At 42.5% G+C, this 69,902-nt stretch overlaps 9 protein-coding genes, 1 long non-coding RNA gene and 1 other non-coding gene across 12 annotated transcripts in view; 7 read left to right on the top strand and 4 right to left on the bottom strand.

Moving 5' to 3' along the window:
* Positions 2,359 to 6,668, top strand: LOC8084316 (shaggy-related protein kinase GSK1). The gene is made up of 12 exons (XM_002454928.2): positions 2,359 to 2,645; positions 2,778 to 2,861; positions 3,438 to 3,497; positions 3,587 to 3,859; positions 3,950 to 4,024; positions 4,109 to 4,165; positions 4,711 to 4,851; positions 4,955 to 5,005; positions 5,083 to 5,178; positions 5,381 to 5,464; positions 5,951 to 6,052; positions 6,192 to 6,668. Exons 1-12 carry the CDS (start codon positions 2,547 to 2,549, stop codon positions 6,282 to 6,284), a joined length of 1,215 nt encoding a protein of 404 aa, XP_002454973.1. The 5' UTR covers positions 2,359 to 2,546; the 3' UTR covers positions 6,285 to 6,668.
* Positions 6,929 to 8,019, bottom strand: LOC8080498 (enoyl-CoA delta isomerase 2, peroxisomal). The gene has a single exon (XM_002457114.2). The coding sequence runs from the start codon at positions 7,759 to 7,761 to the stop codon at positions 7,000 to 7,002; it is 762 nt and encodes a 253-aa protein (XP_002457159.2). The 5' UTR covers positions 7,762 to 8,019; the 3' UTR covers positions 6,929 to 6,999.
* Positions 8,826 to 9,869, bottom strand: LOC8084317 (enoyl-CoA delta isomerase 2, peroxisomal). Its single transcript, XM_002457115.2, has one exon. The coding sequence runs from the start codon at positions 9,815 to 9,817 to the stop codon at positions 9,092 to 9,094; it is 726 nt and encodes a 241-aa protein (XP_002457160.1). The 5' UTR covers positions 9,818 to 9,869; the 3' UTR covers positions 8,826 to 9,091.
* Positions 12,279 to 14,322, bottom strand: LOC8084318 (DNA replication complex GINS protein PSF2). Its single transcript, XM_002457116.2, has 8 exons — positions 14,163 to 14,322; positions 13,988 to 14,062; positions 13,779 to 13,893; positions 13,586 to 13,685; positions 13,465 to 13,495; positions 13,265 to 13,357; positions 12,928 to 13,080; positions 12,279 to 12,580 (listed from the first exon to the last, which is right to left on the bottom strand). Exons 1-8 carry the CDS (start codon positions 14,208 to 14,210, stop codon positions 12,560 to 12,562), a joined length of 636 nt encoding a protein of 211 aa, XP_002457161.1. The 5' UTR covers positions 14,211 to 14,322; the 3' UTR covers positions 12,279 to 12,559.
* Positions 15,753 to 15,825, top strand: TRNAE-CUC. The gene has a single exon. It is a non-coding gene; the product is annotated as a tRNA-Glu (tRNA).
* Positions 15,761 to 18,413, top strand: LOC8084319 (60S ribosomal protein L11). The gene is made up of 5 exons (XM_002454929.2): positions 15,761 to 16,043; positions 16,183 to 16,290; positions 16,727 to 16,769; positions 16,855 to 17,050; positions 17,975 to 18,413. Exons 1-5 carry the CDS (start codon positions 15,930 to 15,932, stop codon positions 18,171 to 18,173), a joined length of 660 nt encoding a protein of 219 aa, XP_002454974.2. The 5' UTR covers positions 15,761 to 15,929; the 3' UTR covers positions 18,174 to 18,413.
* On the top strand, positions 24,000 to 24,944 carry LOC8080499 (G-type lectin S-receptor-like serine/threonine-protein kinase SD2-5). Its single transcript, XM_002454930.2, has one exon. The coding sequence runs from the start codon at positions 24,045 to 24,047 to the stop codon at positions 24,942 to 24,944; it is 900 nt and encodes a 299-aa protein (XP_002454975.2). The 5' UTR covers positions 24,000 to 24,044.
* On the top strand, positions 29,309 to 32,771 carry LOC8080500 (G-type lectin S-receptor-like serine/threonine-protein kinase SD2-5). Its single transcript, XM_002454931.2, has one exon. The coding sequence runs from the start codon at positions 29,976 to 29,978 to the stop codon at positions 32,577 to 32,579; it is 2,604 nt and encodes an 867-aa protein (XP_002454976.1). The 5' UTR covers positions 29,309 to 29,975; the 3' UTR covers positions 32,580 to 32,771.
* Positions 35,520 to 37,471, bottom strand: LOC110434063. 2 transcript variants are annotated; one of them, XR_002451523.1, is made up of 3 exons: positions 36,220 to 37,471; positions 35,957 to 36,093; positions 35,520 to 35,873 (listed from the first exon to the last, which is right to left on the bottom strand). It is a non-coding gene; the product is annotated as an uncharacterized LOC110434063 (long non-coding RNA). The 2 variants fall into 2 exon arrangements; XR_002451522.1 differs by having other exon boundaries at positions 35,957 to 37,471.
* On the top strand, positions 45,307 to 52,408 carry LOC8080502. Its single transcript, XM_002454933.2, has 8 exons — positions 45,307 to 45,500; positions 48,227 to 48,282; positions 48,367 to 48,491; positions 48,672 to 48,831; positions 49,084 to 49,490; positions 49,626 to 50,120; positions 50,515 to 50,599; positions 51,823 to 52,408. Exons 1-8 carry the CDS (start codon positions 45,420 to 45,422, stop codon positions 51,962 to 51,964), a joined length of 1,551 nt encoding a protein of 516 aa, XP_002454978.1. The 5' UTR covers positions 45,307 to 45,419; the 3' UTR covers positions 51,965 to 52,408.
* LOC8080503 overlaps positions 69,503 to 69,902 on the top strand; it is a 9,861-nt gene continuing 9,461 nt past the window's right edge. The window contains exon 1 of the mRNA XM_002454934.2: positions 69,503 to 69,899. The gene's annotated coding sequence lies outside the window, so the exon portion shown is untranslated. The remainder of the gene's footprint in view (positions 69,900 to 69,902) is intronic.

Below are 69,902 nucleotides of genomic sequence, written 5' to 3' on the forward strand. Positions count from 1 at the left end.
AGCCGGCCAAGGCGTTACTTTCTCGTCAACGAATATCAGGCCTCGTTTAGTCTCTAAAAAATTTTGCTAATGTTTACAGATTTTTCTTCACATCAAATCTTACGGTACATACATTGAGCATTAAATATAGATAAAAGAAACAACTTTTTTTAACGAAAGATAAAAGAAGCAATTAATTGCATAGCTTACATGTAATTTGCGAGACGAATCTTTTGAGCCTAGTTACTACATGATTGGATAATATTTGTCAAATACAAATAAAAATGTTATATTGTTCATTTTACAAATTTTTTTGGAACTAAACAACGCCTTAAAAGCACTCAAAGGCCAAGGGTCGATTGCATGTACTATGCCTTGTTTAGTTCTTCACAAACTGTCCAAAAATTTCTGAGATTCCTCGTCACATCAAATCTTACGGCATATGCATAGAACATTAAAACAAAAACTAGTTTGACTGTAAATCACGAGATGAATCTTTTGAACTTAGTTAGTCCATGATTGGACAATGTTTGTCAAATAAAAACGAAAGTGCTACAGTACCTGAAAACAAAAAATTTTAGAAACCGAACAAGGCATATGTATGGATTTCCCTTTGGACATAAGGCTCAAACTAGCGCGATTGTTCGCTTCGTTTGAGCTTATCAGCCGAATCTGCCAGCCATTTAGCAGTGTTTTTTTTTCTCATAACAAATCAACCAATGGTACTTTGTGTCATGACTTATCAGCCAAACGAACAAGGTGGTAGTACAGGAAGGATATAATTAAAACAAAGTGGAATACAATGGCTTTTGTAGAAGCCACCGCATAAAAATGGTGTCAACTCCCCCCCCCCCCCCAACCCCCAAACACTTTTTTGGCCACAACGATAAGGTGCTCTGAAACCATACTCTCACCGAAAAATTCTGCTACCATCTCTAATGTTAAAATGGCCAATGAGGTGGTACCAAGACTACAAGAGTATATAAAACAAAAGGACAGATAATTAACTTTTCTTATTCCACTAACCCACTTATTTTTGTCAGCAATGGTTCAAGATACATATGTTGGACCCAATATAAAAGTGATGTGACATGCAGAAAAAAAAGAGGGATTACAAAATATGCCATGCATAGGCATTAAGATGCTACAAGGACCAAAGAGTTTGTAAAAGGGGATGAAATTTAAAAGATACTAAAAATTTGTTGTTGCTCCTAGATCACAATTACCACCATTCCTGTCTTCGGTTTTAGCAACAAAACAATGCACTTCTAAACAAAGCAATTGGTAGTTCCAGCCTATTAGTACTACACTCATTTTTTTTGGAGCAAATGAATTTTTGATATTGTCCAAGGAATGAATAATATAGTATTGCAACATTTGAACAGATCTTTTGACCAGTCAAATACCACTAAAACTAAATGGATGTCCAAGAAGGAGAGAATTAAAAGCTTGCCAATTTTTATATGCCAGTTTAGCAATAAAATATGTCACAATTAATAAATACTATTATCCATACCCTTGATCTTGGTAGGAATGTTTTTTTTTGCTAAACATCATTAGCGTTTGAACAGACTTATTTTAAGCAAAATGCTACTTCTTCCGTATCAAATTATATGAACATTTCTTTTACTATGTATCTAGACATAATGTCTATCTAAGTGCATAGCAAAAGCTATGTATCTAGAAAAACCAATAGTATGTGTTATAATAAGACTAGAAGAGTGTGAAAAAAAAACAGAATTAAAAGCTTGCCAAATTTCCATGGTGCTGCTAGAGCAGCCAATAATCAAGTAATTAATTACTACCGCGGCTCTGTCCTCAGTTTTAGTAACAAATCATTCACTCCTAGTAGTAGTAATAATAATATTCCTAAATAAACCGGAAACGGCTCACTGCCTCACTGTCGCTGCCAAAGAAAACAACCTCCCTCCCCCGCTAATAAGGGCCTGTTTAGTTCCCCACCAAAATTTTTTTCATCCATCCCATCGAATCTTTAAACACATGCATGACACATTAAATGTAGACAAAAAATTAAGCTAATTACACAGTTTGGTTGAAAATCGCGAGACGAATCTTTTAAGCCTAGTTAGTCTATGATTAGCCTTAAGTGCTACAGTAACCTACATGTGCTAATGACAGATTAATTATGCTTAATAGATTTGTCTTGCAGTTTCCTGACGAGCTATGTAATTTGTTTTTTTATTAGTTTCCAAAAACCCCTCCCGACATCCTTCCGACATATTCGATGTGACACCTAAAAATTTTTCATCTCCAATCTAAACAGGCCCTAAAACCAGTCAGCGGCACACTTATCGCCAAGCGAGGCAGCGGCGGCTGTCCCAAGCTGTCGAAAGCGAAGCGCGGCGGCAGTCCTCGCAGGCAGGGGCCGACCGGTCAAAAGCACTGCTGCTCCACACCACCCCACCATCCCCATTCCCCAACCCCCAAAGCCGAGCCAGCGAGCGAACCACCCCGCCCGCAGCCGCAAGCAAGCAGGCAGGAGCCGCCGCCTCCTCGGCCTCTCGGCGGCGTGTGACCGGCTGACCGACCGTTCCGTCCAGCCCACCATGGAGGCGCCGCCGGGACCGGAGCCCATGGAGCTCGACGCGCCCCCTCCCGCCGCCGCCGAGGCCGCGGCGGCGGTTCCCCCCGCCGGGAGCGACAAGGTGAGCTGGTTGTGCCCAGATCTGGTGCTGGGCTCGGATCTCGCGCCCGGGCGCCGCCCGATCTGCTGTCTCTGTGGGCGCTGTTGCTAATGGTGCTCTGTTTTTTTTTTCCTCTTTCCGTGTTTGTTGCAGAAGAAGGAAGGGGAAGGGGGAGACGCTGTTACGGGTCATATCATCTCCACCACCATCGGTGGGAAGAACGGCGAACCGAAGCGGGTAAGCCACGCTTCTCTCGCTGTCTGTCTGCCTGTCTGCCGCGCGGATGTGTGCGTGAATGCTGCTGCGGTTAGCGGTTGGAGTGGCTCCGCTTGTTTCGTAGCGGCTTTTGCGGTCGGAATCCGTCTTGATCTGATGGTTTGCGCATGGGTTCGTGTTCTGTGTCTCTTGTTTAGCTGCTAGACAGCTAGAGCTAGCATGCTGGTGAAATTTGGTGGATTAGTTCTGATTTTGGTGATGAAATATGCTGTTCCCGCTACTTTGGGGATTCTAGCTGGGCAGATAAAATTGCGCTTCCTTGCTTTAGTGCTTGCAGCTTAATTATGTGGCTGATTGCTTCATTTTGGGTTCTTGTACTGGAGTTTTGAAGGCTACCACACATTTACGAAGCATGGTCTACCAGTTTTGTGCTTAGTTTTGTTGTGAGCAGAATAGAAATGCTCTACCAATTAGTTTAGTTACATGTGTGAGGATCTGAATTCCTGCCTGTTCAGTTACTCTGATGCTTGCCTACTTTTGCTAGCTTCATATATTGTCCTCAGTTACTCATGTGTTCTTGTTCCGCCTTAATTGCAGACCATCAGTTACATGGCAGAGCGTGTCGTGGGTACAGGCTCATTTGGGATCGTCTTCCAGGTATGGTGCTTGGTCATGGGGGGCTCTTCTTTGTGGCTGCGCCTAACATCGGTGGATGCAACATGTGCTGAATTGATTTTGACATGTAGGCTAAGTGTTTGGAGACCGGAGAGACCTTCGCCATCAAGAAGGTGCTGCAAGATCGGCGATACAAGAACCGGGAGCTGCAACTTATGCGTGCCATGGAGCACCCCAACGTCATCTGCCTGAAGCACTGCTTCTTCTCGACAACAAGCAGGGATGAACTGTTTTTAAACCTGGTCATGGAATTTGTCCCAGAGACCCTATACCGAGTCCTGAAGCACTACAGCAACGCGAACCAGAGGATGCCTCTTATCTATGTTAAGCTGTACATGTATCAGGTTTGTGAACCGGCATCTTAACACTTGTGAGGCTGCCAATGCGTGCTTTCATTCCTTTGCTAATAGTCTTCTTTTTTGTGATGTTTGCAGCTTTTTAGAGGCCTAGCTTATATTCATAATGTACCAGGTGTCTGCCATAGGGATGTAAAGCCCCAAAATGTTTTGGTACGTGTCATGTGAACAAGGTTATGCTCTTTCTTTGATTTGGTAACTAATTCTGAACTGGTCTCATCTCTCTTTGATATACAGGTTGATCCTCTCACTCACCAGGTCAAGCTCTGTGACTTTGGTAGCGCAAAAGTCCTGGTATGTTGATTTTCCTTCCATGAGGATCTGTAGTCACATCCAGCTGTTGCATGCTTTCTTTTTTGAAATATTCTTATCAAAGGCTAGGCATACTGTTGGCAATTTGGCATGCCATTAGTGGTTTGTGTCACTACATAACATGTATCGTCAATGTGCTGCTTTTGCCTGTTATGATTGTAGTTGGTTGGTCCTCTGGAATAAAACATATCTTGAAGTTAGCTTAAATATAGATGTGTGCCTTGTGGATATATTTCTCGGTGAACTGTTGATATAAAAACTGTCGACTTACATAGTGTTGGTCTAGATATCTTATGTATCAATGTTGGCTACATTACCTTTATCCTATTTGAGATATGAATTAATATTCAATTGTTTGTGGAGTTGTGTTAATCTATAATAGCATTGGTTCTTTTACTTCTGTGCAAAGTTCCAATCCTGAACAGTTGAACTTGACTGTGATTCATATGTTATGATAGTTGGATTCATTACTTGTATACTATAATTTTTATCCACATATTAATCAGTTGCTTATGTTAATTTTTCAGGTTCCTGGTGAACCGAACATATCTTATATATGTTCTCGTTATTATCGTGCCCCGGAGCTCATATTTGGCGCAACGGAGTATACTACTTCAATAGACATATGGTCAGCTGGTTGTGTTCTAGCTGAGTTGCTTCTTGGTCAGGTTGGTTGCCTTCATATAATGATTAACCTAATACTTTTGTACCTCAATTCAATCAAACATTTATGTTGTGATGCTAACCTCTTGGATCTCGTGTATGTATCAGCCACTGTTTCCGGGAGAGAGCGCAGTTGATCAGCTGGTAGAGATTATCAAGGTACTGCAAAATTTTCTAAAGTAGACATTCTGTTCTTCTGCCATGGTGTTTCTTATTGTCATGTGATATGTCTGTAGGTTCTTGGTACTCCAACCCGGGAGGAGATAAGATGCATGAATCCCAACTATACTGAGTTCAGGTTTCCTCAGATAAAGGCTCATCCGTGGCACAAGGTATTCATATGTTAAATCATGTTTCTGTTCACATCTATGATTCCATTTTACCTTTAGGTACTGTAGTTGGTATACATGTAGTCCACAGTCCAACATGTTTTTGAAGGGCGCTTAAGAACTTGTTTGTAGATCATATCGAAAATTTGAGTTTAGAATGCATAAGGTACTAACTGATCCCTCTACTTCCTGTTTTATCTGCCAGATTTTCCACAAGAGAATGCCTCCTGAAGCTATAGACCTTGCTTCCCGTCTCCTTCAGTATTCACCAAGTCTTCGCTGCTCTGCTGTGAGTATTTCTTTTACTCTGTTTATTTAGAGTTGGCTTTGATGCTAATATTTTGAGGGTAATAGACATTGGAATGAGACATTGGACTAAGGTGGTTGTGTTGCATATGCTCAATTTTACTTGGCTGTGCTTATTCGAAAGGTTCCATTGTTGTCAATTATTCGTAGTCTTGTAGACCATGACCAATTAAAAGTGGTTAAGTCCATGTGGAAGTATGTCCTCTCAAACCTTAGCTTATGGTCCTGCATGGATATGATAATTATGTTGCCCAGTGGTCCAGAAGGCTAGAACCAAGAGTTTTGATGGATGTTAGCTGATGAAGAGTGGGTGCAACTTTATAGTCACATGTGCTTGTTAAGTGTACTAGCTAGTGGCCCACCTAAAAAGAGTAGTGATAGTCCTCATGCTGTAGGTGGTGCACATAATCTTTAATGTATCAGTTTGTTGGTTAGAAATGTTCTTATGTGTTTCATGTATTCTATGCAGCTTGATGCATGTGCTCATCCCTTCTTTGATGAGCTGCGGGCGCCGAATGCGCGCCTACCAAATGGCCGTCCATTCCCTCTGCTCTTTAACTTCAAACATGAAGTAAGTAAATTAAACACAGTGCAAAGTTCAAATAGTTAGTTTAGCCACATGCTTCAGTTCAATCATTGAATTCTGAAAGCATCCACTTCGCTCTTGCTCTACTGATTTGCTCATCAGTTTCCCCTTTTCTGCTCTGCAGCTAGCAAATGCATCTCCGGACCTCATCAACAGGCTTGTACCGGAGCACATTAGACGGCAGAACGGTGTCAACTTCGGGCATGTTGGGAGCTAGGAGGGCAGGCGTTGCGATGGTCGAGTTTTTGGTCTTGGTTCCCCATGTGCAGGGCCGATGCAAGCGAAGGTGATATTGCACCATCTGGAGAGGAGAGAGGGGCTCAGCAGTACCAGAGAGAAGTGAGTATGTAAATTATCTGACCGTTAAGGAGTACCGCCAGTGTTAAGCCAGTAACTGGCACATGTTGGTCCAGTAGTTAAGGGTAAGAATGTAGGTGGAGACTGGTTAATGCTTAGGGTTGTTTTTGGTTATTACCATTTTGTAATGTTCGTTGGTACTTCCCCAGCAGTAGTGTAGCTGCTCCTGTTTTGTTCGTCCGCCATGATGTAAATGATCATCACCCAACTGCAATGTCTGTTCTCTCTGATCGTTTCTTAGTCCTGATGCTGTTGTGATGGAGCTCTGACTCGGAGGCAGGAAAGTGTGAAGTACTTCACGCTCTCGAAATGGAGTTGCTGCTGGTGAAACTATAGCGAGGTTGTATTGAAATTTTGCGTTCCAACATACAGCCAAGTACAAATGCATCTTGCCTATTCTATTGGTTGGAACTTGGAAGTAGTCTGATCAGTAGTTCAATCGCAAATGTTCATTCCCAGCTCCCAAGGCCACAAATACTTTCGGATTGTAGTGTACATGAACAATTCCTTCAAATCGTAGTTTGATTTTGTTTTTACACAGAGATGATCGAAATTTACAAGCAGACAGCTGCAGTTTATAGACGCGGCCGCGCCGGCGCCGGCGCCTCGCCGCCGTAGTCCTTGACCTTGCTCCACAGCACGGGCCAAGTGGCCTTCCGGATGTCGGCCAGGTTCACCCCATCCCAGCCTCTGCCCGCGAGCTCCACAGCCATGGCGACCGCCGCGGCCACGACGTCCTCCACGCCGCCGTCCACGGCCGCATCCACGATGCCTCGGCGCACGACCTCCGCGGCCGTGATCTTCTCCCCCTTCATGACCAGGTCCCTCCTGGCGACGGCGTCGGGGACCTTGTGCCGGACCAGCTCGCCGACGAAGTCAACGATCTTGATCCCCGCGTCGACCTCGCTCATGTAGAGGAACCCGCGGGAGGCGCGCATGACGACGGCGTCGTGCGCCAGCGCGAGCTCGCAGCCGGCGCCCGCGGCGTGGCCCGTGACGGCCGCGACGGTGGGCACGGGGAGCGCGAGGAGGTCGGCGACCAGGCCCCGGAGCGCCATGCGCATCGCCGAGACGCGGTGCCCCGGCGCCGGGGCCGGCCCGGCGCGCGCCCAGACCAGGTCGTAGCCGTTGCTGAAGAACTTGCCCTCGGCGGCCAGGACGAGCGCGCCGACGCCGCTGGGGGAGGCGCGGCGGGTGGTGGCCACCGCGGAGCGGATCGCGGAGAGCAGGGCTGGGCTGAGACGGTGCTCCCCCGCGCCGGTGAGGGTGATGACGTGCACTCGGCCGCGCTTCTCCACGGCGCACAGGTTTCCCCCGGTGGCCATGCCTTTCATCATTAGTAAAACTGACACGGAGTTTGGGGTTCCTCAGTGTTTCTAATCAGTTTTGATTATTTTCCCCTCTTGTCATTTTTTTTATTAAAACTGGAGGGGTGTGCACGCCTACAGTGTTCCCCTCTTGTCGTTGAAACTTGAGAAGGACCAAAATGTCCCTGACTATACCGACCTCCTCAATTCTCTTTTTTCTTTCTGTACTAATTTACTACGACTTTTCAGCGAATAAATAGTATTTTTTTCTTACACTAAATCAAAATAAGCTAAATTTAAGCAAAACTGACACTGTTTTTTCTTTTTTTTTTCATTCGCAAATGTGTTTATAGCACATGGAGAAAGTGGGAGCCCTCTGTTATGTCACCAATATCGTTTTTTCTCTTCACAAACATGCCTAAGATACACGGAGGAAGATCTGTTCGCTTAAGTTTATCTGGTCGAATCTACCAACCATTCAAGAGTGTTTTTCTCTCGTAACAAATCAATAAAAAATACTTTCAGCTATAACTTTTTATACAAGTCAACAGGCTAGAAGAGGAAGACCGAAACAATTTCACAGCTCAATTGAGTTGTAGTTGGTGACGCTGATCCATCCTCTTGGGCTAAAGCTCGCTTTGCCGCACCAAGCCACCAACCCGAGCAGCCGACTGCACTCCCAAGAGGTCGCTGGTGCTGTGCAGGTGCTCCATCACGTCGTCGAAGTCGATGACAAGGCGCAACGACGGTGGCTAAGGCCCCGTTTAGATTGGAGATGAAAATTTTTTGGGTGTCACATCGAGTGTGTCGGAAGAATATCGGGAGGGGTTTCTAGAAACTAATAAAAAAACAAATTACATAGCTCGTTAGAAAACTGCAAGACAAATCTATTAAGCATAATTAATCTATCATTAGCACATGTGAGTTACTGTAGTACTTAAGGCTAATCATGGAGTAACTAGGTTTAATAATGTTTTATACATATGGGATGAGTGAAAAAATTTTGGGTGGGAAAGGCCTAATGGGAGGATGCCGAGTTGCCGACGGCGGCTTCAACTTTGGCACGAACACAAAACAAAAAGCTCTTGGCTTGGTGGGACGAACACACACAACAGAGTGAGACTATTCTTGAGCAGTTCAGTGTAACCATTTCCTCGTAGTACTAATTAAAGTACTGGCAGCAAGTACTAATACTAGATAAGATACGACACAATCATACAATACAAGTATACAACCATCCGAGAGTCTGACCAAGTACAACAAGTGCGTCGCTACATGTTCTTGATGTGACTCGCGCGTCGCTGTAGATGGGAGCAATCCGGTCGTACCGGGCAACCAGCGCACCACGCGGCGCGTGCGCCTAGAGCCGCGGCCGCACACCCGCCGGCGCCGGGCCGGCGCCGTGGTCCTTGACCTGGCCCCACAGCTGGGGCCACGCGGCCTTCCTGATCTCGGCGACGGCCTCCCCGTCCCAGCCCCTAGCGGCCAGCCTCTCGGCCTCGGCGACGGCGGCGGCCACCACGTCCTCGGGGCCGCCGTCGACGGCGGCGTCCACGAGGCCCCGGCGCACGGCCTCGGCCGCGGCCACCCTGTCCCCGCGCATCACCAGGTCGCGCCTGGCCGCGGCGTCGGGGACCTTGTCCCGCAACACGGCGGCGACGAAGTCCACGAACTTGATGCCGACGTCGACCTCGCTCATGTACAGGAACCCGCGGGTGCGGCGCATGAGCACGGCGTCGTGCGCCAAAGCCAGCGCGCACCCGGCCGCCGCCGCGTGCCCCGTCACCGCCGCCACCGTGGGCATGCGCAGCGCCAGGAGGTCGGCCACCAGCGCGAGGAGCCCGCCGTCCATGGTGCTGTGGAGGTGGGGCGGCGCCGTGCGCGCCCACGCCTGGTCGAACCCGTTGGAGAAGAACTTCCCCTCCGCGGCGAGCACCAGCGCGCCCGCGCCCGCGGAGGCGGCCACGGCGGAGCGGAGGGCCGCGAGGAGGTCCGGGTTGAGGCGGTGCTCGCCGGCGCCGGTGATGGTGATGAGGTGCACGCGGCCTCGCCTCTCGACGGTGCACAGGTCCTTGTTGGTCGCCATTGGTGGGTGATTTGGGGATGCAGCAGCCGTGACACTGTGTTCCGACAAGTCTACTCCGTATGCTGTTTGCTTTTTATCTTTGGGTTCAATTCTTTTTTAACTCGTTTTTTTTTAATTTTTTATGATCGATCAGAGTTTGAGACAAGCGTCCTATGTGATGCATACTATATGGGCTATGGCGGCTAACTTTCCACGTGAGACGCGCTCAAGAAAAAAACTTTCCACGTGAGACGAGGCGATGGACGATAAAACTGAAGAAAGATGTTCTTCAATCTTTGAGCCATAAAGAATACACACAGTGTGACTTTTAAACCGATGTTGAAACGTTCTCTCGTAGCACAGATGATTCTACTCTATTTGCTTTGATGCCTTTGAGATCAATTCTTTTTTAATAACTATAATTAAAGATCAGTTTTTAAATAGAGTTTGAGACGAGCGTCCTATGCGATGCACATGACGAATAACTTCCTTTCCAAGACGAGGAGATTTTTTTCCCCAAACCGGATGTATCCTCTTTTTTCTCTAGAGCACTCAGAGTCCAAAATAATAATTACGTATTATTTATGGTATTACAGAAAAACACAAGGAACGCTAGAAAGACCATCATCCTTTTCCTCTTCATTCCTGCGCATTGTCATCAGGCTCGGCCTCCAGGAGCATCCTGAAGCCGCCTGTTTAGACCTTCTTACCAAGCAGCTTTTTTTTTTCAGGACCGTGCAAAGCACGCAGAAGAGCATTAACAGACACAACACAATGGGTGTTAATTGGTCAGCCTAAGCTAACCACTCCCCACATCCACAGTTTACAAAACGCACGCGAGAAACCCAAACAAACTTTGGGTTTACCAAATGAGCGCTTCCTTGTCCATCTCCAAAAATAATCTTGCCTAGTAACCCATGAGCGCACATGCATAGCATATAATTGAAGCAGGGTTCTTGAGCAATTTTCCATCAAAACAAGCTTTATTTCGAGTTTCCGAAATAGCCTAGCAAACTGCTGCAATACCAACAGTATGAAACTGTTTACCAAATGGGAGCCACTTCTCACACAGACCTGGGAACATTGTTTGCCCCAATGCATTTGGCAACTATCGCCCAAACAGCCTTGGCTGTGCTGCACTGAAAGGAAAGATGAGAAACATTTTCTTCTTGATTACAGAAGTAACATGTAGGGCTACCAACCCATTTCCTTTTCAACAAATTATCTTTAGTAAGGATTGCATTATTCATCAATAACCAGAGAAAAAAAAATAAATTTGTCAGGAACTTTTCCTTTCCAGACTTTCCTATGATAGGGACCAGAATAATTTGCAGTCATAGCATTGTATACAGATTTCACACTAAATCGACCAAGAGTCCCAGATTTCCAGGAAACCAAATCCTCCTCAGAAGTGAAATTCAGTTTTCTCATATCATCAAGAACCGTTTGCCAATCTGTGAGCAAAGCATCCATTAACCATCTAGTAAATGAAATACTCTGTAAGTCATCTCTAACTTGATTCACCAGAATATTTTGTTGTTCACAGAATTTGAAGAGATCAGGCAATAAAACACAAGGAGGTTTCTCATACAGCCAAACATCCTTCCAGGAGAGTGTGTTCTTCCCATTTCTTACCAATATTTTCCTCCCTTGTAAATAGATGTCACATCACAAATTGAGCTATTTTTAATGTATTTAAATTTGACAATTCTTTGCCACAGCCCATCTTCCTTATCATGTTTCCACCACCATTTGCATAGGAGGCTAACATTCATTTTTCTAATATCTTTAATATCAAGGCCTCCTTTTTTCTTGCTCTTACAAATTTTTGTCCACTTTATAAGATGATATTTCTCTTTGGTCCCACCTCCTTGCCAGAAGAAAGTCCTTGCAATTTTGTCTAATCTGTTTAGAATTGTCTTTGATATATTGGTGTATTTTTCAGGCTTCAGCTAATAAGGGTGGACCTGCCAGCAATAGACATAGTTCCCCCCCTTCCAAATATCAGCCATAAGATGCATGCAGACACATATAAATTACCGACTGTTGTCCACAGCTGCAGCTTTCAGTTAATTAATTGTGCTATACTATTGAGCTAGGAATGGACCTATCTTTAGGGTGGCCTGATGACGCTCGACCAGGACTATGGATGGATCAACAACATCCACCATGACATCGGGACTCATGTCATCCACCATCTCTTCCTGCAGATCCCACATTACCATCTCATAGTCACTGAATGATGATGGCTGTGCATGCAGATAGAGGCAGCTAAGCCGGTGCTGGGAAAGTACTACAGAGAGCCGCAAAAGTCTGGCCCTCTCCCCTTTCATCTACTTGGTGATCTGGTTCGGAGTTTGAGACGTGACCACTGTGTCAACGACACAGGGGATGTCCTACTACCAAACTGACCCAAAACTCTATTAGCTGCTCCATTCAACCGAGGGAGGCTGCGAGTTATGCGGGCTGCTGGAGAGATCACTGAGGCAACACACTTGCATTTAATATAATAAGAATAAGTCAAGTCATTCTTTGGGCAAAACAAAGCTACAGTACAATTTCCAAATGGAGAAGAGCAGTGCCAGTTCCCTCTAAAGAGTAGACAAACTATGATGCACCATTGCTTTACTATCTGATAGATCTCAGGGCTCGTTAGGACATTAGCACACACTTAGCTGGTACTATTGCAAGAAAGCAATGCCAGTACCTTCACTTACTGCTGTCCTCAGAATTATTTGACAATACAAGTGGCAGTCATGCTCACTACCTGCGCCTTAGATCTCTCTGCAAAAGGAAAACAAAAGAGAAAACTCTTTAAGTTGGAGTCATGGAGCTGCTTGAATATGATGATGTGTTTATTTTAAAGGGGACATTCTGACAAAATAAATAAATGCATGGAAATAGAAAATGAAGTATCAAGTCTTCTTTCTGGTTCATATACTGCGATGTATTAAGCTATTATGAATTGTATAGTTCACCAACCAAACAGAATAGAATTATATATGTACCAACTTTCTGATATGCAACTATTTTGCACGCAATATCTTAGATTCTTAGGGCACATTTTGATGGGCACAACAACCTCCTAGAAGCCACAAGCAAGTTGAAATCATCTAGAAGGGAAGGCTTACTCTTGGAGCACGGTCTGTAACTGGTGTTGCTCTGCTCCCTATATTATCTGCTTGCTGAATCATCTGTGGACAATCGTGCTTATAGAATGCCTGCAAAGTTCTCACCATGAAAGGACGGACAATGTTCACTTCCATTGCAGAGAGATTTTTGAGCTGCAAGAATGCAGATAAGATGAATAAGGTATTGTTGTTGTCTGATCAACGAAGCAACACGTTAAGCTAGTATAGGAAACACAGATAAATACAGGGGAAGTGGTATGGTAGTTACATCCAATTCAATAATAGCTGATAGAACGACAGTTATCTTAGCATCCAGTTCTTAAGGGGGAAGCGTTACCTTTACAGCATGGGTGCGTCCAGATATCGTCTCTAATCCAGTCTCAACCTTGTGGAATCTGACATCTCTGATGTCCTCAATTAGAGATCTCACCTGTATCACAATCAAAACTAGGAGTAAGCACATATTGTTTTTCCAATACAATTAGGACTTACTAGACGCAACTAACAAATCTGCACCGAGATTGATTAAACACTCACCAGGTATGCATCTGAGATGTCATCACGAGCACTGCAGGAATCAAACAAGAGCGGATCAGGTTTAGGTGAAAAATGTGCTGAAATCGAAGAAACAGGTGATGCAGTAGATATGGGTGCTCACTGATCAAATAGCAGCTTAGAAATTTCAATATAGTGGAATGGTAATGGCTGGAATTCTCGAGGCGACTCTCTTTCAGCTTCCAATACCTGTGTCAAGCGGTCTAGTAGGAACAAAAGCAAGCAATAGATGCTTATGGCTGTGTATGCTTGAGCAGGAATAAAAGCAAACAACAAGGAAGCACGCAAGCACTGACCAACAGTCATCCAGTCTGGGGTGCGAATGGTGCACTTGCTACGCTTCTTGAGCGCGACGGCGAGCCAGAGCGGCACCTTGGTGGGGATCTGTGGGAAGAAGGGCCCGAAATCCCCCTGCACGGCATCGGCAGTAGCAGCGTGAGATGTAAGAATAGGTGGGGGATGGGGAGTTGAAGGAGATGGAAATGGGTGGTGACGGCAGACGCACGCAGATCATGTTGACGGCGTCCATGCGGATGTTGGGGACAATTTGGACGATCTCATCCTCCGCCACGAACTCCACCTGCAGCACGGACAGGACAGGTCCAAAAAATTGGGTTGCATCCCACTTCACTTCCCATAGTCCCCTGCCTGTGGAGTGTGGAAGGGAAGGAGTTGGTTACCTCGGAGGGCGAGAAGATGGAGAGGTGCGGGTCGGACTGCCCCGCCATGAATGCCCGCCGCCGAACACACGAACCTGGCTGGCGTCGGGAATTGGGAGCGAGAGAGAAATGGAGGCGCTGCGGGTCGGAGGCGGCAAGGCGAGAGCGAGCAGAGATCGACGAATATTGCGGCCTGTTTAGTTGAACTCGAAATCCAAAAAGTTTTTAAAATTTTCCGTCACATCGAATCTTGCGGCACATGCATAAAACATTAAATATAGACAAAAATAAAAACTAATTACATAGTTTGTCTGTAAATCGCGAGACGAATCTTTTGAACCTACTTAGTTCATAATTGGACAATATTTATTAAATAAAAATAAAAATGTTACAATAGCGAAATACAAAATTTTTTCGGAACTAAACAAGGCCGAAGACGAACGTCTGAGAGGAGGCTACAGGTGTACAGGACGCTGGGCCTCTGTAAACTATAGCCCAATCATTTTTTTTTAAAAAAAAATCAAGTTACCTCTTTCAATTATGACGAAAATCTTTTTTTTCTTACTAAACTCTAAAAATCAGATAAAATATCTCTCTCAACTTTTAAAACCGCACCGTAGCCCAGTTATAAGCGGTTTTGAAAATGATTTTGTCTTTTTCTTTTTTATTTATTTTAGCCAAATCTTTTAAAAAATTATAGCATAGAAAAATTATAAAATAGAAAATCTAATTTTGTTAGACTGCACATGAGTATATCTATATCGTGAATATATAATATGATATACTTTAGAACAAAGTTTTTATTATATATTTAGATCTATGCTTTTCTGTAATTAAATAAAATAATTCATAACTGCAGTTTCTATGGTTCAATTGTGGTGAAATTTTTATGATGAAATTGTATTTCCCTAAGCTAAATTTGCAGCTTCAAGAGAAAGCTCAACCTGGAAAAGAAAATGAAAATGGTTGGATCAAGCTTAAGCTCACTATTAACTGATCATATGCTATAATCGAAATCGTAAACAATGAGATCAACCCGTGCATAACTGTCTCAAGTACAAGGTAAGATACAAACACAGGTTAAGCTCGCTATTAACTGATCATATGCTATAAACAAAATCGCAATAGAAATACTTTGTAGCTGTGTGGTGAAGACTAAGAGCAGTTTCGCAGTTGCCATGTTCTTGTTGCCAACTTTTCGAACGTATGATGAGACCACCAACAGAAGATGTATAATATGGGTATGTCCTTCGTGCCAAGTGTACTGTACTACTGTTTCTATAGAAACAAAAGAAGCCTGACTTATAAAAAAAATTAAAATTGCCTGTATTTTTTGGAATGGAGGAGTTGGAAACAAAGAAATCAATAGAGGAAAAGGAGATGCTTTTTTTCACTGTTTTGTAACCAAAACCTTGACCGTTTTGACGTACATGACCATTTTTCAGTGTGAATTAGTCATTAGAAGCTACGATAACATGAGAAACAAACTAAAACCTCCAGATTAAATACTTTCTTTATCACTAAACTTCAACATGGTTAGCTGATGGGCGGAATGAATTGAATACACATTTTAAACTATACAAACATCTACATGTTTCTGTGTCTCACAAATCCGTTGTAGTCTAGCTGGTTAGGATACTCGGCTCTCACCCGAGAGACCCGGGTTCGAGTCGCGGCAACGGAATCTTTTTTTTGTCATTTGCTCACACGAAATTACTAAAACACCCCCTAGTAGAGGCCCCGAGACTCGCTGCATCCTTGGGGTTACGTACGTAATTGTACACGGGCATGGTAGGATTTAGGGTTTCGTTACAAAGCTGCTGCTCCTTCCACCGCCGCCGCACGCCCCGCGCTGCTGGACCCTCTCACCTCCTTCGCCGTCGTCTAACAGATCTTCCCATGGTGAGCTCGCCGCCCGGAGATGCTTTGCACTTAGCGCCATCTAGTTCTGTTTTTCTTTGCCCACCGAATCGTTCGTTCCTCGCGCGTGCGCGGTTCTGACGATGTGTGCTGGTTTCTTTTTGGGTGCCTGCGATCTCAGGCGTCGGAGAAGAAGCAGTCGAACCCGATGCGGGAGATCAAGGTCCAGAAGCTCGTGCTCAACATCTCCGTCGGCGAGAGCGGTGATCGCCTCACCCGTGCCGCCAAGGTGTATATGCGGAATATGCCCATTCCCCAGATTAGTTCCGTTTCTTCTGTTCGTTCTGTGCTTGTGTGACCTAGAGCAAGTGTGTTTGCATCGCATCTAGTTGTGCTCCACTAGTCCACTTTTTGTTTTTTTGGGTGAGAATCAGTTCTGGACTGTAGCTTAATCTCACCTCCTTAAGCTGTCCAATCTCTTATTGTTGTTGGCACCACTTATAAATTGTGTCATCCGAATGTTAATTAGTACGAGTAGTATGATTGCTTTCGACATCAGCTGTGGTTAGTTATTGTTCCCATAATTTCAGTTAGAGACTGATGAATCGCGCCAATTTTGCTTTTATTTATTAGTGCTAAAATGAGGCTTTAGTTCTTTGTCGCCTGTTTATAGTATTAGTGTTCACACTGAACAGTTGCTCTAACCTCCGCTGGTTGTTTATTAGGTGCTGGAGCAGCTGAGTGGCCAGTCACCGGTGTTCTCCAAGGGTAATTTTCTTAAACCTGACAATATCAGTGTGGTGTGTGGTCCTGGATTTATGATGGTCATAGCAACTATGATGTGACATTGCAGCAAGGTACACTGTGAGGTCGTTTGGGATCCGGCGTAATGAGAAGATCGCGTGCTATGTGACGGTGCGGGGTGAGAAGGCAATGCAGCTGCTGGAGAGTGGCCTGAAGGTGAAGGAGTACGAGCTGCTGAGGAGGAACTTCAGTGAGACTGGCTGCTTTGGATTTGGTATCCAAGAGCACATTGATCTTGGCATCAAGTAAGATGATCTCATCTCTTATACTAAATAATTTGAATGTGGTATGTTTGTTTCTGTGAATGGATGCTTTTATGATGGGCACTGTTGCTTGCTGTTGTTTGCCTGCAAGCTGGGGAAAAGATATGTAACTCTGTATTCATATACACTATGGCTCACTACGTACTAGGATAGCTTAAGGCTAAGTGCTTAACACAGTTTTAGGAATTGAGACTGCGGATTGGCTGTAAGATAGCTTTTGGGCAGCCTTTTCCATTTGCTGATATACTAATATGTCTGAGTCATAAGAATTCATGTTTGTTGTTCATTGCAGTAATAATTTTCTGTCAAGAAAATTCAGATCAAATGGAGCTTCTAATTGATTATCTTTTTGGTCTTTATGATAGCCTTGCAATTTGTTTCTGTATCAAATATCCAAGTCACTTTTAGTCTTTTAGTTGTGACATCCAAAATTCTTCCATGTAGCTGCAGCAATTAAAACAAGACATTTAGTTCCTATGTGGGTTTGTCTCAGTCAAGTTTTTATTTCTCAAAAAACTGCTTACTGTTGAATTTAGTCTAGTGTGGGTTTGTAAAAGAGTTGCCGTGTTATGCTTGAGCCTCCTTTGCACTCGATTCTGTAACTGGTTTATTTGCACGGTCAGAACCAAACATATTTTATTGTGTTGTCCATTATTTAAGAAGCTATTTTATTTTGTTTGTTTGAGAATATTGTACTGATGTTTTCTGTAGTGTATACATATGCGGGCATTGTGTTTTTGGCTATTTCCTTCCTCATTTAAGGATTTTGGGATTTTGGAATACATCATTAATACCCTGCCACAGTATATATTCCTCTTTTTTCGAGTCCTTGTTATAGCTTATGCTGAGTGATGTGCTGCATTTTGTTAATGATCGGTAACCTTCCTCTTTGCTGCATTTTGTAAGGTATGACCCATCTACTGGTATCTACGGCATGGACTTCTACGTCGTCCTTGAGCGTGCCGGGTACCGTGTCGCACGTCGCCGCAGGTGCAAGTCCCGTGTTGGGATCCAGCACAGGGTCACCAAGGAGGATGCCATGAAGTGGTTCCAGGTCAAGTACGAGGGTGTGATCCTCAACAAGGCCCAAGCCAACACCTCCTAAGCATCACCATAAGATATTAGACCCTCTTTTTAGTGCTTCGTGTTAATGAAGTGTTTGTGGCAGTGGGATTTGTATTAGAAGAAAAATCGGATGCATTATCAGTTTTGCCCTGTACTGGTCCTACTGGAGTTGGATCCATGTTTTTGTGTGCGCCCTATCTTAAAAACTTTTATTGAACAGTTTGGCAAATGGGCTTTGCATTTTGGTTGACTTGGCAAATTATTGGCCAGGTTTGGCATATACGCCAACCGTGTATTGCACTTGACATCGTGTAGTCCCGCGCGTTTTTCTTCCCCGTGCGTGGTTCTCCTGACGCTGCTGTTTTGGGTTTTGCCAACTCAATTTTTAGATAGCGCGCGAAGAAAGATGCGCGACCAAGTTGACGATGCGAAGAGAATTTTTGCTTGAAAAAATAACTGCTAGGTACATGCTTTGGGTTTTGTCAACTCAATTTTATCAAACCATTAGAGGTAATTTTTTTTCTTCTCCCCATATTGATTTGAGACTTGGTAAATTTCATGTTTTGCCAAATATAAAATGTAAAAGGTTGAAGATGCTCTTAGATGGTGGTTTGAATGGGAGTTCTAGTATAATAATAGAATGAATTTTCAGAGTAGGCAACGTTTGGATGGTTTGGTAGCTCGCTCCTATGCAAGCAGCTCCAAGATAACAAGGCTGAGTATCCTACGAGTTCAAATGCAAAAACTCATATTAAAGCAAAGGCCACTGTCTCTCGTAGTTTTGTATCTAAGGGAGATTCGACCATTGCTAGGAAATATTTAGATGCACACATTATTAGGCCTTGGTGTTGGCTTAGGCCTTGTTTAGTTTGCCACCCAAAAAATTTTCATGCATTCCATCAAATCTTTGGACACATGCATGTAACATTTAATGTAGATAAAAAAATAAACTAATTACACAGTTTGGTTGAAAATCATGAGACAAATCTTTTAAGCCTAGTTAATCTATGATTAGCCATAAGTGCTACATTAACCCACATGTGCTAATGACAGATTATTTATGCTTAATAGATTTGTCTTGCAGTTTCCAGACGAGCTATGTAATTTGTTTTTTATTAATTTCTAAAAACTCCTCCCGATATCCTTCCGACACATCCGATGTGACACCCAAAAATTTTTCATCTCCAATCTAAACAGGGCCTAAGTCAGGTAAAGTCATAAAAGGTAAATGAATCCCTGGTACCACAAATGGACAAGTGCTACCAACTAATGTTTTAAATAGCGGGCTATAGAAAATAGCGTCTTCCTATCCCAAATGATATTTGCACTATAGCGGTTGCTGTACACAGCAGCGTGCTGTAGCTATCCACGCTATAGCGCGCTATTTATTTGGAAACAGATAAAATATATAATAGACAGTAACAAGTTCAAACAGCCATCATATTTCACAATCACAAATCACAAATCATAGGTGTTTCACAGTTTAAATGTTTAATACATAACTAACTCATAAGCATAATGTATGACTGTATAGTGCATAACCACAAGTGCATAAGCACAACACAACAAATAAGTGCATGACAACATGATCACAGATAAACAGCAATAGCGCGCAAATAGCGATGCTACGGCGCTATTTCAGTTTAGTGGCGCTAGCTATAGCGCGCTATAGCGCCAATAGTGCTGATAGCGTAAAAATGAGGTATAGCTTCGCGTCGATTTATTCTGGCCGCTATAGCGGCGCTATAGCGCGAAAATAGCGCGCCATTTAAAACATTGATATAACTAAGATGTTTGAAAGTCATCTAACATGCGTACTGGGATGAAAAGGACCGACTTTTCCGACCACAAAGGTTGCAATCCAGCACAGCTGCTTGACCATGTCTTCACCTTACTTTGTAAGGGTCTGTTTAGATTGGAGATGAAAATTTTTTGGGTGTCACATCGGATGTGTCGGAAGATGTCGGGAGGGGTTTTTAGATACTAATAAAAAAACAAATTACATAGCTCGTTAGGAAACTGAAAGACAAATCTACTAAGTATAATTAATCTGTCATTAGCACATATGAGTTACTGTAGCACTTAAGGCTAATAATGGAGTAACTAGGCTTAAAAGATTCGTCTCGCGATTTTCAACCAAACTGTGTAATTAGTTTATTTTTTATGTACATTTAATGTTTCATGCATGTGTCTAAAGATTCGATGGAATGGATGAAAAAATTTTAGGTAGGGAACTAAACAGGGCCTAAGATAAATCACTTAACATCTTAAACCAGATGACAGCTGGTGTACCCACACCGAATATTAAAAACACAAACCGAGCCATGGTCCTCTCTTGCATATCAGCAGTTTCCATACGGTGCCTGACCATGTGAATAGGGTATGTGGCCCTGTTGAAATTAAGGAGGGAACATTGCACTTGTTCAAATTATAGTAAGCAAAAATGTACATATACAAGCAACAAAAACTTGATATGATAAAAACAAGTTAGGCATAATGATGATGAATCATGATTGTTTTCACATAGACCTAACAGGGATTACTACTCCGCGGTGATTCTCCTTCAATATTGATAGTCTCACCTAGTTTAAAACTCTTTCAATAACAGATGAGTGCTAGTGCACAGTATGTATACTGCCCTTGAAATAAGCACTATATGTATCAAAGTTGTAGCATATTCAAGGATGCCATAAGTATGAGTGACAACCTATCTTTTTAGATAACGGAATGGTCCCAGCCTCTACATCGTTTGACGACATACACAGCTGACGAGTGATAATGTACGTACCAAATCATCAAAAACAAAAACAAAAACAAAACAAAAAACAAAAGGTATGGATATGCAAAGAAACTCAAGCCTGAAATTTCAATTGTGCGTAAACAACCAACAATGCTATATATCATATTCTTGTGAGCTCACCTCTGCCACCACATGCGCATACCACTCACAGCTTTGCCTGTTGTCTCCCTAACATCAGTCGAGAAATGCCGACAGTCCTGCAACAAGGCAATCTAAGTTCAAAAGACTTCTCCACGAATATAACAATCATGTCTACCATAAACCATCATACTTGCATCTATTCCTCAAGCTTTATTTTGCTGCTTAACTTAGAATGCAAAATACAACAGAAGTTGTATTTAATACAAATCAAACTCATTTCTGTGTCACATTATTGCTGAGTAAAACTTTTTACAAAACGAAGACAAACAAACAAGGGAGATGGGAGAAGGACGGTTTGTTGTACCCTGTTTCATGGGGTGGTTAATGATGTGAGGTTGATAAGATAGTAACTTGAAACAACAGCATTAGGCAGTCACCGAGTTACTGAGTTACGGTTCCTAAGTGGCAAACACAACTCAACTTCCCATGCCAACCAAAGTGTGTCCATTGCTAAAAGTGTCAACTACAATGGACGTGGAAGTAATGAAGGACTACAAAATTAAGGATGCACCGACAACATTCAACTAGATATTATAGTAGGCCAACTTCACCACATCTATGTGATTTGTAAGAAAATGACCACACTGCGGGAGAGAACTCCCTCACGGTCTCAAATAAATAAATAAATAAATAAATAAATAAAGAGTAAATTGGACGGCCGGTCCGTATTACGTGGTTTTAATCTAGGTCTCCAAACTATGAAATCGTTCGTCTGACTCCTTAATGTATTTAGGTGATCTCATCTAGGTCCCTAAACTACGAAATCGTACGTCTGACTCCTTAATGTATTTAAGTGATCTCATGTAGGTCCAAAATACATATAAGGAGGGTTAGGAGCTGACATGATCATCCACATGGATATGACTTAAGCACATGATCTCTGATTTAAGTCCACGCGTGCAGCCGCTGGCTCGTCCCTACTCACCATCACAGCGCCCACGGCATACGATCTGGTCATGTAGACGGCAATGACTTAAATACATATATTATGTTTTTAAAACGTTGTTGAGTATTTACTAAATTTTTTAACCAAAAAACAAAATTGCTTTCAAAACCACCTCAAACTAGGCCTAGGAGGAAATTTGAATGGTTTTGAGAGCTCATGAGGTAATCTGGTTCTAGAGTTTAGGGAGAAAAATCATACTACATCGATAGTTTAGGGAAGTAAAATGATCTTTTTCCCATGGAAAAAAGATCAACACAAAATAGATTAGGATTCCATGGCCAAAGAGAATTGTTGGATGTCATCGTTTATGGTTGTCCAAGATAAGGCCTTTCTCCTCACGACACCCCCAAATATCTTCCTTATGACCACCCAAGCCTGCCTTGCTGAGCGGCGAGTAGCTGTGAAGGAGGAGAGAGAGAACATGTGGTACGATAGGAGAAGAGAGGAGGAGGAGGAGGAGGAGGGAGAGATGTAGGTGAGAATAAGGGCATGAGCGTGGGTGTATGTGTTAAACGTCCGCGCACCCATAAAGTGTCCTTTGCCTCGATGATATTCTCAAACACAAGTACACGGATAGATGGGAGTGAGAGCTCTGTAGCGTCGAGTGGCAGGGCAGCTCTCCCTCGGCAGATGAAAATGAGCGGTTGCTACTGGCACTGGTCGGTCTACCTGACCGTCCGTTATCCACTCTGCCGAGGGAGCACTGCACTGTCATTCGTGAGCCCCACGCGCGTTCCCGTTCGCTCGCTGCCCAAGCTTCTGTGGCCATACGTTTTTGTGTTGTGCGTCCTAGGCCTTGTTTAGTTACCCAAAAATTTTGCAAAATTTTTCAGATTCCCCGTCACATCGAATCTTTAGACGTATGTATGGAGTATTAAATATAGATGAAAATAAAAACTAATTGCACAGTTTGGTCGGAATTGACGAGACAAATCTTTTAAGCCTAGTTAGTCCATAATTGGACAATATTTATCAAATACAAACGAAAGTGCTACTATTCACATTTTGCAAAATTTTTTGGAAGTAAACAAGGCCCTAGTTGGTGTATGTGCGGTGCAACACATTTATAGCCCCTACGCTGCCCGGCAACATACTACGTGCTCGATCAGGTATAAGAATAAGAAATAAGATAGCTGATGATCTGGATGGATGGATATGCCAAGAGAATAATGCAAGCCGAAGAACGAGCTAGGTGTATTCCTGCGGAGCTTCCTTCTTCCATCGCAGCAGCAGCATGCGTACGTACGCGTCTGTTCAATCCAGTGGCGGATCTAGGATTTTAATCATGAGGGTACGAACGAAAATGATAGTTCATCTATATGGACATAACATAATTAGATCACTAAACGGTGATAAAATAGTTGTGAATATAGAGTGTTAAGGTTGTTATATAAGCTGAGTAAACTAGTAATTATGTATAACAATGTATTATATATATATATATATATATTTTCTTTTTATTAAAGATTATACATATTAAATGTTTTTCAAAAAAATTTGAGGAGACAGCTGTCCCCCCATGCTACTACTCTAGAACCGCCCCTAACCTGCAAACTTGCAAAGCGTACTCCCTCCATCCCAAAATTATCATCATTTACGCTTCTCAAGAAATAATTTTGACTACATATATTAAAAAATATTATTATTTATGGTACATAATTAGTACTGTTAAAAAGATCTTTAAGTCTAGTTTTTTTTAACAAATTTATTTTGGGATATAAATATTGCACATATTTTTTTTATAAATTAGGTTAAACTCGTGACATGAAAATCTAAAACGACACTTAATTTGGAACGGAGCGAGTAGTACGAGAAGTCCTCTCGTTGGTGGGATCTTCAATTGGAACAACATTCCTGAAGGTACAGATTACACGGCTACCACACTCGGCAAAGAAAACAACGATTCTGCTAATTGGAATTGGAGGGGGCATTGCTACCCGATACTTGCAGCTATTTTTGCCATCATAAGATGCAAACAAAATGAAGAGGAAGCTGATGAGGATGAGTTTTCTGACCTACCTGGAATGCCAGCAAGGTTCACTTTTCAATCACTCCAAGTAGCAACAAAAGATTTCAGCAGTAAGATTGGGGAAGGAGGATTCGGCTCTGTCTTCAAGGGAGACTTAGGCAATCGACTGGTTGCAGTAAAACATTTGCATCAAGCAGTTCAAGGAACAAAAGAATTCCTTGCTGAAGTCCAGACAATTGGCAGCCTTCATCACATCAATCTGGTAAGGCTAATTGGTTTCTGCACAGACAAATCAAACATGCTATTAGTCTATGAGTACATGTCAAAAGGATCTCTAGATAAGTGGATCTACTGTGGAGATAACAAAGCTCCACTTGAATGGCACACAAGATGCAAGATTATAACTAACGTAGCCAAGGGCCTATCTTATCTTCATGAGGACTGTAGGCAGAGAATTGCTCACCTTGACATCAAGCCACAGAATATCCTCTTAGATGACAACTTTAATGCTAAAGTTGCTGATTTTGGGCTATCTAAACTAATAGAAAGGGATCAGAGCAGTGTAATTACCAGAATGAGGGGCACACCTGGATACATGGCGCCTGAGTGGTTAACATCGAAAATCACCGAGAAGGTTGATGTATATAGCTTTGGTATAGTGCTCATGGAAATCATCTGTGGAAGAAAAAACCTAGACTACTCACAACCTGAAGATAGCATTCAGCTCATCAGCTTGCTGCAGGATAAGGCGAAGAATGGCAAGTTGGAGGAAATGATCGACAGAAACAGTGAAGACATGCGTATACACAAGGAAGAAGTGATTGAGATGATGAATCTTGCAATTTGGTGTCTACAGAGTGACAGCAGTAGAAGGCCTGCCATGTCATTGGTGGTGAAGGTCATGGAAGGAGAAAGGCAAGTGGAACCAAACTTAGAGATAACTTCTTTGATCTAAGTGCTTTGATGAACGCTGTTCCAGTTGGAGAGGCCAATTTGTCAACTCTACGGCCTTGTTTACTTCCCAGAAAATTTTGCAAAATGTTTCACATTCTCCGTCACATCGAATCTTTAGACGCATGCATGGAATATTAAATATAGACGAAAATAAAAACTAATTACACAGTTTGGTCGAAATTGACGAGACGAATCTTTTGAGCCTAGTTAGTGCATGATTGGATAATATTTGTCAAATACAAACGAAAGTGCTACAGTACCTGTTTTGCAAAAAATTTTGGAACTAAACAAGGTCTACCTATAGCGTCAGAACTTTCTTCACCGAGGTGAAGATATGGAAGTAATGGCAAAAAGTTATCGATCCTGCAATTTATTGAAGTTAAGTCAATGTTGTAGAAAGCAGGAAATTATTGATAGTTTGTTTATTAAGAACCATATTAATTGTAATAGTAAGGCCTTGTTTACTTCCAAAAAATTTTGTAAAATAGGAATAGTAGCACTTTCGTTTGTATTTGATAAATATTGTCCAATTATAGACTAACTAGGCTCAAAAGATTCGTCTCGTCAGTTTCGACCAAACTGTGCAATTAGTTTTTATTTTCATCTATATTTAATATTCCATGCATACGTCTAAAGATTCGATGTGACAGAGAATCTGAAAAATTTTGCAAAATTTTTGGAGAACTAAACAAGGCCTAAGATAGTAATTTGTTAAAGCTAGTGGCTTTAGTGTTTACACTGTAACTAATTTTTTTCGGTGAAATTTTGCTGAAATTTTACGAATTTCGGCAATTTCGGTGGTGGCCGAAAGAAAAATCCGAAATTTCATTATATGCTAGTACGTGTGCTATATAACTTTTTTTCTCAATCACGCAAAAGGCTTGCGCGTATTTTCATTAAGTAGAGAAAGGTGTTTCAATTACAAGTGGGGCGGTTTGAATTAACATGAACGTCCAGCCCCCCTTACAGTAGACTTAAGCTATTACTCGCTGAAATAGCCTCCCTAGGTGCTTGGCACCGGCCGTGATCCATAGCTCTGCTTGATGCTTGATCAGTGCCTTGAGCGCGTCTAGCTGAGTTGTTGCTCCGCGGAAGCACCTTGCGTTACGTTCCTTCCATAACTCCCATGCTATTAGTGCAAACATGGTGTCCGCTCCCTTGGCGTAGGCTGTCGGCCACAACACCCGCCAGGTTTCCCACCACTCTACCATGGTCCCATCCGGCTGATGCTGCACCTGACCTCCCAGAGCCGCCGCTGCTTCGACCCAAAGTTGTCGCGCGAAGGGGCATTAGATGATGATGTGGTCGATCGTTTCTGCCTGCTGGTCACACAGGAAGCAGGCGTCATGAGCTTCTTGTCCGTGGCGACGGCGTCTATCCGCTGTCCAGTGGCGCCTGTGCAAGGTCAGCCAGAGGAATAGCTTGACGCGCAGCGGCGCCCACACTTCCCAGACTCGCACGCAGCCCGGGATGGAGTGCGAGCCGATGTGCAGCGTCTGGTATGCCGACCTGACGGAGAAGCTCCCGTCTGGACTCCATCGCCATACCAGGAGGTCCGGGTCGTCGTTGAGATCGACATCGCGGATTGCGTGCCAGACCCGCAGGTACTCTGCTGCCGCTGGAATGGTGATCCCGCCAGAGATGGTCTGCAACCCAGTGACGTTCAGGCAGAGCCTCCGCAACGATAAACCGGTTGACGACGCGCTTGGGAACAAATTTCATTAGCGTCGGTGCCATGGCCCTGATAGAGACCCCTCTGATCCAGCTATCTAGCCAGAACAAGGTTCCTTGCCAGTTCCCGACGATCGTCCTTGTGGAGGCCCTGAAGAAATCCGCCGCCTCCATGGACTACTTCAGTGGCAGCGCTGCCCACGCCCTCTCTGCGTCGTTGCGTTGCAACCAGAGCCATTTGGCTTGAAACGCGGTGTTCACGAGCTTCAGGTCAGGGATTTCGAGCCCCCCTAGCTCTTTTGGTCTTGTGCACGTTTTCCAGGCCACCATGCATTTACCGCGGGCATTGCCGTCCTTGCCACTCCAAAGGAATCGGCGACAAATCCTGTCGATCTCCGCTCTAGCCCACGGCGGCAGTCCGTCTGCAAGCATGCAATAGATCAGAATGGCCGATAGCACGAACTTCACCCAAATCAATCGGCCGCTTTCGCCATCAGTGGCCCATGGCAAGCAGGCAGTCTAGGCTCGACGGCGTCAATAGTGCGCCGGATTTGCTCCTTTGGCAGTTTAGTTGTACAGAGAGGCAGACCCAAGTATCTGATTGGGAAGGCCACGATCTGACAGCCAAGGATCTGCTGCAGCTCCGGCATTATTCCTTCGGCACCGAAAAAGTTCGTGATCGAGCATTTGGCCATGTTGGTCGCCAAGCTCGAAACCTCCTCAAAGATCTAGAGGATCCCTTTGATCGCCGTTGCCTCATTGACATACGAGAACGCGAACAGAATGACGTCGTCCGCGTACAAGCTGCACTGGAATCTGATCCTCCCGTCGGCAAGGTTTCGGAGAACCCCGTCCTCCCGTGCTGCGTTGAACAGTCGGCGAGCACCTCCATGGCGCAAATGAACAGCATGGGGGATAGTGAATCACCTTGGCGAACATGGAGGTGCGTCATGGAGGCAGTGGTGCATCTTTTAGGCGCTGGATAACAACACTGATATCCACTGCTGCACTCTAGTGTGGTGCGTCTTTATTTCAGTAGTTAATCTTATTTGTTTCGCTGAAATTAGACTTATGCTTTATTTATTTCGTTGAAATTAGACTTATGCTGATACTGAAAAGTAGTGTCCGCTGAGCGAACATGAATTGAAAGACATTGTGCTAAAATAAAAAATAATTACTTTCTGTGTGTCAAGAGCTACCGGTTTCTTGTGCTAATAATTCTATTTACCTTTTTTTTTTGTAAATGTGCTCTTTCTTATATGTAATATCAATATGTAGAACTCCATGACGCTCTTCTTCTTATATGATAGTACATAGCAATGCTCCTGCTAATTTTTCTAAAACATAAAAATAGCTAGTTACTCCCTCTATTCTGGATTGTAAATTGTCCTAACTTTTCTAGTGTCTTGATATAATGTATATATCGATATATAGTAAAAACTATGTTCCTAGAAAAAAGAGAATTACTCATAACTTGGAACTGAGGACGTATTACTCGAAACAAATTTTTTTCCTTGATCTTTCATGGTACACAATTTTTTTCCGGGGGTTTCAAGATACAAACTATCAATGATCTTTCATGGCCCAACATTTGAAGAGGAGAGCGAGGACTATGTGGGGCTGCGATGAGAAGAGGCGAGGAGGCGTCATGCTCAAGCATCTAGGAGAGAGGGGTTGTGGGAGGAGATGTGGTCAGCGGTCTCTCGCGGTGCTTGGTTACTAGCGTGGTGCTCGTCTGCGGCACTCTCGGTGGGTGGCCTGCGACTATGCTCGCGCAGAGGGCGATGGAAGAGGAAGTGAGTGGGCACGGCTGCGGGGCTAGCCAAGCCTTGCTTCGTGAAAACAGTCGCCATCCGCATTAAGTATAGATAAAAACAAAAACTAATTGTATAGTTTATTTATAAATCACGAGACAAATCTTTTAAGTCTAATTAATCTATAATTAGACATTAATTATCAAATAAAATAAAAATACTATAGTAACAAAATCCAAAAACTTTTTGAAACTAAAGGCCTAAGCCTGGCTAAGGGCGCATCGGTGCAATACTAGGGTCTGGCTACGGGCCTTAACCAGGCTACCAACGCTTTGAAGTACACGAGCTGACAAGCCTGGATAGGGGTAACGTAGGCAACCAAACATTCCCAAAATACTCCTATCTAGAAGCAAAGAAGAGGTGTCGAGAATAAGAACATCCACTCAAAAGTACTCAATGCGGCAATGCCCGATTAAAAACTCCAAAGATGCAAGTAGTACTTGGTAGTACTCCCTCCGTCGCAAAGAATATAGAAACCTTTTAAGGTTAGATTAGCAGAGACGTAAATTTACACATGTACGTCTGCTTTTTGTTTGGTAATGCACTATTCTTCAAGAGTTTCCTTGGATAGGATCATTGCATCTAGAGAGTTCTCCATATTTTATAATCTGAAATTTTTTTATTCGATGGGGCCCACTTAAAAAACTGATTACAACCTAGAATTACATGTTTTTTTAGACAAGAATTGAACACTAGGACTATATATATTTTTGAGACGGAGGGAGTTGCATTCAACGCCGCTGGCTTTAACAGAGTGGATGGATTAGTGACATATTGCTTTGTTATAGCTATATAAAACTGTAATCCTTTGACTGCGATATCCCATCTTTCACCTGATTGCAACAAGAACAAATTCAAGAGACATAAGAAGACAAATGTCTCTTCTGTACTCATTAGCTTCATTGTAGTCCTGCATTTGTCGCTATCAGTTCTTCAACGAAATATATTTTTATGAATTGTTTTATGGAATTCAAGGACGCCCAAACGAAATCCACCAAGACACTTTGCAAAAGAATGGCGATAGCAATTGAAATTTACAATGGTTTGACAACGTTCATTTGTGCCTTTTACCTTTCCTTTTCAAGGTTACCCAACAGGGAGTTTGGAGCTGCTCTAATTGATTACAGATATAGGAGTATAAAATTGAAGCATACAGATGTCTTTGCGGCGGGGCTTATGTAGTTTCTGAACTTTTGGCCCAAACAAAGTACTTGCTGCTCGCCTACATTGTTTGGGCCAAAACTTTGCCTGTTCCTTTTTTTTTTTTTTGAGTGTTGCGTCCTCCATTTTTCTAACTCTTAAGTCAACTTGCGATTTGACCGCGGAGACCATCCATGCAGGGTCCAGGATGATCTGCGATCGGCGCCTCCAATCTTGAAAACGAAATATGACTCGTTCTTCACGCGTTTTCGATGAAACAACCCCCAAAAAAAAACTTGCAATAACTCTTAGCTTCAGTCCTCTGCTCGTTGCAATCTCAATGCAGTCGTCTTGCAGTCTTCCTCATCTGAGCTTTCCAAATCGCTTCGCCGATCCCGACACGCCCAATGCCTCCCTCACACCTCCTCTCGCTGCTTCTGGCCGTCACCGTCGCTGCCACCGTCGACGTCGTCCATGCGCAGGGCATCCCCTTCCCGACGCCAGCATCCACGAACCTCTCCACCAGCTGGACCATCAGCCTCAAGGCGGACGGCCACGGCGCCCAGTCCTTCGACTACATGGACAGCACGTCCGTGAGCGTCTTCCTCCTCCAGTCCATCCAGTCGCCGCCGCAGGAAGGTCTCTGCTTCGCCGCGTGCTTCTACTGCGTCGCCCCGTGCGAGGCCTTCCTCTTCGGCGTCTGCATCGTCTACGTCGACGGCGGCGGCTTCCTCAGCTGGCCGAACGCGGGCAGCCCGCAGGTGGTCTGGTCCGCAAACCGGGACCGCCTCGTTCGTGAGAACGCCACCCTCAGCTTCACGGCCGGCGGCGACCTACAGCTCCGGAACACCGCCGGAGGCCTCGTCTGGTCCACCGGCACCTCGGGCCAGTCTGTTGCCGGGATGACCGTGACCAAGTCCGGCAACCTGGTGCTGTTCGATCGCAAGAATGCAGCGGTGTGGCAGTCATTCGACCATCCGACGGATTGTCTGCTCCCAGGGCAGCCACTAGTGGAAGGGATGAGGTTGACGCCAAATGCATCCAGCACAAACTGGACGACAAGCAATCAGCTTTATCTCACTGTCCTTTCAGATGGTCTGTATGCATTTGCAGAATCTTCGCCGCCTCAATTGTACTACCAAAAGACGGTGACCACCAAAGCTGGAAGCAGGAAAACTTACATGACCCTGACAAATGGCTCGGTGGCTATCTTTGCATCCTCCTCATCTGTCAATGTATCAACTCTACAGCCAAACAGCATGATCAACATGACGGCGGGAGAGATGGAGTATGTGAGGCTCGAATCTGACGGACACTTGAAGTTGTACCGGTATAAAGGAATTGAAGGATGGCCGATGGTGCAGGACATTCTGCAGGGGCAGGTAGGCAGTTGTGCTTACCCAACTGTTTGTGGTGCTTATGGCATTTGCGTCAGTGGCCAGTGTACATGCCCAACTGACGGCACCGCTACATACTTCAAGCAAATAGATGACCGCAGGATCAACCTTGGATGTGTGCCCGTGACTCCAATTTCTTGTGCCTCGATGCAATACCACCAGCTCCTTGCTCTGAGTAATGTTTCTTACTTCAATTATATAGATACAAAGGCCGCGTTGCCTCAGATGATTGACGAAGAAAGCTGCAAGAAGGCCTGCTTGCAGAATTGCTCCTGCAAGGCTGCATTCTTTCAGTATGGTGGTAACGACACCTCTCAAGGCTCCTGTTACCTGCCAACACAAGTCTTTTCGTTGCAAGTAAATCAGTGGCAAGAAACTCACTATAGTTCTTCTGCATACCTTAAGGTGCAGATCACAAGGTCTCCTCCTCCTATTCCTGGTCCCTCGAATCCCAATGGAACAGTGAGTAGGTCCACACCCACAAGAAAGGGAAGGATTGGTGCAGGTGTGATTGTTGGATCGACACTTGCAGGGGTCATTTTTGTACTAGCTGTGATCATCATTAGCTTGATGGTAATCCGGAGGCGATATCAGAGTAGAGATGATGAGGATGATTTTGGAGAAGTGCCAGGTATGACTACTAGATTCACATTTGAGCAGTTGAAAGTAGCAACTGAGCAATTCAGCAAAATGATTGGGAAAGGAGGATTTGGATCTGTTTTTGAGGGACAGGTAGGTGAGCAGAGAGTTGCCGTAAAACAGCTGGATCGAGCTGATCAAGGAAAGAGGGATTTCTTGGCAGAAGTTGAGACAATTGGAAACATTCATCATATAAATCTGGTGACATTGATTGGCTTTTGTGCAGAGAAATCTCATAGACTCCTAGTATATGAATATATGTCCCAAGGATCATTGGACAGATGGATCTATTCCCAAGATGCAAGTATGTCTCTAGATTGGCATGCACGATGCAGAATTATCACCGATATCGCCAAGGGCCTAGCTTATCTTCATGAAGAGTGCAGACAGCGAATTGCTCATTTGGATATCAAACCACAAAATATCCTCTTAGATGACAACTTAAGCGCAAAGCTTTCTGATTTCGGGCTATCTAAGATGATTGACAGGGATAAGAGCCAAGTGATTACAAGAATGAGAGGCACTCCTGGATATTTAGCTCCTGAGTGGTTGACATCACAAATCACTGAGAAAGTTGACATATACAGCTTTGGGGTAGTAGTCATGGAAATTATCAGCGGGAGAAAGAATCTTGATTATTCTCGACCTCAAGAAAGTGTTCATCTCATTAGCATATTGCAGGAAAAGGCAAGAAATGATCAGTTGGAAGATCTGATTGATATTCATAGTGAGGAAATGCAAATTCACAAGGAAGAAGTGATTCAGATGATGAGGCTCGCGATGTGGTGTTTGCAGATTGACTACAACAAGAGGCCTCAAATGTCAGTTGCTGTGAAAGTGCTAGAAGGTACAGTGAATGTAGAAACTAATATAGAATTCAACTTCGTAGCTATGGTTCCAAATAACCTTACCAATGATGGGAAATTGGCTTCATCAGCTCCACTTCTAGCCTCCCATTTATCAGGTCCTAGGTGAACAAGGAAATCTGAGCAAAGATCGCAGGGAATATTTGTATGCACAGAATAACCATGTTTCTGTTGCACATAATAATATATTCTGATGTACTAGATCTCTCAAAAACATCAAAATAGCATAAAGTATTTTTAATGCCAAATAAAGAATACCCTGAGAAGAACTGTAATATTAGTGTTATTATATATATTCTACCAAAGAATGACAAAAACAAACATACAATAGGTAATATCTTTATTAGTGTTAGGCTTTGTGGTCCTGTTTCTTAAAGAAAGAGTGGTAGTCCTATGCATGAGGTGTGGTTCATCACTATTCACTAAAGAATGTAACTGAGTATTGCACAAATTTAGAGAGTATACTTGTAGCTGGTATTATAGCTACAGGCTTGGATTACTATTTCATTGACTAGGATTTTTAAAAATAAAAGATTTGCAAAAGAAACCATGTGCAACAGATGAGAAGTAGGAAAATATAAGCAGGCAGAAAGGTAATTGATGCATGAAGTAGTGATAGTATTAGGTTTCATCTCTAGATAAAAATGCTACCTGAACAGAGAATTCTTGCTTGATCATACTTCCTAAGAAACCATATAAATTTTCATTCCTCCGGTGTGTGCACTTCTATTTTGAGATGCCCAGTTGCTACTCATCATACTGTGTCACTTGTCTGACACCAGGAATTGTAGCTTGTCTTCACTTCCCTTCTGGGTAGAGCTGATAGAATTATATGAGGAGGCTGCTAGCCTGCTACTACTTTCCACTCCTTGATATTGCTACAAGCCTTGGGTTGAACATGTTTAGCTGATATGAATTGCTCGCTCTGTTATGTTAGGATTCATCTAGAAGCACATCTGACAGCAACATTCAGCAGTTCATAGTGGCACAATGATGAATTGATCCCAACCCATGTAGATATCTGAGATCAAGATAATTCAATGTTCTATATGCCACAAGTACGGATACAATTCACCTCCCAATTCACTCAATATTTGAAAAAAGCATTCATGGTGTTCTCACTGCATGTGGTACTATCCATCTGAACATTAACCAATTTTTGCCCGTAACTATGCTCCCCTGCACCAGAAGGGATCAAGCAGCACCCTTACCAGAAGCGAATTGAAGTGGGGAGGACCCTCTATCTTCATCCACCTGGTTTGGATCATAAGAAAATGACTGTAATTCATCACGTCTGCCTTTGCTTGCACTTGCACCCAGTTGGTTCATTACACAAATACTCCTTCCTCAGATGCAGCACAAATATGGAGAACTGGAGACAGCTAAACTGCAAACACGACAATCTCAACCACTTAAACACGACATGAATCTCAACCATTGACAAGTTTAGCTGATATGAATTGCTTGCTCTGTTAGGATTCATCTAGAAGCACGTATGACAGGAAAATGCAGCTGACCCTACCAGGACAAAAACACGCCAACTCCACATGACCACTTAATCCCCAGGGTGTCGTCTCAGCCGCGTCCGGCCTCCACGGCGGCGGAGGTGTGGAGGGCGGTCCTGTTCGGTGCCGCCACTGCAGCTGCGGCTGCCGGCAGCAACAGTGCCACGTAGGTGTACCCACTACCCAGCAGCCGCAGCTGTAGCGGCAGCGGCAAAAAATCTACGGCGGCTCCGCCGGGGAGGACTGAGGACTGAGGAGGACTGGAGGAGGCGAGTGGGATGCATGTGGGCTATAGATGGCCATCGGGCCGGGCCGTGCCGTGCCTGCCCCGGGCCGCGCCGTGCCGTCGTGCCGGCCGGGCCGTGCCACCACCGTGCCTCGTGCCGGGGGTATGGCCCAAGGCACGGCCCGCGGGCCGTCGGGCCGGCCCGAAGGCACGGCGGGCCACCGGGCCGAGGTCGTGCCAGGCCAGTAGCAGGCCTATATTTTCTTTTTTTTGTTTAGAATTAGCAAGCCACATTTCTTAACAGGCCAATTAGAATGGATGGATGAGCCAACAGACCTATATTTTTATTTTTTTAGAATTAAAAAGCTATATTTTTTACTGGGATATTAAACATCGGGCCGTCGGGCCGTGCCTGAGCCGTGCCACGGGCCACGGTGGCGGCCCAGGCACGGCCCGGTGCGTCGGGCCGTGCCGGCCCGGGCCCGGTAGTAGTCGGGCCGTGCCGGGCCACGGGCCACATGGCCATCTATGATGTGGGCTACTTTAGTTCACGAGAAAAAATTGTTAGGGCCGTAACATCAAATCTGCACAATAAAGTATTAAATATAAATTAAAAAATATATAGTTTATTTATAATTTGTAAGATAAATTTTTTGAGCCTAATACAAATAAAATTACTACAGTGTCTATTTTTTTTAAAAAAATGCAACTAAACAAGTCCAAACCCAAAAAGTCTAATTTATCTCTTCTACTCCCTCAGACCTGGTTTAGTTCCCAAATTTTTTCAAGATTTTCCGTCATATTGAATCTTTGGACACATATATGAAGCATTAAATATAGATGAAAATAAAAATTAATTGTATAGTTTATCTATAATTTACAAGAAATCTTTTGAATCTAGTTAGTCCGTAATTTGAACAATAATTGTTAAATACAAACGAAAGTGTTACAACAGTAAAAGCCAAAAAGTTTCATGAATTAAACAAAGCCTCAGAGCTTGTATAGTTCGCAAAAATTTTCAAGATTTCCCGTTACATCGAATCTTTGGTCACATGCATAGAGCATTAAATATAGATGAAAACAAAAACGAATGGCACAGCTGTAATTTATGAGATGAATCTTTTGAGCCTAGTTACCCCTTATTTGGACAAATTTGTCAAATAAAAATGAAAGTATTACAGTATCCAAAATCGAAAATTTTTACGAACTAAACAAGGCCTCAGTGAGATTGTCACTTTTAATTTTTAGACTTCGTTATGACTTATTTTTTCCAATAAAAATGTTATTTACATAGAAATTTGAATAAGACGAACCATCGTCAACAATGCAACCTTCAAAAGCGAAAAACTGCTACTTCTATACAGAGATCAAAGTTCCACAGGAACCCGCTTTGCAGTGTCGGACTCAACCACAAAACGTCGATTATGGAGATTTGTAGGAACAACTTCATCCTCCACAATCCTCGCAAAAAAAAAAAAAAAAAAAAAAAAAAAAAAAAAAAAAAACCTTCATCCTCCACAACTGTCCTAACCGGGCTGCCGGTGGAAGAGCTTGAACCTCCTTCAACTAGAGGCACTAAAGGAACCAGGATACCAGCTACTACTTCTATTGCCTGGGTAGGAGGGTTGCCACCCGAATCACCCATGCCTTCACCTTCAATTGGTGCAAATGGCTGCAAGTGTAGTGCAAAGCTAAAGCATTATTAATTAGTAAGAATTGAAGATCTTAAAACAGTGATATAGGAAAAAGAGTTACCTCAGGAACCATGGACGCGATGCAGATCTACTTCACCATTGGGAATATTACTATCAGCATCAGCAACACTAGAAGACTCAGAAACATGGAAGGCTAGATCAGCCTCATCATCACCATCATAACCAGAAAAGAGGGTTCTACAAAAAAAAAAACAGAATCATATTACAAAATCGACAGCTGCAGAGAGGACAAACAACTGCAAGAAACAAAAAAACAGAAGACAGCCTCATCTCCATAACGAACTGATGGTTCAGATGACATACAATAGCTTGATATCGTCTTGCCAAAAACTTCAATGTATTCTTCAAATACTTCTTGTGCTTCAAACATGTTCAGATGTACATCTCCCTGAGACTACGTGAATAATAAAATTCTCATAACATTTATGATTAACCGTCAACTTGCCATTGTGTTCTTCTAATGACATAACTAAATGTTGAAGATTTATAAATTTGGCATTCCTGAATTCTGAATTGTGCAGCTGCTCATTTAGAGGTGAAAGCTTTATAAGTGCAAAAACACTTCGAGAATGGTTTGCCTTTGAGGAGCGAGCGAGTTAGATGCCTTTACTTGAAAGACCTAAGTAAATCTGGACATATATAGACATAAACACTTCCATAGACATTTGAGAGCACCAGATTTTTTTTGGATTCTCATGCCATGCGCCGCCGCCACCCACTGTCCCGCCACGACGTGGTAGGGTCCCACCATAGCTCTAGCTAGGCAGGCCCGTATGTTGGGCAGCGCAAGTGGCGCGATCACACTAGGCCCCAAAAAATTAAGGGCCCCTAATCAGTGTTTAGTCATTAAGTTTAATTACTTTAAGCTCAGTTAGCCTAAGTGTTAGTTGCTTATTTAGTTTCTTGACACGGCTCACAAAAATCTATGTAAGTATTTACCCAATACTTATGGAGAGATTTTATTGTTTGTATTACTATTAGCAAACAATATTGATCGAGGTGATACAAATATTGTGGCGAAGCTGCGGATCGCTGGATCATGACAATAAAAAAAGTGCCGACACATACACAACACGATTAACTTAGCTGACAAACATAAAAACCTGGACTACTTATTATAGTTCTTATTATTGAAAATTTTAACCATTGGACACTGAAATCTAGTTCAGCTATTTTATTTTGTCTAGATATAGAGGCCATATTTTATATTTTGCTCCAGGGCCACAAAATTCTAGATACGGGCCTGTAGCTAGGATTGCTGCTATGACGTTTAAGCTCCAGTGAGAGACCCTATCATGGCCGCGGCGACCTCCCTCCCCTTGCCACCACCATGGCCAACTACACCCCTCCATCTAATAAATGAGACTTTTCAAGGCAATGCATTGTATATCTAGTTCAAAACTTATTACGACATCTTAGGTAACCTCTCCATACAAGTCACAAGACTTAAAAAGGCAAGCATTGACTTCACATCCTACATGCAACAACAACTTAGGCCTTGTTTAGTTTTTTTTTTTGCAAAATGAACATTGTATCACGTTCGTTTGTATTTGATAAATATTGTCCAATCATGGACTAGCTAGACTCAAAAGATTCGTCTAGCAAATTACAGATAAACTGTACAATTAGTTATTATTTTTATCTACATTTGATGTTCTATGCATGCGCCGTAAGATTCGATGTAACAGAAAATCTAAAAAATTTTACAATTTTTTTTGGAAACTAAACAAGGCCTTAGTTGGCAGAGAAGGATAGAGATAGCGACAGTTGATACACAAAGAGATCAAATAGATGAGGGGTATGCGGGTTTATAGGGCGTCAGTGTACGTGCATGTTGTAAGCGTCTACGTTGTAGTATGTAATTCTAAAAAAAACATGTGATATCCACCACATTAACACCCTGTGATCATGTGTGATCACTTAATCTGGTTTAAGGCACGCATAGGAACCTCTGATGAATTAATTATATGGCACAAACATCTAAATCCACAATCGATTATACAAAGGAGATGAGAACATGCATAAACGTTTAGCACCAAGAGGCTCACTTGAGTAAAAAGCACAGAAAAGTGGAAATATTAGTTGCATCTTCCATATTCTGTGTGACAGCTTCCATAGCTGAATTTCCTATGAAGTGTCAATCAAAGAAGAAAGTTAGTAACCTTGTAGTCAAGAGGATTTGCATCGTGGTGATACATATTTGGAACACTCCAGTAGTTGTAATAAAAGACTCTAGTTATGCCATGGTTTTCTATCTTCTAATCATATTTATTAATGAGGAATGCATGTTTTTTTATATTATCTTGAAAATTTATCCCAAAAAATTTGACATAAAAACAAAATCACAGAGGGCATGCATTATATCTTATTTAATTTTATTCAAATTATTTGCACTAACTACAATAAGGATCATACACACAGTGGCAGAAATTGGCAGCAGTGGGCCATGGGCCACTACACGAACATGGAGAGATGGTTACTATAGTGTGGACTCTTGCTGAAGTAATCAACATCGATGGAAAAATCCTGCAAACACAATAAGCAACATGATTGCAGGTGAGTTGTTACTGGTGATTACCTAGAGGAGGTTATAGAGGCGTAGACCCACAGGTGCAGTGCAACCTCTGGGGCTCCTCTACCTCCTTCCATCCTTTCGATATGATTTGAAGCACAGTAGTAGCAACAATAGAGCCGAAGGCATGAACCAAGAGGAGCTCGGCGAGGGGTAGGAACACACGACCACACGGGAGGTAGACATGGGCGGTGACCATGGAGCACGGAGGAGCAATTTTTAGGTGGGCCGTGGGGGAAGATTGAGGCGGCATGCCTGCAAACCTGAACGTGAGACGGGTACCAGCGCCGCCCTTGGAAACGACAACAGGATTTCACGCGATAGGAGGTTGAGAGGAAGGCCGGTGGGGGAGAAGTTTGAGGATGCAATGGTGTATGATAGAGGCAGGGGAGTGCTTAGTGTTGAAGAGTAGTTCCTGTCGAGAGCGTCTAGTGGTGACCACGTGAAGGAAGCAACCAAGTACATCTTGTTGGTTTGGCAGTGGATAGAATTTGGGAGGAGGAGGGGCCAACAAGGAGGAAATAACGACTAGCAAAGGTCGAGCGGAGGAAGTAGGGCAAGCGGTGGTCGATGGGTCGACCGTAGAAAGAAGATCATGATGAAGAAAAAGAACGTGTGGTGCCCAAAGCCTCCGTGTAGGAGATGAAATCGAAAGGTACTCACGCACGGGGGCAGGTCCAAGGAACCACAAGAGGCCAAAATGATTATGACACACGAGGCCCAAATAGAAGAGCAATCGTCCAGACATCATCGTAGGATTGCCACGCGGCTGTGGAGTGGGAGAGCCTCTCAATGGAGGCGGATACTTTCCTGATATCGTTAGCTAATTAGGGTTTAATCCAGGGTTTGTAATTGTAATCATGTAGCTTACCTTTACTTGTTCCTTCATGGAACTAATTCAAGAGATCTGTGTTTGTTGCCGACTTTGTCATATGCATCGTGTTTATCCTTCTTGTTCATTTGCCCCCTTTTTTGGGTGAGCACTTGTTCCTGTTGTTCTTTGGTCAAAGTCAACTGAACTGAACGTTAGAAGAATGTTGAGTCGGATGATATAAACACTGGAAAAGTCAGTCGTACATAAAGTAGAATAAAATAAAAGCCAAGTTAAATGGAGTGACAGTGAGTTCCTATCTGGAATTGACTGTAATTGCTGTTGCTACTAATTAAAATCTGTACAGCTGATATTAGTTCCCTGCTTAAAATAGTAGTAGATAAGCATGGAAACAATTTCAAGATTTATATGGAAACTGAATCGGCAACAAAGAAAAAACAAGCAGTCATTCAAAGCTGGCTCTAAGACCCTTTCATTTCCAGTTGGAGATTTGAAACAGCGAAACCTACCAACATTTGAAAGCCCTCTTCTCCCTAAAACGTAGCCAGATCAATTTAAACCCTGCCTCCCATACATGTTGTCGTTATTAACGTCGTTAATGCACTAACTTAATTCACTCCAAATTAATCCAGCTTTCCATATATACACTGGAGATCCCTGCCAACCGGCTTACTATATTACAAAAAAATAATAAAATAAAATCATAAAGTATATACATAACATCTTCTGAGGATTACAGCGTATCAAAGCAGTAGGTCCAGATCAGGTCTGGGCAGTTAATGATGTGAATCAAGTTTGCAAATGGCAATCTCAGATGGCAAATGAATCGGGATCTGAATCTCTTCGTGTAGTTAGCTGTAGTCGTCTCCAGTTGATTTACATGCGAATTCATGGGAGGTTTGTTGATGACTGATGAGTTGCTAACGAGGCAATACACTGATCAGCTACCACCAGCAGCGGACCAGCCTACACTTCGGTTTCAGAGCCAGTGTACTTGCGGCGGCGGCGCGGAGGAGCTCCGCGAGAAGGAGATCCGGGCGGGGGCGCGCGCGTAGGGCGTCGGCATCGGCGCAGGACGCCGAGCGGCGAAATCAAACGGCCTAATTTTTTCATGCTGTCTCGCCGATTTGGCAAGAAGAAATTAACACCCTGTGATCACGCGTGATCTCTAAATTTGGCAGGTCAACTTGAATTCCTCTAGATTATCTCCACATTTAACCCCCAGATTATCTCCACATTTAAGCTCCTCCTTCTCTTCTTGTATAAGTATAGCCGAAACCCCACCAATAACTCCACACCAGAGCAAAACCAGTGCAAAGTGAAACGAGATCCATATGGACAAGGGATCGAGCTCCCGCACCGCGTCCAAGGAGGTTGAGGGAATGGGGGTGCAGCAGCCGGAGGACGGAGAGGAGAATGTACAGGCGCCGGGGAAGGAGGAGGAAGTGTCGTCGGCAAAGGAGCTCGACCTCCTCGGCGTGCTCGGCTCGGAACCACCGGAGGTAAAGGCCGTGGAGGCGGTGGCACCGGGAAAAGGAAAGGAGAAGGCAATGGTGGCGGAGGAGGAGAAGTCGCCGGCGACGGGGACGGGGACGGGGACGGGGACGGCAACGGCGTCTGGTGGCGTGGAGAAGAAGCGCTCGTTCAAGTGCAACTACTGCCAGCGTAAGTTCTACACCTCGCAGGCGCTGGGTGGCCACCAGAACGCGCACAAGCGCGAGCGCTCGCTCGCCAAGCGCGGCGCCGCGGCGGTCGCTGCCGCGGCGGCTGCGGGGGGGCGCGGGCTGTACGGAGGCGCCGACCCCTTCCTGTCGCCGCACCACCTCCGCTTCCACCACGCATGGCCGTACTCTGCCGGAGGCAGCAGGCCGTCGCCGTTCCTTGGGTTCGGACGGGGCTCTGCCGCGGCGCCGTTCTACGGCGTGCACCACGGATGGTCCGCGCATGCGCAGACGCAGCCGTCTATGGCGGGGCTCACCCGCCACACCGGTGCCGACCTCCCAGTCTACACGCCTCACGGCTACGGCTACGGCTCCTCGTCGAGGGCTCCTGCCCCAGCCGTCCTTGACTCCACGATGGCTGGGCTCCGGTGGTCCGGCACCGTCGTCGACAGTGGCGCTGGCGCCAGCAGCGACCATGGCGTCGTCGAACATGAAGGGCCGACGCAGCAGGAGGAGGAGAAGGAGGAACAGAGTTGCAAGATAGACCTAAACCTCAAGCTCTAGCTCCGCGTGAGCTCCATTTCCTTAGGGTTCATTTTTCCATTTCCATAGATCGAGGGTTCATTTTTTTTTCATTAGAATGTCTCTGCCTGTTAACGAAGAAAACAAGTATCGAAAAGAGCGAGTATGAGGCTCTGTTATCTATGTAGCTGCTCCCTGTTAGTGATTCATTTTGTTTTTGATTAATCACACTAGCATGGTTTGTTTTTTTATCAATCACATCGCGCTCATAAAAATCATGCGGATTACCTTAAAAAGTTTCGTGAGCCGCTAAATGTGTTGATGAGACGGACATCATCTCATGAAATAAACATCTTTTTTTTGAAAAAAAGAAATTTTTATATATTCCGGTCTCTGGCGACGACGTACTGTAACACCGTTGTACCACACACGTTAGACGTTAGCTTCTTTTCTATTTTAGCGGAGTGCTTGTTTAATTTTAGTGCTGTCTTGGTTCTCGACAGAGTTTATACATTGGAAAGAATAAATCACAGAATGTAATTTGCCTTGAATGCACTTTATTCGATCCTCATGGTAATAGTAGCGATGATTATACCATTATAATAGGAAAGCAGATACATAATACTCCCTCTATCCGTAAAAATTTCAACTTTAACCAAATTTTTAAAGAAATACTAAGATTTGTAGTACTAAGTTAATTAATATCATTATATTTATTATAGAATATATTTTTATAAGATACTTATTTTATATCATAGATATTAATGCTCTTTTCTATAAAGTTAGTCAAACTTAAAATAGTTTGACTGACAAGATTCTAAAAATTTAAACTTTCAGGATAGTGGAAGTACACACAATAAATACACCGAGGACTTGTGCTAATCATTCGTTCCCTCCGATGGTTGACCCAATGACCCACCTGCTAGGGAAACGAACGCCCACATATGTCTCGCTGATGCATGGGGACCACCCAACGATAATTCACCATGCACGCCGTAGCCTTTGTCCTTAACTTTTTTCGCCCTTTTTAAAAAATATTTCAATTTAGACCTGTGTGGGTTTCATTTTTTTAAGGACTTTGGGCTCAGCATGGCCTACGACGCCAGTGTCGTGGATCAGGGCACCGAGGTGTGTGACGTGAAGCCAGCATAGAGGCTTGCATGGCAGGCAGACGGCTCGGTACCGAGCTTTGGCCAGTGGGCCCCACATGACCGTCTCATTCCCCGTGTCCCTCCTTTGGTGAATTGGATTTTAAACTTGAAAATCAAAAAATGTCCAAACAAAGTTGAGTTTTTCGCAAGCTAGTTTTTGTAGAGTACTACAACTTCTATTTAGGGTTTAAAAGAGGTTGCCACACACAAATTTGAAATGGAAGCACCCCAACACATGGCATATTAAAACTGGCAAACAAGAACTTAGAAAAAAAATTGGAAGGGAAAATAGAATCAGATACAAAGTTGTGTCCACTTTGTGACAAGGTTAGAGGTTGATGTAGAGTTTATTCCAAAAATAAAGTTTGTAGCATGCAACCTAAAAGGGCTTACACTTGATAGGAACACAAAAGCATTTCCAAGCCATGTCACCAACATAAACCCTAGTTCGTTTTTTGTCCTTAAGAGTTGGAGGTTGGTTAGGTGGTCAAACACTACTTGTTTACATCCTAACTTTCTTGGTATTTCAACAGTTTGAAGCAACAAACACATTTGATTATTAAACCCAGCGCTACATGGAGCAATACGTGACTTGTGTGGAACTTTAGGTACATAAAGCAAAATAGTCCCATCACTAATTCTAGCATGACTTCTTCTTTCTTATATCATCCTTCTTCTTTCTGCTACCAAAGACTAAAAAAATTGATCTAAAACTTAGCCTATAGGGATGTTAGCCGTTGTTCGTTGGTCATATGTTCTCAAGGCTGTTGCCAGAGCGTTTGCCTATGGGATCATCCATACGAAACATCAAAAAGGGTTTGGTTTTCAGATTTGTAACTATTCATAGTGTGGGTACGATTTAGATGAAAATCAATTTCTGGATATATGTAGTGTATTTTCAGAGTGCTTGTAACATGTTGATGTACCAAACTATTATCTAATAAAATTCTTATTTCATCAAAAAAATCCTAACATGACTTAGGGAAATTAAACAAAGCACAATTATGTAACAACATGTGTGGAACTCTGTACTTCTAATGTTAAGAGCTTCGCCACTAGTCCTAACATGTCTTAGGGAATATAATGTTGTTGGGTCTATTATATTTTTCTGCTGGGTGTAGCGTGGTTGTTTTCCCTTTCTCTCGCGCCTAAAGATGCTTTCGTTGCATCCTTGTTCATGTCACTCTTGTTCTTGGGAGCTGCATCTCGAGCTTGAAGCGCTTCCTCCTAACGCTTGATGGCTGCTTCATGCAGACATAATTTCTCATGTATCCTTGTCCTTAGACGAATTTCCACCCTCAAATGTCACTCTTGCTTAACCCACATCTGTTATTCCACCTCATAAGCCTGAGTCATCTTGACATACTATTGTCCTTTGTTTTCCATCTCCATTGGGCGTGAGGGTGACCATTTCGGCGCCACCCGATCCACCCATTCGAGAACTTGCACGGTTACGTCTGTAGTCGTAGATGTCATGGAATCAAGTTAACAAACGATAATGAGAAATAAAATATTTAGTTGTTGTTGTTACCATGAAGTCATCATCTAGATATGCGCACATGAAGTAACTACACTTGTATTTATCTTGTGGAAGTCAATCCATCTAAACGCACAAGATCATCCTAAAGCTGCAATGGCACTTCGCCTATTTATGCTAATTCGACACTCTGGATGGGTTAGAATTCCAAGAAGACATGGTTATGCAGTAGAAAATTGTTGCCTCGAGGATGGGATGTGGTATGGAAGACATATGAGACCTTTATGTAAGCTAATAAAGTGTAATTAATAACTATAAGTACTAAAATAGATAACTAGATAACTAATGCACTAACTAGGTTACTAAGTTTAATAACTAGGTTAACTAAACTAACTAAGCAAACCACGTGCTATACTCGTGGGAGGTCGTAGTGGTGGGATGTGGTAGTCGAGGTCTAAGCGAACAATAGTATTTGTGGCCACAGCAACCTGAGGCACCACCAAGGTCCTCTTCCCGTAATGGGCTAGATAGGCACCGGGGTGGGCTTGGGGGCGCAGGAGGTGGCGGGAAGGTAGGGTCAAGCCACGGCTGCACCAGAGAGACGCCCTGGTATGGACATGGGTAGTCAGACTCGGTGAGGATGGGTAGGTATAATGGGGGAGCATCGGAGAGGCGATAGAGAGAACTCGATAAGGGCGATCGCGAATTAGAGAGGGCGAGTGGAGAAGAACAAAAAGAAGAGAAGTATACTCATCCTAGTGGTGGTGAGCTAAAGCCTTGTCACGATCACGTGAACGACTATACTCATGCTAGCCACCCATCTCAACGTCATCGTCTACTATGCTGAGACATGTTACCTCGACGATGTAGGCTATAGCGTTGAGCCCAAAGTCTATAAAAAATAACTTTTCAAATAAAAAAAAAGAATCTATAAAAAGATGAACCCGGCGAGAATTTTTTTTTATAGAAAGGCAAAAATGACAAAAAAATTTTAGGTCCGACAAAGCCGGTGGCGCCGCAGCCTGTAAGGCGGGCCCCGCCGTCGTCCAGGAAATAGAGAGGCGGGAGCCCGGAGCGGGAAAACCGCCGCCGCCTGGTGCTTAGCCGCGCCTCCACGCCCCAATCCCAAATTCTCAATCCCGCGCGCCCTCCCCTTCGTGCCCGCCCCCCCCCCCCCCCCCACCCCCCCCCAACACCCAGACCCTAGGCGCGAGGGCTCTAGAACCTTCGCCTTCCCCGATTCGGAAGCCCTAGCCGCGAGGGTTCCGGGACCTTCTGGCGCTGGAGGATGGCGGGAGGGGCCGTGGACCAGTCGCTGCTCGACCTGCTGCCCCAGATCCATGCCCTCTTCTCCGACCCGCTTCGCGTGGTAATGATGCGCTCAGCACCCGCTCTGAACTCCCCTTCGATCTCGTGGCGCGTGGTTTAGCTGTTTCGTGGATTCCTACGGTTGGGGGTTTGTACATGACACGGATTGGATTCTGTTGGTTTTGTTGCTCATTTTAGCTTGCTTAGGGCGATGGATTTAGTTAGCGTTATGGCAATTTCTGATGATTCGTTGACATTTGTTATGCTTTATTACTAGTGGTAACTATCTGATTATGTGGGGAAATAGCTCCAAAGTGCATTACGTCCTGCATATCTGTTGATGCACTGCACTCATAAAAAAGGCATTAGTCTCATTGTTGCTTAACTCCTGTACAGATTCCCAATTAATTTAATTAATGTTTCTTTGAATACTAGATATGATTCACTGCAACTCCTTACTGAATCCTACGGATGTGATATGTTAGTTGTCATTACCAATCAGTTTTGATTTGTCTAATTCTGTTCTGTGTGGCTGTTTCACAAATAATGAAAGAGAATGAATGAGTCCTCTATGTTCGCTGAGTTTCATCCCCTGTTATGAGTGACTAAGGAGCACTATTACCCCAACTCAATATGATAAATCAGTGATATGCCTTGTCACTTGAGATTGTTGGTTACTTGTCTAATTTTCCTCCATTTCTTTTTTTGAATAAAAGGTCTCCCCGGCTTTATTGTCGTAAAGCTAACATAGGTTTTTAACGGTCAGTAGTGCAAGAGGTGTACTCAGACGCCAGGACACCGGACAAAAGAATGCAAGTGCAAGCCAGAAAAAGGCCACCAACCCAGAAACGCCACAGCAAACATTCTAATCCCTATTACATTGCAGAGTTGACGCAGCTCTTGAGACCGCCAAAGGCTGAGCAATTGATTGATCCAATCCTGATGAATCCAGATTCCACTTGATCTGCGGTGCTAAGCTTGCTTCGTTCTCCACCAGAAAGACCACCAGCTCCACCTTTTCCTGAATTTCCAGTTTGAACATCGGCAGCCAACTTCTCAGCATCCTTCCCACCATAGCAAACACCTTTTTCATTCCACACCACAGTACTCCCTGAAAGCACAAAGAATTACGTAATTTCCAGATCACCCAAATGACTGCTGAAGTAACAATATTGCACACCATATACTTTTTATTGGCTGTCCACAAAGAGGCCACAGATTCAAAATCAGTTCCAACTACTTTGTCCAACCAACCAGAAATATACTCGCAAACATGACTTGCTACACAGCACTGAAAAAACAAGTGTGTAATAGACTCTTTCTCATTACAGAACAAGCAAGTGGGATCATTCAACTCTCTTCTTTTAGCTAGGTTATCTCTGGTGAGCAACCTATTATTAGATAACAGCCAGAGAAAGAACTGTACTCGTGGAGGAATGTTCAGCTTCCAAACAGCTTGTACAAAGACTGGAATCACACCCCTATGATTAACTATAGCATATAAAGACTGTACCGAATATTTACCAGATGAGCTATAAGTCGAAAGGATATGATCCTCCTCATCATTGAGTTCAATATTCTCCACAGCTGCCCTTAACACATACCCATAAGTCTCTCAGAGACACTTCTCCTGAAGGAGAGTTGCAGCTCTTCACCATTCCACACCTCCCTAACAGATTTTCCTTGTTGTTCATTGATAACATAGAGAGGCCAGAACAGAATAGCAAGGCAAGTATTATCAAGCCATTGTTCTTCCCAAAACCTAATTTTACCTCCATTCCCAATCACCCATCTCACCCCTAGATGTGCTGCCTGCATCGCCCAAATGAGACCTTTCCAAAAAGGTGAAGTTCCTACCTCAGAGCAGCAAAAAATATTTGGTTTCTTAGTTTTATATTTAAAATCAACAATTTTTGCCCAGATACAGTCAGTATTAAGATGGTACCTAAAAATCCAAGAGCTTAATAAAGCCAAATTCAAACTTTTTAAGTCAGGAATACCCAAACCCCCCAAATCCTTTTCCTGAGACAAGCTGAAAATGCCCCATGTGTGTATTAATCATGTCAATAGCCCATCTAGGAAATTTAATAACAGAAAGAAGGTAAATTGGTATGCTCGCTAGACAAGACTTAAGTAGGATCAGTCTACCAGCATAGCTCAGTAATCTGCCCTTCCAGCCAGCTATCCTCTTTATAATTTTATCAATCACAGGTTGTAAATCTTCTCTCTTCTCAATTTAGCAAAATGTAAAGGAACTCCTAGATACTTTATAGGAAAATCACTCTTCTTACAGCAAAAATTTTTGGCAAACTCATTAGCCCTTTCATCATCCATTCCTAACACCAAAAGATCACTCTTGTCATAGTTGATCTTCATTCCAGATAATTGTTCAAAACAAACTAATAGCCATTTCAAATTGGCTGTTTTTTCTAGATTATTTTCAAGGAATAACAAAGTATCATCAGCATATTGTAAGCTCAATATGCCACCAGGCTCAGTTTGTGGTAACAGACCAGATACCAAATTCATTCTAGCAGCTCTCATGAGCATTCTAGTAAAAACATCTGCAACTAAATTGAAAAGGAGGGGAGACAGGGGATCTCCCTGCCTTAATCCCTTCCCAGGTTTAAAGAAAGTACTATTTTCATCATTTATTCTAATGCAAATAGACCCCTCACGAACTACTTTTGAAATCCACCACCTCCACTTATCACCAAAACCTCCTTTTTTTTGAATTGTTTCACAGTTACTAACATTCCATCATTCTATCTTGTGCTTTTATAACAGATTTCGTACAAATGGCTTAGTCGGAACTTCTCTATATCATCGAATGATGCCAAGAGGTAGTATTTCAGCTTTGTTAGTATTTGCCCCGGGAAGCTGTGATGTCATGAGGATGGCTTATGCAGTTAGCAAACTATGTCCAGGTTGCTTCAGGAGTTTGTCAACAAACATGGAACCAACCTCCAAGTGATTTACAGTGTGTCGGGGTGGTTGAAGAACAATCCCCAAAATTACTGTATAAAGCTCATTTCAGGGACAAAACTTGAAGGTAACACATGAATTTCTTTTCTTATGTATGGTAGAGTTTCCTGATTTGCGGTGCTCCCTCTGGGATAAATATTATGATAACTAGATCTAAAATTTTCCTGTGTCTTCACTTCCCAGTGATATGCTTTTTTCCCCCTAGTGTCAATTTCTTACTTGAGAAGTTAATCTTTCTTCCATGCAGAAGGAAGGCAAGGTTTCAAAGATTCTTGTTCGGTCCAGATCTACAGTATCCAGGCCTGTATTCCAAAAGATACAGCTGTACTTTGGAATCCTGAATTTGTGCAGGCAGAGGAGCTTTTCAACCAGCCTTTTGATGACGAGAACTGTTTGAGAGATAATAGGTATTGTTCTCTTAGCCCCCTTGGTTTTCTCCCAAGCCTCAATCAGGCACGGCCACAAAGGAATTGTAAGGGAAGACATAACCAGATGAGAATATACATAACCAAACAAACAGATAGATGCAGATAGAGTTATATATAAAATAGCGAAATTTGTCAGAGATAATATCCTGCTGCATACCTACGTTTATATGCAATTATGCATGTATATATATGCTACTTTTATCCCTGATCAGTATTCTCAATTATGCACAGGTTTTGTGGTGTTTTGAATTCTTCTGTCAAGCGAACATCCAATGGGAAGCATGTGAGTTCATTGCCACCAAAGCCCTTAAATAGTGCTGCAGTAGTCGCACAGTCTAAACCTAGTGTTACTCCAAAGGAGCAGTTTGTTACTGCTCAGCAGCAAGATTTGCCTGTAAGTTCAAAGCAGGGAGCAGGCAATAAGTCTGAGAAGGATAATTCTACAGTATTAGATAAAGCTGGCAGTGCACCTGTTGTCAAAGAACAATCAATTGATGCCCATGCAAGCAAAAGTAAAGCTCAAAATGGAAAGGCCATGCCTAGTAATGGTGGATCACTGGCTAACATGTGGGGCCGTGCATCAGCAAAACCTAAGCCTCCAAGTACCACTAATTCTACAGCTGTAGCAAGTGTTGCAGGTATTATCTCACAAATGCTCATATTTCATTCTTTGTGCTTACTTTCTTGTGTATAACTCAGCACACATCTAGTCCTGTATATCAACCCTTCCAAGCATGCTATTATATGTCTCATGCTGTTAATATTATTTTCAGCTACGGCTGATGCACAAATATGTGCAAAAGAAGAAGCAGATGGAGATAGCAGCGATGATGAACAGGGAGTAAAGTACAAGAGGGGATCCACCAATGCAAATAACAAAAAGAGAAGAGCGGTATTTGATTTTTCAGACGATGAGGAAGACGACAATATTATAAGCATTGCATCTCCTGAGCTACCAAAACAGCATACCCCAGACCCTGTTATTGGAACTGCTGAAGATGCTGAAGTAAATCAAAAGAACTTGGAAAATAATGACGATGTACCAAACAATGAGAAAGGTTCCTCAATGGGGATGGATTCTGACTTCACTGCTGAATGTAAAATCAAAACTGTCAATACTATGAACCATTCTGGGATTACTTTAAAAGAAAAGAGCAGTGATCCTCCAATCAATGACAAGAAGCAGGATTCTGCAGCTGAGCCTGCCTCCACCTCACCGAAGAGAAGAAAGGTTTTGAAGACACGCATAGATGAGAGGGGAAGGGAAGGTAGTTATACAGAACTCTGTGAAACACACTGTGCATATCCAGTCTTTTATTTTTATGCCTAAGGGATACTTAAAATAAAACTTCAATGCTTTACGTCATTATTCTGCTGATGACATGCCATGTAAAATGTTGACCTGGTGCAAAATGGTTTTGACAACCTGCAGCGAAAAAGAATAATTAAGTTTATGGTGATATAGAAGCTATCAAAACATTGAAGAATTTATAGAATATCTCCTTTTTTATTCTGGTTGCATGCATGCAAAGCCCACAAATTATATGTGGCAATGATTTGTGTTACTGATATCACTTATCCATTTGCTTGTTATGTCATCTCCTTTTTGATTTGGCAGCATGATTCTGAATCTGTTGGAAATTTTCTTACAATCCTTTTCAGTTACCGAGGTTGTCTGGGAGGGTGAAGCTTCTGCAGATGACAAGGCAGAGAAGAATGTCAACACTACTGCTGCAACTGCAAGCGGGTAATAGAATTGTTTTTAATTTTGCAGCATGTGGAATTTCTTGTCAATCCTGATCCATAAATTTATATTTGCATGTTTATACTTGAGATCGATGGTGGCAATTGATATTGAGAGGGAATCAAATACCATTCAACTTTGTTATGAAAACTCATCTTTTCTTGCTAGATCATAAGGAGCAAAAAGAAAATTGCAAATTGATTCTAGTGCGCTACTTGTATAAGTGCAATTCTAAAAATTATATAATTTCACAAGGGAGAGACTTGTTTAGCTGAAGTCACAATAGCATCAATCTTGAATTCCTCTATTTACGTACTCCCTTCATTCCAAATTATAAGACGTTTTGGCTTTTTTTTAGATGCATAGATTTTGCTATGCACTTAGATATACACTAATGTCTAGATACATACTTACATAGTAAAAGCAACGTATCTAGAAAAGCCAAAATGTCTTATAATTTGGAATGGAGGGAGTAGCAGGTTGTCTGGTTGGTGGCCCTGAGCCAGCAGAGAAAAATCTGCAGAGGGGTATATGTATATCTATCCTATCACAGTTTCCCTTGTAAAGTGTTGAGAGAAATTGACCCAAAACAGATAGTATAAGGCAGTTAATTTTCAGTTTATGCTTGGTGAACCAATGTGACCCCGTTGGCCAGACGTCTGCTGGGTACTGGTATATTTCCAAGTTTCATTTGCCTTTTTTATTGTCCGAGTGAATTTTGAAATCTGAACAAAAGGATTTGTCTACATGTTAGATGGCTATGGACAGTTGTATACAGCTTATCAGTTAGGATGTCAAGCTTTGTGGTTACTTAATTTGATGCCTGAAGCTATTTGTTGCTATAGAATCCTATATATAAATTGCTCAATGCAATGCACATCTGTTGATTACTGAATCATACTGTCTTCCACGGCTACCTGGATTCTTATCCATTTCTGCTGTGCTTATTGAATTGTTTCTCAAACAAATTAACATGCCCAAAGGATTACACAGTGAGTCACTGTCAATCTGTTTTGCTTAGTTTTGTTTGCTTATTGGAATTCCTTATGATATGTACAGTAGAGATAAGTTGTGCACCTCCCTGGTCTGATGTTCATCTTCAGCATACTATGAGATAACTTGCGCTAATGCTTTCATTTTTGTCTTCGCTGCCTTGTTATTTCCATGTTTTAAGTTGTAACTTGTAAGCGTACTAATGTTCCTTTTTATTTCCAATTTTATGTCAGGGCGACTCTCCCAAGCAAACCAAAGCCAGCAGCAAACACTGACAAAAGCAAAGCTCCAAGCAAAGCAGCAGCAGGCAACAAGAAACCTGCGAAGGCTGGAACCAAGCAAGGGAGCATTATGTCATTCTTCAAGAAAGTATGAGCCAGCGCGGTGTGCACCAAAATGAGACAGGACCTTTTGCTCAGCAAACTGTCTGCTGCCGCGCTTAGTGAACCCAGGTCTCCAACCAGGGGCAGCTCTACGTGAATATCGTCAGGCCGGCAAGTAAGAAGGGCTTCGAGCAGGGAGGCGTCCGTTAGCTATATCATTTTGTTGTAGCAAGCGTAGTGACGCTTGAGTGAAGCAGAGACCACGTCTCTTAGTTCAGAGATTATCTTGCTGTAGCTGTACATATAATTGTACTGAGGATACTCAACCTATTTGCACTTTTGCACGGTGCTGTTGTGTTGTTTGGAAGTCGGAAGGGAGAATCCTAGAAACGCCTTGGGTTATCTCTCTGGTATTGCTCGTCAGAACCACTCCACTTTGGCGACTGGCACTGGCCTGTATGTAAAGCTTGGTAGGCGCCCGTGTTTCTTTGTTTCACCGTTGGTCAGGTTCAGGTATCATCCTGTCGTACGTCTTGTGTTTCCAGCTGCAAGTTTCACACGGTTGGCCATGGACCAGCAGCAGGCTAGACGCGGCATGCTTACCTGTCTATCTATCCAAGTAGTAAATTATATATTGCAATGCAATTACTCCCTATTAATGTAGTAACGCAGCTGAGTAAGCACACACTAAATGCATGCATGCTCCTTCGAGATGACGATCTCTATCGACACTGAGACGGTAACGTGCTAAAAGATTCGTCTCTCAAATTATATGTAAATTATGTAATTAGTTATTTTTTCTAGGTAAATTATGTAATCAGTTATTTTTTATTTATATTTAATAGATAAATTGTGTAATTAATTATTTTTTATCTATATTAATACTACATGTGCTGTAAGATTTGATTTGATCGGAAATCTAGTAAAATTTTTGGAAAGTAAACAAGGCCATAGTTGTCTTAGGCCTTGTTTACTTCCACTCAAAAACCAAAATTTTTTCAAGATTGCTCATCATATCGAATCTTTAGACGCATGCATGAAGCATTAAATATAGATGAAAATAAAAACTAATTGCACAGTTTGGTCAAAATTTACGAGACGAATCTTTTGAGCCTAATTAGTTTATGATTGAACAATAATTATCGCAAACAAATAAAAGTGCTACAGTGTCGTAAAATTTTTTCTTTGAGGAACTAAACACGGCCTTAGCCTGTTTGCACTTTTGCACGGTACTGTTGTTTGTTTTCTTGTCTGGAAGTACGTCGAAGGGTGAAACGCTTTGGGCATATATCTGTGTCTGATACAGTTCGTCAGAACCACCCCACTGGAGATTGGAGAAGAGGTACGCATGTCGTGATGACTCATGACTGGCCTGTAAGTGTAAGTTTGGTAGGCGCCCGTGTGACTTTTTTGTTTCACCGTTTGGATGTTTGGTCAGGTTCGATATGGGTGTGCGCGTGCATGTGGGCTGAACTCACTCTGACAGGAGCTATAGCAGGTACATACTGTTCCGTGCAACACAACACCTGCCGCAGCATGCATGCATGCCCCATGATGACCAATCACTCTTTGGAGCCTGGATCTTGTGCACAGCACGCACAGCACCTTGGCGTGCCAAGTAATGAAGCCTGTGCAAAGTGAGCCCAACAAGTAGGAGTAATGCTCCTGGAGTATGATGTATGTGTACAGTATATCCAAATCCAGCCACTGACCAGCTCTTGTGAACTTTAGGACGCTCTGATTGCGGTACGGTGTACGTATACAACGAGACGAGAAGTAAAGGAGGCGCTGCCAAGACGAGAGGAGTGAAATACAAGGAAAGCAAAGCAAGCAGCGAGATAGTAGTAGTATCATCCTGTCTCACGTCTTGTGTTTCCATACTTTTGCATTTGCAAGTTTCACACGGCCGCCAACCGCCAACGGTATGACATGCATGATTACTCCTACATATATATTCCCGTCGACCATCAGCCCATGCATGCATATGGACGATCATGGCCGCCGGAAGCACAGGCTAGTCGACGCGGCGGCATGCTGCTTTACCTGTCAATCCACATCCGAGTAATCTATGTGTATTAATGCTCCTTATCAGTGGCGGAGCTCGCTTGAAACTATAGGTGGGGCGGATAAAAGCGATGAATATAACTGGTAGTATAAAATATCATATACACACATAACATATTTGTCGAGTTCAAAAAAAAATAAAATTCTAAATGGCTAATAAATGGCAAATATAAATATTAAATGTAGTACTTTCCCATTCAAAGGTAGCAGTTTGTAGAAAAGAGCTAACAGAACAAGATACCAATTTAAGAACAAATGAGTTAGTGTATGATATATGTGCTAAATATATTTAAAAGCAGTGCATAAGTATATAATAACTAAGATATATAATACATATACTGCTCAATTGTGCATTTTGCGTCTTATCTATGGCCACGATGTATAATATTTTTTTAGGAAACGTTGTACAATAAATGAGATTGAATCATAACAGCATATCAGGATTGTTGGGTCTCCTCATCGTGGCTAGCTGGGGCAGCTGCCCCACTGTGCCGCATGGGGAGCTCCGCCTCTGCTCCTTATTAACGTAGTAACCCAGGTAAATATTAATTAAAGACGACACACAGTGCACATGCATACCACCATGGTCATGGACTCATTCATATATAGGGTGCGTGCTCGATCTCGGTAGTAATTCGCTCTGCTAATGGGTTGAGTCGAAATGGGTTATTTGGGTTAGGGTTAGAAGCGGGTTAATTTTGAATGGGCTGTAACGGGTTTGCTTAAACAGCAAACCAGCAAACGGACGGACGGGACGGGCGGCAGCGATCGACACGGACGACGTGGCCACGAAAGAGCTAACAAGGGACGACGGAGATGATGGATCCTTCATTCATATCGCTGAACGATTGAACGCTGATGATGATATTGATGATGGTGATATATGGTATGATCCATTTATATATCGTCGCGCGCGTCGACTAGCTCGATCGCGAATGCATGCATATATATCGACACTGCTGGCCGCCGGGCGGCGGTGGGGATCGATCGGCGGCAAGCCGGCAAGGTGGGCAGACGTACGGCAACGTGCCAGTGCCAACCCGCCCGTGCATACTCTATTCCTCTTAAGTACTCGCGCGTTAATCAAAATTAAAATGGCCGGCGCGAGCTAGTAGCTTGTTGGTAGGTCCTGCAATTGTTCGTTTAGCTGATAAGTCATGACAGAAAGTACTACTGACTGATTTGTTGTGAGAGGAAAACACTGCTGAATGGATAACAGATTCGGCTGATACAGTTCCATCACCTCTAATAGCTACCTTAGCCAGCTGGACAATTAATTATTGACGGTGACAGTTCCATCACCTCTAATACGCCGGCCTACTCTGATTACTTAACTTACATTCTTCCAAATCCTTCGATCGCGTGCACTGTTGAAGTTGCTGCTCCCGTGCACTGTATATATAATAATAATATAATTATAGAATATAGTAGCCTTAAAAGTACTTGGACAAAATATTGCAGCTCCAGATGGATGGTGGTAAGCCTGGGTATTTGGGTTACCCGATTTTTTCGGGTCGGGTAATTCGGGTAATTTAAAATTCGGGTAATGACAATTGTTACCCGATATTAGTTTCAAAAAAACACTACCCGCAATTTCGGGTACCCGCTAATTCGGGTCCGGGTTCGGGTATTCCCGATTTACCCGAATTTTCAAAAAACAACACACTATACAAAATTTCAATAGCAATTTATATATAATTTCAGCAGCAATTTGTATAGAATTTCAATAGCATTTTGTAGAGAATAATATATTACTATTACTTGTTCAAACAAAGATAATTATGTTCTAATAAATTGATAAGTTCTAATATTTAACTATCAACACATGATAAATACAAAGATATAGACAAATATTTGGGTAATTCGGGTAGTTCAGGTACCGGGGATATTACCCGAATTACCTAAACTAATTTCGGGTAATCAAAATCGCTATCCGAATTTAGGATCGGTACCTCGAATTCGGGTAATTCGGGTTCGGATCCGGGTAATTCGAGTACGGATAATGGGTATCGGGTAATTTGCCGTAGATGGTGGTGCCTGGGGACCTGCTCAGACCAGCGGCTTCGTTGCTCTGGACCTTGAGGCAGCTCGAGCTCGTGGGCCCACTCGGCCCATATCACACGTACACGACGGAGGGCCCACGTCACCGTCCCGTGCCGTCCAAGAAAATCTGCCTGCCTACTTCTTCACCATCGACGGCTACTGCAATCAAATGGGCCAATCGTGGATTCGTTTGAGTTGACCAGACTGACCAAAACACTCGTGCTCCATGCCCCCATTGCTTGCGTGATTGCCGGTTCATATACAAAGGCCTTGTTTAGTTCTCAAAATATTTTATAAAATTTTTCAGATTCTCCGCGATATTGAATTTTGCGGCACATGCATTAAACATTAAATATAGATAAAAACAATAACTAATTACATAGTTTATCTATAATTTACGGGACAAATCTTTTGAACCTAGTTAGTCCATGATTGGACAATATTTGTCAAATACAAACGAAAGTGCTATAGTGTTTATTTTGCCAAAAAAAATTTGAAACTAAACAAGGCCTAAATAAATTTGTCACAAGGAACAACTAGTAATAGTGTCGCTGTCATGACTGAAGAACATCTCTAATGCCATAATCCTCTGACCTTTTCACTTAAATATTACTTTGTTTGGTCGTTTTGATTCTTTTAATTTGCATTACGTTTTCTATGTGCATAAATATATGCTATATGTCGATACATAATCTCTGTTTGCTTGAGCTTATCTGTTGAATTTGTCATCGATTTAACAGTGTTTTTCTCTCACAACAAACTATAAATAATATTTTTAGCTATGACTTTGTGCCAAACGAACAGAGCCTTAAATCCTATATCTCTAGAAAGAAAAACAAAAAACCCTATAGTTTTGAACTGAATTAATACTAGCTATCTTTCTGATTCATGCTCCAACAAAAGGGAAAAAACATAGTTGCCACATCTCGCATAAAGTATGCAAATTAAACAAACTTGTCCCTCCCCTCCCTATGTTTTGACAATTGGTTTTGCACAATCCATTGTTTTCATAAAGGTTTGTTCTTCTACCTTTGTCTAGTTCAGCTAAACATTTCTATACCCCTGCTTTGATACACTTATAATCAAATTATGGATCGCCGGCCATGAGAATCACCAATAATTGCACCAAATACCCCATGTTTTTTATTATTATCGTGGTCATCCATGGCAAGACTTGACGAGAAATTTGATCTCCGTGTACTGTGGATTCATAGACCACAATCATGGTCCTATGTTAGGATCCGTGTTTTCCACTTGTGGGACACGTATCCAAACAAGGCTTGTCTACGTTTCGTAACCAAAATTCTGCATATTCGTCATTTAATGTCATGTGAACTAGTAGCATATAGAAATGGAAATTACGTCTTAGTAGTGAATATAAAAATATAAATCCTAATATCCTTTGGAGCTATGCTAAGCAAGTCTTAGAAATATGTGATAACATAGAAAGGTTTGACATAACTAAAACATCTTTTCGATAAAACATCGATGCGATGGATATGTGAAACACAGATGCACCGATTCATCTTTTTGGATATTATAAACATGTTACAAAATTAGTAGTAACTAGGCTACTATTCCCTTCATCGCAAAATAAGTCGATATCTCACATTTCAAGTAGTCAAATAATCTTAACTTTAACAAAAACAATAATACTTATGGTATGAGATAAATATCATCTAGATTAGTCATGTCGTATTATATTTAAACATATAAATGTTGGTCTTTTGTAGATCTAGTTAACGTTAAGATTGATTAACTGCTAAAATGCAAGATGGAGACTTAATTTGTGACGAAGAGAGTAGACATGGATCGATAGAGTGAGTAGACTTTTGTATTTACGTGGCCGTGTATGACGTGTCAGCAAATGTGCCCGCGTGTGAAAAATGTCAACTCCTCTCCAGCTATCAACAGTAAAAGCGAGCCAAGGTTCGGCGGCCCACGGCCAGGCCCGGGCCCACACGTGATGGACGGCTGCAGGAGCACATCCAATCCACCCACGTGGGTCGTGCGGCGTTGGCGTCAGAGAGAGAGAGAGAGGGCCGTGCCAGATAGTGGGCGTGGGCCCCACCAGAGCGCGCGCTAGCGCCGTAAAGGGAGACAACGAGCGAGGCTGCTGCTCTGCGATCAACGATGATGCGCGTGCAATAGCCGTTGGTGGGCTAGCGGTAGACGTTAGTTCCGTCTTTTATTTTTATTTAACAAATATTATCTGATTATAGAGTAACTAGGTTTAAAAGATTTATCTCGTGATTTATAGATAAATTGTACAATTAGTTTGTATTTTCGTCTATATTTAATGCTCAATGCATGTGCCGCAAGATTCGATGTGACGGAGAATCTTGAAAAGATTTTGGTTTTAACAAGGCGCTAGGCCTTGTTTAGATGCGAAATTTTGCTACTGTAGCTTGTGGTAAATATTATCTAATTATAGACTAACAAGGGTTAAATGATTCGTATTATGATTTACAGGTAAACTGTGTAATTAGTTTTTTGTTTTCATCTATATTTAGTGTTTCATGCATGTGTCGTAAGATTCGATGCGATGAAGAATCTTGAAAACTTTTTGGATTTCGGACCCTAGTCGAGAGCCTCGGATTCGGATTCCGGGGAGCAGCACACTAGCAGGCTGCAGGACATGCTTTCCGTCGTCTTCGTCTCGTCCCCGGCCCCGGGCCCCGGCCTCACGACACGGAGACACGTATATGCATGGATAACGCAACGGCATGTCGTTCGGATACCACGATGCGTTTCGACTTCCGAGGATGGCCTGGCCGGAGCAGTTCTATACTATACCGCGTTTTCGAGGCAATCCATCCGTCATCCGTTGATGATGATATACTAGCAGTGACTCAACCAACAAAACAAACGTATTATTTGGTCTATTATTAGCGGCTATAATAGTTTGCAACTGTGAGATTAGCTTGGTGCCATTTACATCTACTAGCTAGCTTGCAAAAGTGTTTTTTAATCTATTAATAACGACTTATTAAAGTGTCTCTAACAATATGAGCTAGCATTAGTTCTAACCTCGCAAATATGGAGTTCCTCTTGGTTTCATACTAGTCTCTTGCTTTTTACACTATTTAATGAGTAAAAAAATAATTCAACTAGTTCTATGTCAGACCATTCTTCGCTGGGTTGGGGTGCCTAGAGCATCTCCAACAACTTGGTAAAATTCACTTGTCAAATCTTGAGTTATAGCAAGTTGCTAATTTGTTTAGCAAAAGAAAAAAGGATGTGTCTCCAATAAGTTGCTATTCTCACTTGGTAAAAATAGAGGATGACAGATGGGACCCGCTCACTTGGTAAAAGAATATGTGTCTCCAACAAGTTGCGCTCGGGATAGCAACTTGAGATAGCAACTTGACAAATCTCGACAGTAGAAACCTCTGGATAGCAACTTGGAAAATTTAGCAAGTTGAGATAAGGAGTTGTTGGAGGAGGATTTTTATACTTTTAGCAAATTTGGTAGGATAGCATGTTGAAATACCAAGTTGTTGGAGATGCTCTAAGTAAGGTAGTAGTTATTATATAGGTGCCCAACTAACAATTAGGTGATCTATTGGCTGATGAGTCCATATCCATCCATCAGAAGTAATTTTTAGCAATTGTACAGCCTTTGTCCCAAATAAATCAAATTCTAGAGTTATTCTAAGGCAGACTATTTAAAATTTGACTAAATCTATAGAAAAAAAATCTCAACACCTATCGCACCAAATAAGTGCAATATAAAAATACATTTCATAGTGTATGTAATGATATTAATTTCATGATAGAAAAATATTGGTATTATTTTCTACAAATTCATCAAATCTACAGAAAAAACAACTTAGAATTCATTTTAGACAGATTATTTTGAGCAGAAATGGAAGGGGTTCACGTACAAAACAGAAGTATAGAAAACAGGAGGAGAGACAGAGAGAGCAACAACTCTTAGGAAACAAAAAAAAAATGAAACATGAAAAATTAGTGTGACGACGGCACCGCACCAAGCTACTATAAATTTGCATCCCATAGATAGATGAATTCTTGGGGAATAGCTTCTTTTCACTCTTAACAACAGCAGCTGTAATTCATCCAGGAAGTTTTGTTTCGTAAACTGAATATTTGGGGTAACCTGTCGAAAGATGATGTCATTTCTTGCCTTCCAAATCACCCAACACATGAGGATTATAATTTCCACAAAGAAAGGCTCATGCAACTGATCAACCTGAATGTTAATGATAGCCCAACAGCTCCCAGCAAAAGGTAAGACAGATATTATTAGCCCCGTTTATTCTCTAGTGATGCTTAAAAAACAGTTATTGATATTGAAACTTGTCAGATGGCCAGATGGGGACAACTACTTCCAAGGGAAAGACCAAGTGAACCAGTCACTAAGCTAGCTAGCTAGCTAGTCCAACTCTACCTGCGTGGGCACTCAACGAACAGCAGGGGCGGCGGCCGGCCGGACGACACCAAATGTGACAAATCCGCAGGTTCTTTTGCATGCATCCAAATGATCCATCATATCGGTCTCTATATATGACTATATCATAATATTAATTTGCAACGACGACTTAATCATGCATGCATGGGATCGATGGATCAGTACGATTGGGTGGTTGCTTACGTTTGATGCGTGATATGCTCCCCGGCCGGCCCGATCGAAGTGTGTATACACTGATCATGCAGAATGCGATCAGATCCCGTACCGTGCAGTGCAGTCAAAGCATGCATATATATATATATGTAGAGGTAGCTATAGGCCAATCAATGATAATCCCGCCACGCCTAGCGAATCAGGAGCCTTCGCGCGCTAGCTTATCGGCGGAGGGCGGCAAACACGGTCGATCCATGCAGCGCAGGCATCATCATGTAATCCACCAACCCGACCGAGGACCGACTAGTAATAATCTGCATGCACCGGCGCGGCCCCTACTTCCTAAATTAATGGCGCCACATGACTATCATCATTGTTTAGTGGTATATACTACTACAGTATTTGTATATATTTCCCCTTTTAATTGGGGCATTATTTATTTCATCAGTCGATTCGTATATGGATGGCCTTGTTTAGTTTCTAAAAAATTTTGTAAAATTTTTCAGATTCTCTGTCTTTTTTTTTTTTGCGAATTTAGCTTCTCATTTCATTCATCCAGAGGGTACAGAATTACATTCTTCGGTCATCAAGTTCTCAACGCAGGTTGGGGCTACATGCCACTCACCCAACCTGATGACACTTGTGACTTGCTTAGCTAAGACATGGGCAACTCGATTCCCTGTCACATCGAATCTTTAGACACATGCATGAAGTATTAAATATAGACAAAAATAAAAACTAATTACACAGTTTGGTCGAAATTGACGAGACGAATCTTTTAAGCCTAGTTAGTCCATGATTGGATAATATTTGTCAAATACAAACGAAAGAGCTACAGTGTCGATTTTGCAAAATATTTTGAAACTAAACAATGCAAGGCCTGTGTTTCTTTCCAACCGCTATGTTATGATATTATGACGTGTCAAATCTGATCTCTTATATCGAAGACCGTATATATATATCTTTAATTTCCAATGAATTATTAAAGTAATAATATAGACTAACAGTACGTCCTATATATATGTTCTGATTTTCTCATATATAATGTTTGCTTCATGTCCATTTCTGTCGTTACCAAACTTATCTTATATTACTTTTTTTAGCTGATCTGATACTATACTATTATTTATTCTGACTCTTTTGGAACGGCGGCCCATGGCTCACGAGGCTAAAAAAAAAGGATGATAATGTTAAATTATAAATTATTCTGAAGAGTTAAAATATTTTAAATTTAACCAAATTTATGTAATAAGATGATAACATTTATGATACTATCTAAGTACCATTAAATTCTTCATCAATTACCTATTTTGATGTCATAAATCTTTGTATTTTTCTTTATAATTTTAGTTAAATTTGAGATTGTTTGACTCTTTAAAATTCTAAGAATGACCTAATAATTTCGAATGGAGGGAGTAGGAAAAAAAAGAACGATTGGCCCACGAGGTCACCCCTAACCAAGGCCCAGAGACATCTCTATATACATGGCACATGTGACTGAAAGGTTAATGATTAGAAATTTCGAAGGTATCCCGTGTACGTGCACAGGATGATAAACAAGCAATATTATATATAAAATTGAGTTCGATTAATTGGAAGCATAAGGCTATATGGATTATTATTATCTGGGACTGATCATATATAACGAGGTTGGCAACGGGTCAATCGTGCGTATTCATTCAGTTTTAGCCACGCACGTTAAGTGCGACAAGTCATAAGCTCCATCATAATTCTGGAGCATTCCGTCAGATCGGTCTGTGGCTTGTAGGTGTACAAGTCGCGTTCACTCTCGCTCGCCTTTATTAATCCGCATCTATCGGTTAAATTAACTAGTCTATATCAGGATCGTAATTTGGCTTTAAATCATGATGCAGACTTGCATCCTGATCAACATGCATGCAGCTTCTGGAGTCGTCCTTTATTTTCTCGTGGAAATTTGAAGCGAGAGAAATATATATAATTGCCGAATTAACCAGATGTTTAGTACACACTAGTACGTCCGACACAATGGACTGCTCAACTGAATACTAAGTACTGTATTGGAGAAGAAGGAATTTCTTTGCAGCCGTATACGTACACCCCATGCGCTGATTATTTATGTGCATGTTTGGTATAGCTCAACTTTATTAATAAAGCTGTTTTTTTACAAAATAATTTTATGAGCAACTTTTAAAATGAAGCTAAGTTATTTTGGAAAAAGTATTTAGTAAAATAGCTTCACTAACTATTTCTTGCATAGATGAGAGACAGAGGAATATAAGAAGGAGAGAGCTACAATATGCTATCTTTTTTATCTTTATCTCAACTCATGTTTTTGTATGAGAGAGAAGAAAAACAACTTCGTTCATGAAACTGTTTTAGACACAAGTGTTTGGAAAAAAAAAGCTCACAACAACATATGAAGCTGTTGTAAACTTTATCCTATATATTTTGAACAGCGATCACCTCGATAGTTCTTCCTCACTCTCTATATATTAATCACTGTCGAAGCGCTTAAACAACAAGCGCGCGCGGCAGTTTGTCGGTCGGTCTATCGGCTATATCGCCCCTTCGCCTCAGGCAGTACAGTCGTAGACATGCATATATTTGCTCCTAAACGTGATATATATGTAAATCCTGCAAGATGATGAGTCATGAGCGAGCCAACTCTAACGTAGTACGTATAGCCTGTTATATATGATCTTGTGGGCACTCATTGCATGTTAGCTCAAACTTGTACGAGTCTTTGATCCATCGCAATAACAATTAGAGCTCATCATCACACATCACGTTAGGCATGGCGCGCCATGCATCGATCTATCGACTACTGTGTATCAGTGTACTATCTCTTTTTCATTATTGTTTTCGTTGAATGAGTAGTACTAGTAGTATACCTTTAGTCGTAGAGTATATATATATTTCTACGTACGAGACGAGTACCGGCGGAGGAATACATGCAAAGGCAATGCAATGCATGATGTTGGACGATGTTGGATTCCGAAACGATCATATGCATGGGCTCCGCTCCGGGAAACTTGCACGGAAAGCCAAGCTAAGCTTATCCTAATCAGGTGAGGTCATGACGAATGCCGAGCCAAATTATGAGAGCTCGAGCGAAACCTAGCAGTACTCCCATTATCATGGAGATGGAGTTTACAAGATTTGTCCCGTAAATTATAGATAATTGTGTAATTAGTTATTTCTTTTATTTATATTTGATGTTTTATATATGTGTCGTAAGATTCGATATAACGGAATTTTTTTTTTAAAAAAAAACTAAATAAGGCCCAAAACCAAAACCCGGAAAAGCCATGCAAGGAATGATGGTCGGATTCTCATGCAGTTTTTATTCCCCGGCTAGTACTAGTGGTACTAAAAGAAAAAAAAAGATAAGGTATTGTAGTACATTTATATCTATAGCAATTAATATCCAATAATAAACTAATTAGGAGTTAAAAGATTTATCTTCCAAAATATTTGCAAATTGTGTAATTAGTTATTTTTTAATTTATAGTTTTCGATATAATTGACGAAAAGATTTTTTGGGTGGAAATTAAATAGGGTCAAGCATGTTTTAGAGGACTTTTTTCTTTTAGCCTAGCTAACTAGGTATAGCCGGCGGGCCATGACTTAGCTCTAGTCGTCCCCACGCGACAGTGGACAGGCGCTAAAAGGGCAAACTACTGTACCATGCAACATGCATCCACAGTAGCTGGGGCCTGCAGTGGCCTTGGCTTTCGCTTTGAGAGATGCACTCTCGCCTTCACCCTGCAGGAGGAGGGGGGCCTGCCCTGTTATCTCATCTCAATGTGCTAATGATAGGCCATCCATAATGCTGGACTGCTGGAGGGTGGGCCGGGTCCGGGTCCCCTGTACCGTTGGGTTCTCCTCCTCGTTGTCGTCTCCGTTATTTTTGCCACGGCTATTAAGCTTGATTGGCTACAAAGCCAAAGCTTGGTAGGTGGGAGGTGCATCATATATAGGGAGGAGTACATGCATGTCCTATATTATGGGCCTAGCTATATCCTCGTAATAATAAACAAGAAGAAAATTACAAATGGTCGATGACATGGGACCCATATATATATAGATATATAGTAGAGTACTAGTTAGCACGTGAACTTAATTTTTTATTTTATTTTTGAACGAAGCAGCGCGCAAGACATTAGGGGCGAGGTCTTAACAGCTAAGAGCAAGTATAATAATAAGAGGCTGTAAGTGGGCTGAACGTTGAGGAAAGAGAAGATAACCGGATTGTAAGCTTACAGCCAGCTTATACACAAGAACTAAGAAGTCATGTGAGATAGACAAGTGAGTTGTAAACCAGCTAACTATTATACAAGTGGGCTGAAGTTTCTATATAGCCGGCAACCAGCTAAGCCTTCCTCTAACAGTAATATAACTAAGAGAGTTCACTTCAAGTAATATCACTTGTATGCATGACAATTGACAAATATGCATATGCCCCCAAGCAATTAGGTCATCCTCGGTGAGAGTTTTATGACCAAGTCTCCAACATATCCATATTTTATAAATAGTGTAGAAGAGTTTTATCTCCATAGAACTCTCTTTACTCTAATAAAATTATTATCATCTCTCTCTTTATCAACACGGTGCCAAATCAACATACTAGTGTGTATAAAACTCTAATTAAACTCTATTAAAACTGGCTCGCGGTTTAAAGTCCACCTGTGACTGGCCGGTCAGCGGATGTCCGGCCGCACGCACAACTCCGCATGCACCTATTATTTGCCTTTCGATTCTTTTGAAGGTGCGTGCCTGTCTGTCTGCATTGCAATTGCAAGAACTGAATGTGGAAAGATGCATGGGGCCGGCCGGCTGGCCCGGATACAGATACAGTAGTGATCGATACAGATTGCAGCCGCTCGTGCATGCATCCCAGTTCCAGATCGTCAGCACAGTAGCAGGTGCACACGTAGCCATGCACATGATCGATGAGTGTACGTTCATCATGCATCCCGGCCCGGCCCGTGCATATGCCTGCCTGCCTGCTCGCTCCTGCTCCCCCCCTGCAACTGCAAAGCACACGCGAGATGCACGCTGCAAACGCGCGCGCGCGTGGGGATGTGTTTTGCATGCATGCATAATGCTAGCTGCTGCACTGCATAATTAGCTAGGAAACTATAATAACTAAAGGTCCAGTAAAGCCTGCTGTGCCAAAGTGGGCAAGTCCTAAAGACGAACACGAACCTATACCCGTGCGTGCGAATGCAAAGCAATACACGGGGGGAGACCAGACCATGCACCACAAATTAGTTAATTATATAATCTGTTGTCTTTTCTTCTCACCAAACACGCAATTAAAAAAACTTATTAGACACTCATGTAGACTTACAGTATCATGCAAGTTATCTTGTCTTGATTTGTACCTCTGAAAATTGAAAATTGCTGATTTGCTAGGCCTTGTTTAGTTCCCCAAAAATTTTGCAAATTTTTTTCAGATTCCCCGTCACATCGAATCTTTAGACGCATGCATGGAGTATTAAATATAGACGAAAATAAAAACTAACTGCACAGTTTGGTCGGAATTAACGAGACGAATCTTTTGAGTCTAATTAGTACATGATTAGATAATATTTGTCAAATACAAACAAAAGTGGTACTATTCCTATTTTGCAAATTTTTTTGGAACTAAACAAGGCCTAAGATATGGTATGATACTTTGGATACACAGTATGATACCTCTGAAAATTGATATCAATCAATACTTTCTTAAAATTGCTGATTTGTACCTACAAGGAATGAACAAGCAGCAACAAGACGGAGGAGTACTCGCACTCGTCGACAGGAGCCGGCCGGCCGGAGCAGTAGTAGGCACAGTAGCCGTGTTGGGCCGGATTCGATCCCGATAGATAGATTCCGAGAATGACGGACGACGTGACAGCAAAAGCGACCGGCCGGCCAGCCGGTCATTCCCAACTCGAAAAGCACGCAAAGCCACCGGTAGACGACAGAGGAGACGACGATATGTATACTACGCCGCACGTTGCTCGATTCTCCGACCCGACACTGTGTCTGCATCCGTGCATCGCCGTCTCCGTGCTGCTGGTCGAATTTGTTGGATCATCATGAGTTGGTTGTATATATACGTGCCCCAACAGAATTCCAAACAACAAGTTAGGTGAGACATACATACAGTACAAAATAAAGACGACTATATAATGGACAAAATAGGTTATCAAATCTCCTGTGGAAAACCAAAACCCAACAGCGTACGCGCGCTGAGAAGCGCAACAGGCACAACAATTTGTTTTTGGAGGTTCGCTGCTCTCTCGATCGGCCGCATGCAGCACAGGGTCTGTACATCTCCAAGGACATACTAGTGCAAAAATTGGCTGATGCAAAAGCTAGAGACTGTTTCAGTCACTTGACTTATAGATACGTGATTGATTATCTGATTATTGCTTTTTTGCTGTCAGATATCCCTACGATTACTGCTATTACATACTGGGTTATTGCTAGCAAGCTTGGTCGTTGGTTCGTTTTTTATTTCCTAAGCAATAAGTGAGCTACATGCTTGTATGAGCTACGTAGAAATTGTAGCTGATCCAAGTAAGGTTCTAACACTTTTTTTTGCCATGCCATATTATAATTCACCTTAGTTTTATCATGACACTCATGAGTTAAGTTTGATGTATCTAAATTGGATCATTTTCTAAGAAAGTATTGATATTTGTAACTTAATTTGATGCATAGAATTTAGTTGAAAGATTCTGATATTGTTGATATTGATACGCTTTTTAATTTGAAATTAGAGGATTTGACTAAGAACGGCAAGACCCAATAATGAAATATACACCTACAAGTTTTGCCTCTTTTTCTTTTTGATGAGAATGCAAGGGGACGAACGGTTCCCACCTGATTTGATTACCACGGATCCCAAAGGTTCCGTATGTATTTGGCTGCCATCCAAACCTTGTTTAATTTTCACTCAAATTTTTTTGTCTCATCATATTGAATGTCTGGATACATATATAGAGCATTAAATCTAAAATAAAAAATAATTAATTGTATAATCTATATATATATATATATATATTATGAGATAAATCTTTTAAATCTAATTTATTAATGATTAGATACTAATTACTATAATTATAAATATGCTATAGATTCAAAAAAATCTTTTCGTGAACTAAGGCCTTGTTTATATCCGAAAAATTCGAATTTTGACACCGTAACACTTTTGTTTTTATTTGACAAAAATTATCCAATCATAAAGTAACTATGCTTAAAAGATTCGTCTCGCGGTTTACAAACAAAGTGTGTAATTAGTTTTGTTTTCATATACATTTAATACTTCATGTATGCAAGTGCCGCAAAATTCGATAAGATGAAGAATCTTGAAAAGTTTTTAGTTTTTAGGGTAAACTAAACCAGTCCTAAACAAAACCTCCAGGAGCTTAACCTACCAGTTCTGAAAAGTGGGACCTACTGACATTGCTGCCTTGCTGGAGCCGCATGCCGGTTGGTCAATGTGCAGGTGTGGCTGGTGAAGCGTGAAATTGCATGTCCACAATTTCACCCCTGCGGACCCTGCCACACCGGCCCGTTACCGCGTGGCTTGGCCGTCACTACCGGACAACTCTGCTGCTTGTCACGCCGTGAGCGGAAGGCAGACCGGGGTGACCATTCTACCCCCTACGCGCGCGGTGACGATAAACACGGACGATCACGTCTCCTTTCGTCTAACCTCTCACGTTATGTCGGTGGCTACTTGGTAAAAAAAAAACACAAAAATTCCATGTTGCACGTACATTAGTGTATAGTGGTTGAAAAGAAAAAGGGTAGAACAACGTGCGTGTTTATTATTATAACTACTAGGTTCGTACATTACTAAATGCCTGCGAAAATGGAAAGCAGAAAAAGGTACACGAGTGAGGAAAATGAAGGGCGGACAAGATATACAGTACTCTAGTATCTTTCCTTCCTGATTGTTGAGTCCAACGTAAAGTGTGGTAAAAAAAATACAATTCTAGGTACGTATTATGAATCTGAAATATATTTGTACGTACAATTATATTTTTCTTAAATAACAGAACATGGTCTTTTTTTCTCTCACAATAAAAGTATAAGACATGTTTGATACATAAGACTAATTGTAAGTCAAATAATCTTAAGTCTTTCAATCCCTACTCATATTGCTCTGTTCTTTTGAGTTTGTCAGTGGAATCTGTCAGTCATTCATCAATATTTTCTCTCACAATAAATTAGTGAACAGTACTTTTCAGCCATAATTTTTTAGCCAAGCGCATATTATTATAAAGAAACCTACTCATATAGTGCCTATTTGTTTTTTGGCCACACTGCATCATGAGAGTTATGGTGACACCGAACTTTTGATGGCTAAAACAAACACCATAACTATGGCGAGATTTTACACTTGAGAAACTTGTGGCTGTGCATGCAAGTAACAGACCAAAACAATAACCTTAGGCCCCGTGAGAATATTTTACGAGACGAATAATTTGAGCCTAATTAGTCTATGATTGGACATTAATTGTTAAATAAGACGAAAATGCTACAGTATCCATTAAACTTTAACAACCCCAACCAAACAGCCTAGTGTTATATATAACGGATTTCGAGGGACAAAGCTAGTAGAAAATAACAATAGTATTCATCATACATATCAAGTGAGCTTGATTAGTAGTACTAATATGAAATGGTTTGACTGGAAATCCTTGTATGCTTGGCAATCCTTATATGTTTGGCAAAAGATTTGGGATGAAGAAATCCGTACCGGTGCCGCCGGATTTTCAACATAGCGGCGATACACGTGGTGGTAGAGCGGGAGGGGCAACGTCGGTACCACTGCCACAGCAGCACGCGTGGGCCGGTGGGCGCGCACCTGTGAGCTGCTGGATCTGGACTGGAATAAATAGGGCCGGGCCGAGGGGGTAGGCTCACGATCGCAAATACTCCCTCCTGTTCTGCTCTGCTCTGCTCGGCTCTGCTCTTGTGTTGCTGCTTCGCCCTGCTTGCTCTGCAGTATATCGTCTTGGTCTCGCGGATTCGCGGCCGCCTCGGCGTTGCTTCCTGCTGGTTTCGCTTCGGCGAGACGGCGGCTGGTCGGCATCGGGGAGGGCCAGGCCAGGCGCGCGGCCGGTGCCGATGCCGGTGCCGACCTGACAAGGAGGAGGAGGAGGAGGAGTGGCAATCGAGGTGCCGACCACACCAGCAGAAAGCACCCTCCCAGCCCAGCCAGGATCGGTAGGTGGTCAGGAGCCCGAAGGATCAAGGGCTGCTCCGTGTGCGCGCGCTGCCGGCGATCGGTCGTCGGCTGGTGATCGAGGTC

The sequence above is a fragment of the Sorghum bicolor genome, chromosome 3 (assembly GCF_000003195.3).
Source record: "Sorghum bicolor cultivar BTx623 chromosome 3, Sorghum_bicolor_NCBIv3, whole genome shotgun sequence".
In the NCBI taxonomy this organism is placed as follows: Eukaryota; Viridiplantae; Streptophyta; class Magnoliopsida; order Poales; family Poaceae; genus Sorghum; species Sorghum bicolor.

What these genes read in the sequence shown, in the direction of transcription:
- LOC8080500 (XM_002454931.2), top strand. Translation starts at nt 29,976, where the DNA reads ATGCCTCCCTCACACCTCCTCTCGCTGCTTCTGGCCGTCACCGTCGCT.
- LOC8080498 (XM_002457114.2), bottom strand. Translation starts at nt 7,761, where the DNA reads ATGATGAAAGGCATGGCCACCGGGGGAAACCTGTGCGCCGTGGAGAAG.
- LOC8084316 (XM_002454928.2), top strand. Translation starts at nt 2,547, where the DNA reads ATGGAGGCGCCGCCGGGACCGGAGCCCATGGAGCTCGACGCGCCCCCT. An exon ending in TTAAGCTGTACATGTATCAG is followed by an intron (nt 3,860 to 3,949) that starts GTTTGTGAACCG and finishes TGATGTTTGCAG; the next exon opens with CTTTTTAGAGGCCTAGCTTA. An exon ending in AGCTGGTAGAGATTATCAAG is followed by an intron (nt 5,006 to 5,082) that starts GTACTGCAAAAT and finishes ATATGTCTGTAG; the next exon opens with GTTCTTGGTACTCCAACCCG.
- LOC8084319 (XM_002454929.2), top strand. Translation starts at nt 15,930, where the DNA reads ATGGTAGGATTTAGGGTTTCGTTACAAAGCTGCTGCTCCTTCCACCGC. An exon ending in GCCTCACCCGTGCCGCCAAG is followed by an intron (nt 16,291 to 16,726) that starts GTGTATATGCGG and finishes GTTGTTTATTAG; the next exon opens with GTGCTGGAGCAGCTGAGTGG. An exon ending in GTCACCGGTGTTCTCCAAGG is followed by an intron (nt 16,770 to 16,854) that starts GTAATTTTCTTA and finishes GTGACATTGCAG; the next exon opens with CAAGGTACACTGTGAGGTCG.
- LOC8080499 (XM_002454930.2), top strand. Translation starts at nt 24,045, where the DNA reads ATGCCAGCAAGGTTCACTTTTCAATCACTCCAAGTAGCAACAAAAGAT.
- LOC8084317 (XM_002457115.2), bottom strand. Translation starts at nt 9,817, where the DNA reads ATGGCGACCAACAAGGACCTGTGCACCGTCGAGAGGCGAGGCCGCGTG.
- LOC8080502 (XM_002454933.2), top strand. Translation starts at nt 45,420, where the DNA reads ATGGCGGGAGGGGCCGTGGACCAGTCGCTGCTCGACCTGCTGCCCCAG. An exon ending in AGATGAGAGGGGAAGGGAAG is followed by an intron (nt 50,121 to 50,514) that starts GTAGTTATACAG and finishes AATCCTTTTCAG; the next exon opens with TTACCGAGGTTGTCTGGGAG. An exon ending in ACTGCTGCAACTGCAAGCGG is followed by an intron (nt 50,600 to 51,822) that starts GTAATAGAATTG and finishes ATTTTATGTCAG; the next exon opens with GGCGACTCTCCCAAGCAAAC.
- LOC8084318 (XM_002457116.2), bottom strand. Translation starts at nt 14,210, where the DNA reads ATGGCGGGGCAGTCCGACCCGCACCTCTCCATCTTCTCGCCCTCCGAG. An exon ending in ACGCCGTCAACATGATCTGC is followed by an intron (nt 13,894 to 13,987) that starts GTGCGTCTGCCG and finishes GATGCCGTGCAG; the next exon opens with GGGGATTTCGGGCCCTTCTT. An exon ending in TCTAAGCTGCTATTTGATCA is followed by an intron (nt 13,496 to 13,585) that starts GTGAGCACCCAT and finishes TGATTCCTGCAG; the next exon opens with TGCTCGTGATGACATCTCAG.